This window comes from Aythya fuligula, chromosome 1 (genome assembly GCF_009819795.1).
Source record: "Aythya fuligula isolate bAytFul2 chromosome 1, bAytFul2.pri, whole genome shotgun sequence".
NCBI lineage: Eukaryota > Metazoa > Chordata > Aves > Anseriformes > Anatidae > Aythya > Aythya fuligula.
Window position 1 is genome coordinate 108054913 of NC_045559.1, and position 72089 is coordinate 108127001.

A 72089-nucleotide genomic window follows, 5' to 3' on the forward strand; every position below is an offset into this window, starting at 1 on the left:
CTCCCCTCCCTTTACCCCTCCCCTCCCTCTTCCCTTCCCTTCCCTTCCCTTCCCTTCCCTTCCCTTCCCTTCCCTTCCCTTCCCTTCCCTTCCCTTCCCTTCCCTTCCCTTCCCTTCCCTTCCCTTCCCTTCCCTTCCCTTCCCTTCCCTTCCCTTCCCTTCCCTTCCCTTCCCTTCCCTTCCCTTCCCTTCCCTTCCCTTCCCTTCCCTTCCCTTTCCCTTTTCTTGTCCCATCCCGTCTCATCCCATCTCTTCTTGTCTCTTCTCATTTCTTCTCTTTCCTCTTTCCTTTTTCCTCTTTCCTCCTTCCTCCTTCCTCCTTCCTCTTTCCTTTCTTTGCATACAGAAAGAACTGCATGTGAAATGGATTAGAGAGAAAAATACTTTTATAAAAACAGGAGAAATAATGTTTTGAGGGGGAGTTCAATAGTCATTTATATTAGAAAAAAGATCTTTGGATTATGGACTCCAACTGCACTTACTGTCATTGACATCTGCTGGAAGTGCCATATTCAAAACAAGGTTCATAGTTTCATCAATGGATGTAGTGGTATACCAATGTACTAGAAGATGACCATGTAGATCATCTAAGGTCTAAGATAAAGCTAGATAATAAATATGAAAGACTAATGTCCTTTTTCACCGTGTTTGATTAAGCTTTGAGGTTCTAATGAATTTAGGTTGAAAGCAGTTGCATATCATGGAGGTAGTCCACAGCTTGTTAATTTTTGCCTCATCAGCTATCAGTACTCCTTCTGCTGTGAAATGCTTGAGACACTAACAAAGAAAAATTAGAATCCATACCCATCCGAATCAATGCCCATCTCATTTGTCAAACTTGCGCAGCTGCCCTAGACTGGAACATACATTTGTAAAGACAATGTCAATAAAATAATATTGCTTCTCCAAATGAATGGACAATACTGAGGCAGCTGGGCAGCCGTACTAATGTGTCAGAGTGGTCAGTACTCTATGAAACAGTAGGCACTGCTGTCACATCAGAGAAAAAGATCTTGAGCTGCTGGGCAGCCATTAGGTAAGGAAACAGTATTTTTTTAATCAGTAATACATTAATATGCATGCTATTTTAAAGGAAATACATTGTAATTTGTTGTAAAACTGAACATGGGCAAACCCAGAGACCATAAGACCCAGAGACCAAGCGGTACCATAACATCAGAATGTTTGTTATCCTTTTGTTGATACATTAAGTAGCAGTGACTTAGAAAGAAAATCTTGTAGTAGAATTTGCCTCTGACAGGATGGAAATTGCCATAGGCATTCAACATCTGTGTGACATGGACCTCTTAAGAATTGACTTGTGTTTTTATGTGGGGAATTGCAGCAGGACTGTGTAGCAAATCAAGATTTGAGCTGTATTGTCCCACAGCAGAGAATAAAAGAGCTGATTTATAGCTCTCAGATTATGTATTTTACGATGTGTCTCCTAAGCAGTCAATATAGACTTTCTCTGTATCTTCCAGAAATTAATGCATATTGCATATAAATATTTTCAGCCAAAATAATGCAATGTTATCTTGCTGAAGTGTACTTTGTCCTCTTTATTTTAAAAGCTGTTAAAAAGAGGATTTAAACTATCAGATTTTATAAATAATTCTCTGTTTCCCTGGATATAACTATTTCATTTTGAGAACCTTCAATTTGAGATAAATGCACTGATTACAATTTAAATGTCAATTACAAGGAGTCTTGTAGACATAATAAAACAGACATTTACACTACATTTGACACAAGCACTAACAGAAGAATTGAACAGTATCACAAATCAAATCAGTGACCTTCCTCCAATGTATAATAGAGAAATCAAAAGTGCTTTCAGCCTCAAATGGCCAAAAGAAAATCAACAAGCAATTACTGCAAACATCCCAGTGGTTGCATGACTCAGTGATTCATTCAGATTCAGGCCAAGGAGCTGCACAATAAAACCCATCTGTTCCAAAATATCATGTAGATCAAATTTAAATTACAGTTTTGCCACTATAGGAAGCTGCTTTCGGTGATACTGTACAATGACAGTGTGAAATGGTACTGATAGCCAAGAAAAAGAGATTAAGACATGGAAAATTTAAGATAAGGAAATGCAGCTTTTTAGTTACATAGATTTGCAAGACCATATTGTCAAATGAGACAGTTAAAAAAAAGCAAGACATGAAAGGAAAATTATAATTATTTTTGAAGGTGACAGGAAATGAAATTAAATGACTGTATCATGATTGGTGTATTGGTGTGGTGAATAGAATTGAGAATGTTCAAAGCAGCAGATTCAGTGGTAAATTTAGCATCCTACCTAAAATGAACTTGATGAAATTATGCTTTGAAACAGATGAAGCTGTAGATGTATCTTAACTGAACTGAATGGTATAGAGCAGAGATTAATTATATATATATATATATATTAATTAATTATATATATATATATATATATATATATATTTTTTATTTTTTTTTTCTGCACGTTTTAACTTCAGGGACAGGCATGTTATTTCTATACCAGGTTCCAGAATCTTTATTCATGGCTGATTTTACTTTTGGAATTGCACTCTATTTTTGTTGCAGTTTGTGATTTTCTTAGTAAATTTAAACACCATTTTCCCCCAAGTTTCCCCATAAAAGGAACTTTCAATTTCTCTTCTTGGCTTTGGTCCAAATTGACTTTTGTTCACTTATACATTTTTACATGGTCTCATATATAGTTCATTATACATCTATTTTACAGGCTTTTAGTTGTCATTATTAGTGAAGTCTCACACGTGTGGGATTTTCATTCCTCTTTAATTTGGCTTATTTGACAATCTGGCATCTGGAAGTCAAATAGTTGACACTAAAATTTGATGTTTTTAGGCTTTTAACTGCCGTTAAATTCTAATATAAATAATTGCATAGTCACTTTTGCAAAAAAAAACAACAGCAGTAGCTGCTGACACTGAAATATATATATATAAAAAAGTAACTTGATATGATGAATATGATTCTTATCCTAAACATAAAAATAATGCAGTATATACTGCATAATTTTTTCAAAAAGGTATTTTTTATATTTTAACATGTGTTTTGGAATTGGTAGGGATTTATCCTCGCTTCTGTAATGTTCAAAAGACCATCCTCTGTTCCCTGAGGTTTTATTCGGCCCTATGAACAAAGGTCTAAATGACACTGGCAATAATATTCTATGATGCCTGATAAAGAGAAATTAAGCACAAAGACTAGAACACTTCTGAGAGGAAGCTTTTCTTCTACTTGCTGCAACAATTATTCTTCACATTTTTTTTTTCTTATTTTAATAGTCAGGAATTTTGTAACATCATGGTTTTTTATTTTTATTTATTATTATTATTTATTATTATTATTATTTTAACAGTCTCCTTGTCGTGAGAAAAAAAGTGGGACTCCAAGTTGCTTTTCTAATAATTTACATTTTCAAAAAATGTTTTATTTATTTATTTATTTATTTATTTATTTTTAACAGGTGCAGTTACCTCAGTTCTCTTCTTTATTTCAGGCTCCCTCCCACAAGATAAGACTCAACCCTACAGATATTTTACCTTAAAGAATGTAGTGAATGGGCTAGAACCTGCAACTTGCTCTCGGTTTGTTATCTCACTGGCTTTGATTCTCTATTTCTGTATTTTTAATCGGGCTGATTAGCTTTAGCAAGTGTATTTTCAAGTATTCTTTGATTGTCTAGGAACCAATACAAATAATCTATGCCATTGTATTCTGCCATTGTGTTAAGGACTTCTTCATCTTAAAGGCATATTTTGCCATTATCAATCACTGTGAACATTGTTGACCCAATGGAATATATTAGATATTGATATATATCAGATTTTAATTTTGTCTGGAATGAGTTTAAAAGGTTGTAACTTACAGTCAGCCTGTAAGTAAAATATAGTCAGGAATACAAGGAAACAAAGCAAAGACATGCTTATATTATGATGGGAACTTCAGAAATAAAGAGAAGCTATTACAATATTGATTAATTTTAGAAAAATTAAAAAAAAAAAAAGACAAAAAAAAAAAAGATCCAGTCCTACTGTGGTCATGATTTCATTTAATTACTCTAAGGCTAAGAAAATGCCAAAATAAATAACATCTAATATAAAATCAGTGCATTCTGTAGTGGGATAAGGGTATACTCATCTACAAACCACTTTCATATGGCGTGCAGAATTTATCCTTTTGCCATGATAAAAATCTGTCAGTGTTCAGAGACTCTTACACAACTACATAACTACAACTTACTGCAGATGCTTTGCAAGTGTGAGTCCAGGTAGCAATACACTGCTTTACACAGCTATAGTTCTGCACAATTCTTTACTCAGTGAATATAATTTTGGAATCTCCTTATTAGGTCCTGCATAAAGTGTGATTATATATACTGTGGGTTTGCTTTTGAAAGTTTAGAAAGTACTGCATATTGCAATTGCTCTGTTGAAATCCCTTGTTTTGTGTAAAATAGACATGAAAACAGCCCCTGAAAGTCACCAGCAGATTTATAAAGTTTGCAGATAATTTTGTAGGGCATAGAACTTGAGCTGCTGTATGCTAGTTTTCAGGTTACTGTCTCCTTATGTGCTAAAAGTTAGAACTGAGCCTGGAGAAGAGGCTCTGTGGAGACCTCATTGATGTTTTCCAGGGCTTAAAGGGGGCTTATAAAAAAAGAGAGAAAATGATTTTTTACATGGTCAGGTAGTGATAGTACAAGGAGAAATTGTTTTAAACAAAATGAGGGGAGAGTTAGATTAGACATTAGGAGGAAATTCTTCGCTCAGAGGGTAGTGAGGCACTGGAACAAGTTGCTGAGAGAAGTTTAGGATACTCCATCCCTGGCAGTGTTCAAGGCCAAACTGGATGGAGTTTTGAGCAATCTGACTTAGGGAAAAGTATCCCCACCCACGGCAGGCGGCTTGGAACAGAATGATCTTTAAGGTCCCTTCCAACCTAAGCCATTCTATGATTCTATAGTTCTATGATTCTATAACATTCATATGTATATTATGTATGCAGACATCTTCGTATCACTTAGGAAATTGGAGATCACTCATGCCAATGGGTTGTCAATTTTCTTCCTTATCTCTCCTTTCTTGTTGATGCTTTATGCTTCTTATCTCCTTCACAGGGGAAGACAAGGGAATGTTTTCACATATGCTCTTGCCATAGTGCATCTTATTTTTGGGAGCAGGGCTTCTTCTAGTTTTGCTAGGCATGTTTCCTGCTTATTCTACAGGATCATTCTGGTTCCATCAGATATCTCTCCTGCTCATTATGCGAAATTGTTTTGGTTTCACCAGACATTTTTTTTTATTTATTTTTTTAAATTTATTTTTATTTTTATTTTTTATTTTTTATTTTTATTTTTATTTTGGCATAAACCCTTATCTCTTTGTAGATATTACTACTTACACATATTTTTCTGCACCTTGGTTGTGCAATTATCTCTGTTCAGCACTTTGTGACTACGCATTGCTTATATATTTATGTTTAACTGTGTTACAAAATTCTGTTAGTACTCTTACAGTGTTATAAAAGTATTGTATACAGTTACAGATCACCCTGCTTTAGTGTGCTTATGTCTGGGTTCAAGACAAACATGTTTATTATACCTTAATTTGTTTCCTACTTCGTGTCTGCAACAGGATTCTGTTTTGGCTATGTTTTCCTAGGAGAAACTCTGCATTATGTAAATTTCGAGGTTCTGTCTTAGAGATACAGTAAGCCCTGCAGGATTTGGATGGACAAGATGTTTGCTTGTGACTGGTTTTAAAGGTCAATGAACCAGGCTTTTTTTTTTTTTTTTTTTTTTTTTTTTTTTAAAGTAACCTTTACTTTGCAGTTTTGCGAGACCAAATATAATGGTATTATATCAGCAGACAGGAATCATAAATGAAACTAGTCACACGAGTGATATTTACTTCTGTAGCTTCAGGGGGTTGGTGTGAATATAGAACAAGATACAGACAGTGTAAGTTCTGATAAGCAAATTCAGTTCAAGGACTTGCAAATAAATATCTATAGTAAAAGTTATAGCGCATACATAGAAACAAGAAAAATAACGGCTTGTTTACAACCTATTTTTTTTAACTAAACAGTTAAAAAAATGTAGGCCAGTTTGGATGTGGATACCCAGAATGCATGCTGAATTCAGGGAGATACTGGGTATTATTCCTTGGTGTATGGAGGTCAGAACTAAAATATGCTTAAATATTTTTACATTTAACATAGCACATCCAAAAGTAAGCATACATGCCCAGAGGTAAATTCCCAGTGATAGTCTAGGTACTTGCACTTTATATAGAGTTAGAAAAGGTGGTCATATGACCAAGAATGTGATATACCATGTCAACATAGAGGGCAAGAGCCAGCAAACTAGCAAGGAAGAGAAAGGCAATACTGCCTGGTCTCAGGCACCTAACTAGAACTGTAGCTGGGCTCGTATATCGAAGTGGCGTTCAGAACTGGACCCTGTTTCTGAACCTTGTTTTTTCCTAGAAGTCTAGGGGACTAGAGCACCCACCCAAAACCAGAGAGAAGAAAACAAGGTTTCCTGGCTCTGCTTTGCTCCACAGTGCTCAAGATTTAAGGAACAGACAATGACTGTGGTGGTGGAAAGGTGGAGAACTGCTGCAGCCAAAGGCAGCCAGGTATACTGGAATCTAGACCAAAGATCTGGATAATGAATGGATGGTCTGAAGAGTGGTTTGTGTCTTCATTTTTTTTTTCTTAAACTATTTAAAGTATAGGACAAGACGTATGATAATTTCTGTTCTTTCCTTGAGTTGTTTGTTCCTAGAATTATTTCTGGTATTTATCTAAGCAGTATAATACACATAATGATTCTATGAAAACAGGACTGATTCAGGGAAACCAGGGTTGTTGAAGTTCAGTGGAGGCTTTTGCCTGCTTAGGAACACAGCAAGAATGAATAAACTAATGATCTGCAGTTTCTAATACCAAAAATTTTAGAGTTAAACTAAACAAATAAATATAAGTAATTCACTACATGACTGGTACTTTTATGTAAGAGTATTTTCACCTCAGATGAGGTATCAACATACAGACATTTAGATAACCCTACTTTGAATGCTGAATAAGGATTATAGCCATGTTAGGGCACTGCTATATTTAAGGCAGCAGGCCCCAACTTGACGTGGCATATTTGAAATTAAGAACAATGACCATGACTGATACTTTGGGGCTTCCAGAGTGAAGCACTGTCCCCTTCAGTTGCTGACTAACACAGAATACAGAATACTTATTTCTGCTGCTCTCTCAGTGACTGACCCAGTAACTGTATCGTACTTGCTTCAGCTTGTTCCTGTTCATACACCAGTACACACTTTACCTTGATGGAAATTCATGCAGTTTTGATGTGGAAGAATTCCAAGCTTTTCTGTTATCAACTCTAGCTGTGAAACTCTCTGTGTTTCAACATAGTAAGAAAAGTCATACTCCTACTTAAATAAGTGCTCTTTTTTTTGTTGTTGTTTTGTTCTGTTGTAGTTTTTTTTGTTCGTTTGTTTGTCTGTTTGTTTTTCCCTCATACACTAATAAATTTCAGCTGTGGAGGAGTGACTGAAAAGTGTAATTCAGAGTTCATTATTGCAAGAAAAGCTATGTGGAGACAGCTTGTGAGCTAAAGCAAGTATTATGTCACCATACTTAGCCCAGAGTGTTTTCTACAAAGGGAATAAAATTTTTAAATTCCAAAGAAAAAATCAGTATCTTTTCCCTTATGTGTCTTTTCTTTCATTCAGATTCTGCACTGAGGAAACTTGCTTGTGGTTTTCAAAGCCTCACAGTTTAGCTAAAGCCTCAGGAGAAAAAGTTCAGCAACTCTGTTCAGCTCAGATAAGCACTGTAGAGTCTAAGTTCTTAAGTAAACCTGATTAAGATGTTTCAGACATTTGGAAATGCACTGCATGCCTTCACCACCTCTTGTTCCTTTTTTCTCCATGACATCTGAGCAAGCTTCTGGCACAGTGTAACACTCCCTCTTTCCTTTCCCCTGACCATTCACCACACACAGTTTCAGAAATCCTCAGTCTTTCGTTGCCTGTGACAGACTGTTCGTCAATGAACTTCTCTTTGTAGAAAAGTTTTCATATCTCATGGGTTAGAACAACTTTTCCACTGGTCTACATGTTTACTTTCAGATTTGCTTAGTGACTGAAGATTCTCCAAACTTGAATGCGTCAAACTCTCACTTAATTCTGTATGTAACCATGTGATTCCATTATTTTCCTCCACTGAGATTACAGCTCTGGCAGCATCTTTCAAAATCAGCAAATAAGTTGAAATTAGTGCTTCCAAAATATGTCACAATGCCACTTTTTACTGTTTGTGGCTATTGATTTATTTGTCAGTTGAGAAGTCCTGTTTTAGTATTTCACAATTTTTATCTGTTTTATCTAACATAAAAAGTTTTCTACTAATAAAAAATGTGTCCATATGTCTCTTTATGCTATTTTATAACTTAAAAAATAATAATTAGCTGAATAAAGCTGAGTCCTAAAACCAGCTGGACGACTAGCTTCTTTCCAACTTACTTTTGTCTGTTTCTTCCCTTACTGAACACAGAGGGGTGGCCTGCAAGAAGAGGTACAATCAGCTTGGTACTTTAGCAAGAATACTTTAGCCTTCTATAATTCTGCTATAGGAGAACTCATGTGCCAGCTCACGATACAGAGAGACTGTGTGTCCAGATACATGACAACAGAATGTGTACATACATCACAGATAGGGTGCAGCACTGCAGCTTTGTCGTTATATATAAGAAATAATAAAGAAATTACAGGAGCTGCTTTCAATGCAGAACTCTCACATGAAGCAATGCAACATGTATAGCTGATCTCTCTCTTTTTTACTTACATTCTTTTAAGAAAGAAAGAAGGAAAGAAGGACAGGAAGAAAGAAGGACAGAAGGATGGATGAAAGAAAGAAAAAGAAAGAAAGAAAGAAAGAAAGAAAGAAAGAAAGAAAGAAAGAAAGAAAGAAAGAAAGAAAGAAAGAAAGAAAGAAAGAAAGAAAGAAAGAAAGAAAGAAAAGAAAGAAAGAAAGAAAGAAAGAAAGAAAGAAAGAAAGAAAGAAAGAAAGAAAGAAAGAAAGAAAGAAAGAAAGAAACGGACCAAAAAACATAGATAACTAATAGAATCTGCCAATAATGACTTTGAAAACCAAACTGTGTATTACAAAGATGTATCAGTGTATGAGAAAAAAATAAATAAATAAGAAGAAGAAGAAAAAAAACAAACGACAAATCAGTTGTTATATATGGATTTGATGATAGTCTTACATAAATGCTTTTTTGATTGATAGTACTACTTAGAAATATGGAAAAAATGAATTAAATATTCATTACCTCTTTATTAATTGTCAAACATTTGTCAGTCTGCTTATATCTTCTGCTTCATAGTTCTTTTTTAGTAGATTTAAAAAAAATGATAAGAGTGTAGAATGAAGGTAGTAAAACTACAATTCTTTCAATGGACTCAGTTTTCTATTCTTATTCATAACAATTAGTAACTCATCCCATGATATATCCATTCACTTTAAATAGTGATTATCAAGATGTTAAATACAGGATGTATAATCAGGAAAAAGAAGGCAGAAATTTAAGAGGACTCTATCACAGCAAAAAATGATCAGTTTTATTCCCACAGGTAGCAAAATGCAAATGTAAGCATTTATTTAGTCATGTTATTTAGACATCAGTCTAAATGTCTGCAAAACATCTTGAATAATCTTTATTTGGATATTTAGATATCTGTAAATCAGAACTCTCAGTTACAGTCTCCAAATGAAATAATTATATCTATAAATCTCATGTGCAGATGGGTACATGAAATTATCTTGAAAAAATGTACATGAAATTATCTTGAAAAAAAAAAGAAACACGCATGAAAAACTTGTTTTGAAAACTAAAACTTTTATTTGAAATAAGATGGATTTTGGGTTAACTATTAACTTCATTTTTACTTTATAGGGATACCAGTTTAACTTCAGATTTCCTTTGGTCTACATGGTGAGATGAAAAATGATCATCTTGTATCACTTAGGAGCTCTGCACTGGAATAATAGCATTCTGAATCTCAAGAAGAATACCAGTGCTGGTATTAAAGTCTTCTAAGCATACGTCTATGTAAACCCATGTCTTTTTATGTCCCTGTATAATCAAAATTTAACACTTCACTGATAGCAAATACCCACAATTTTTTGGCTGATTTCGCAAGCTGACTTCTATTTATGTTAGAGTGGTAATCATGTTGCCTACATCAAGTTTTGTATCAAAGTCTCTTAGCCAATTTACACCTAATTATTGTATTTTTATTGTATACATTTGACCCTGGTCAAACTGTTCTGTCATCTTACAATTAAATGAAATAAGATGCTGGGAATGGAGATTTGTAGCTTAGTACAGGTATAAGTAATACTGCTCATTTTGAAATTAATAACTGTGAAAATATTGGAAGGAAGCCTTTTGGAATGAGCTGTCTTCTCCCAGCTCTGGTAGTCTGACTATGCAATATGTTTTTTGGTAAAGACATTCTTCCCTATGTTTCAGTTTCTCTAGGCTAAATGAGGAGGTTACTAACCTTGACCGTAGAAACACTGAGATGTACAGATTCAAAATATCCTTTATTTTTAAGAGTGTAATGTTTAACTAGAAGATCTAGGTGATTGCTCTTTCACTCAAGAACTAAGAAGCTAATTAAATTTAATAATAACTTCTCATATGAAAGGGAGCAAAACAACTGAAAGGAAAGGAGGGAAGATTTATATTGCTCGCTTCTGAATATGTCACATAAACATTCAAATTAAATAACTAGTTTTCTTGCATTTGTTTTTCTGGTCAGTACAGATTGTGTTTCAGGAAATGTAATATAAAATATAAACCTTTCATAGCATTTATGTGTGACTTGCATGAATTTAACAGGAATGTATGTTTCTGGTTACTGATTTTCTTTGTTTTATAGGGAGAAAAAACAACAACAACGACAACAAAGAAAACCTAGACAAACAGCTCCTTTTCACCTTTACTACACAGGTAAGGGACTTTAAGAAAAAAAAAAATAAATGGGAGAGTGTTAAATCAAGAATCCAGTGATCCACAGAATGTAAACAGAGTCTACTTTTTTTGCGTGTTCTTTATGTAACATAAGCTTTTTAAATGAAGATGTGGTCTGAGAAGATGAAAAAAAGTAGAGGTATTGCTATAAGTTTAAGTAAGAATGGTTTCACATCTTTACTTTAATGCCTCTATATTGCTAAATAACAGCAATTAACTTAGCAGTGATCTGCAAGTTATTCTTGTAGGTTTTTGCCTAGTAGAGATCTTGTTAATGCTACTGTGAAAAGAGAAAAAAATGTATATCAGGAGTTATGAAACCAATCCTACTTAAAATCTTGCTTAATAATTTAAACATAATATCTAGCAGAAGTCAGACTATAATTGGCAGTAAATAATTTGGTGTGCACAAAAAGAAATCACGAGTAACAGTTTATTCTTTGAATCATTCTTTGCATTTTCTGAGCAATACTTCCTAAAAGCCAATTGTCTGCATCTTGTTAAACCAAGAGATGTGGGAATTAGGTCTGTAAGGGATAAACAATTGAAAAACATTTATAGAACATATCAATTGTCTCAGAAAATCTATACCTTCCTTCAGTGAAGGAAAGAATCTTGTAGCAGATCATTTCTGAAAACAGAATTATCATATTATAACTGTTCTGTTATCTATTTTTAGATCTAAATTTAAAATCCCTTTGGAGTTTATTATTGCAGTAGTGCCTAAAGATTCAAACCAAAACTGCAGATTTGTTACACTAAAGAATAAATAGATAACAGAACAGTGGCTTCTTTCCCAATGAAATATCTGATAATTTTGTTCCTGACAGGTGAGAATCTCTCAAAAGAAAGGGAGCAAAATGACTGCAAAGGAGGGAAGATTCACATTGCTCGCTTCTGAATGCTTCATTTAGATATTCAAATTAAAAAAATGGTTTTCCTACATTTATTTTTCTGGTCAGTAGAGACTGTGTTTTGGAGAACCTAATTTAAAGTTGGAGACTAACCTATTAGTTACTACCTGATTAATGTGGGCTATAGACCTGAAGAATAGATTCTTGTGATGGGCTTGGAAGGTATATTCTCCTGCCTGCTGAATAAAATTATTATGATATAAGTAGAATACTTCAAAATTTATTTCATGATTTCTGTAGTATCTCTTGAGAAAGATATACTGTATCAACTGCTATGATGGCAATGGATAATGGATACTGAAAGTAAGTTAAAGATTTGTGCAGTCTTACATGGAATCATAGAATCATAGAGCATTCTGAGTTAGAAGGGACACGTAAGGATCATCAAGACGAAATCCTGGCACCCATACTCAAAGTGCGGCCTCACCAGAGCTGAGTACAGGGGGACAATCACTTCCCTAGCCCTGCTGGTCACACTGCTTCTTATACAAGCCAGGATGCTGTTGGCCTTCTCGGCCACCTGAGCACACTGCTGCCTCATATTCAGCCGACTATCCACCATCACTCCCAGGTCCTCTGCCGGGCAGCTTTCCAACCACTCATCTCCCAGCCTGTAGCTCTGCTTGGGGTTGTTGCACCCCAGGTGCAGGACCTGGCACTTGGCCTTGTTGAACTTCATGCAGTTGACCTCAGACCATCAGTCCAGCCTATCCAGATCCTCCTGCAGAGCCTTCCTGCCCTCGAGCAGATCAACACATGCACATAACTTGGTGTCATCTGCGAACTTACTGAGGGTGCACTCAATGCCCTCATCTGGATCATCGATGAAGATATTAGTGAGGACTGGCCCCAGCACCGAGCCCTGGGGGACTCCACTAGTGACCAGCCTCCAACTGGATTTGACTCCATTCACCACAACTCTTTGGGCCCAGCTATCCAGCCAGTTTCTAATCCAACAAAGCGTACGCCAGTCCAAGCCACGAGCAGCCAGTTTCTTGAGGAGATCCTTGAGTCCAGCTCCTGGCACCACACAGGTCTACCCAAAACTTCAGACCATGTGACTAAGTGCACAGTCCAAATGCTTCTTAAATGCCGACAGGCTTGGTGCAGTGGCTGCTTCCCTGGGGAGCCTGTTCCAGTGTGCGACCACCCTCTCAGTGAAGAACCTCTTCCTGATGTCTAGCCTAAACCTCCCCTGCCTCAGGCTGACACCATTCCTGTGGGTCCTATCCCTGGTGACTGGAGAGAATAGATTGGTACCTGCCCCTCCACTCCCCCTCATGAGGAAGCTGTAGACTGCAGCGAGGTCTCCACTCAGCCGCCTCTTTTCCAGGCTGAACAGGCCCAGTGACCTCAGCCACTCCTCATATGTCTTCCCCTCTAGGCCCTTCGCCATCTTTGTAGCCCAGGATCTTACTGACTTGAAGAAAGAGGCCTTAATCTCTCCTGCTTTGTTTACTAACGAAGGAGCACGGAAGAGACGCATGTCCTTGCCTCTGGAGAGGAGGTGAAAGAACAGCCAGTGCAAGGAACACAAAAATCGGTTGCGCCAGACTAACATGCCGTTGTATCTGAGCTTGGGGACTGCAATGCTCTTCAGACTTCCAGATCTAGAGGAACACTTTGGCTGCAGCCTAAAAGCCATGTGCACATAAGCTCCCCCAGGCCAGCTGATCTTCTTCCCATGACCTGCCAGGAAGCAGCAATGTAGGCATGTACCCAAATCAAAGCCCAAACCTTCAGCCCAGTCCTTGACCTGAATAGTGAGTGAGGATCCGGATCCTGGCATTTATATGTGATAGCTTATACGCAGCGGAAGTAAATAGTGTAGTCAGAGGTCACAGGGCTAGATTTTGAAAAGTCCTGCATAAATAAGACATCTCAGAAAAGCATATTTAAATAACATTAATGCCAAGAAAAGTAATTCTGATTGCTATATTCTTTATCTGTCGTGACTAGACAGATGAAACTATATGCTTCCCCACCTGTTAAAACAGGAGTCTGAGGTATTGGGGAAAGCGTCCTTCCATGAAAGGAAGACGACAGAGTGGGAACAAGGCCTGAGTGACCCTGCGGTTTTACCGACGTGAGAAAAAAAAGAGGAAAACGGATGCTGACATTTAAAGGCATGGGTACTTGAGTTGTAAATAAAAACAATGAGGGGGGGAAAGGGTTCAGTGAGAAACGATCAGGCCCCCAGATCAACCGCTCTGTAAAGGCAGTGTGACTTAGCAAACAACACATTGCTGCAAGTATTTTGGAGGAACTGTATAAGGGACATCGCCACCAGCCATGGCATTCCGAAGCATCGGATCTTATGGGGACCAGGTTATGTGGTGCACAGCGGGTCCTATGCCACACTTGGGATCTCAAGCTGTCATCTCAGCTTGACTGGCTCCTGACGTGGCAAGTATGCAGAAAAAAGCCAACTATGCGCTCCAGCCTTTTTTGCCATAATGTCTAAGCTGTGGTGGTTGGCAAAGGAGTTTCCTGCCCTGGCAGGAATATTTTAAAGTAGTTTTGTTGCAATGAAATGTAGTTTGGGAAGTTGTCTTGCCCTCTCCTGCATCTGCAACCTCCTCCCTTCACTGAGAGGAGACAGTATGAAGTTTGAAGCTACAAATCTCTTAGGCAGAATAGGAGCCCCACAAAGTAAAGGTAGCTGTTCATCTTGGAGGGAGTACGTCTGAATGCAAAATTCATCTTTAGGACTGAAGCAAGACATCAAGCTCTTTCTTCTAATAGGAACGTGACTTTTTCCGCCTGGAACACGATTCAATGAGGCAACCAACCATTTCTTCATCTTTGAAGATGCTGAAATGGACCCTGGGTTCAAAAGAACCAGTTCCCAACCTGTCTCCAAGAACAGTTGCTTAGGGCTAAAATCTGAGTTTCCTTTCTGTTACGTGAATGTCCAAAGAAACCCCTCCTCCCTTCTCAGTTGAGTTCAGTGCTGCCTAGTCTTAAGATTTGCAGCACTCAGTGGTGTGTGTACCTCAGGCCCTCATATTTTGAGAGGGACTGCACTCCCCTTAAATACTACTGGAATCCCGTTTTTCTGTCTCAAGGGGGAATGGTGTAAGGCACTTCTAAATCATTGCAGATTGTGGTTGTAGTCATTTTCCATGTAAGTTAAGGCCACGCAAGTACCTTCTACTGTTTCATCTTCCCTTTCATTTGTAGTCTGGTTACTCCTAAATACTACCTATTGGGTGAAATGTCCTAAGAAAACATTTACTTTTTGGTTTTAACAACTTTCCCACCCCCCCCCCCCAAGTCCACCAGTAGCTGACACGGTAGAAAGATAGGCTTTTCTCTTCCATTCTCATGAACTTAGAGGCAGTGCCAATTTAAACTCTGACTGAGGCTCTGCAATGATGCAAGTCTGTCTTACTACTTCAAATTCAGTGATGCTACCTGAGTTTCCATTAATTAACTTTCAAGGATTCAACCAATTTAAAGCTTTTGGACAATGACAATTATTTGGAAACATTCCTACGGGTTTATTTCCTTCATTTACACTTGTTTGCTCTCTCCATCCCATCCAAAGCAGTCAGGACTGGTTAGCTTCTCTCTTCTCCAGAAACTTGCACTAGGAACCACTGTTAGAATCAGAATCCTGATCTAAGAGCATGATGTCAAATGTTGCACTCCAAGTTGGAAATTGGAGAGGAAAATGTTCCTGTATACATAAGGATTGTACTCAAACAGCTGATTACACTTTTTCTTACACCTTAGCGGATGCTTACACCTTTTACCTTTAAACCTGAGAAGCAATGGGTAGTTTCTACATTTCCCTTGGGGATAGCGTACTCTTCTGTACTTTGCTTCTGTACAAACAGTTAAAAATCTTAAAGTCACATTGTCAGTCATTCACCCAAACAACCTTGCACAGCATTACATGTTTTCCGCCCCCCCCACCCCCCCCCCGGATAGGTCAAACCCTGCAGGCAAGACCGGAAAAGTAAATAATGCTGACATGTAAAATTAACTTGTAAATACGTTACTTTTTGGCAGTTCTTTTTGGCACTCTGTGGGGCTTAACTGTGCTTCAGTGAGAAAGATGTCTTCTGGTGTGAACTGAAATTATACCTCTATGCCACAATGTTTTTTTTTTTTTTTTTTTTTCCTGTCTGTTTTGTTTATTTTTGCTGGGGTGGGGGAGTGGCAAAATAATAAAATTTAGGTGAACATAAGTTCCTTCTCTGTTGTTGTTTTTGTTTCTTTTTCCATACAGTCTTAAAATGAAGGTCCCATTTTCTGGCCTTTGGCAGAGCGCAAGCATCCGGAACACTTCACATTGTATAGATCATGTTTGTCTGAAATGATAATATCATACCTATAGTCTGCTGCCAGCTGAAAAGTAGCCTATGCCTCAGTTACTGTTTTCTGCATTTGTCACTTTTGTTACTCCATCCTTGTAAGTCTTCAAAAGGGAAATGAAGTTATCCTATTCAGAAAAAAAACACCATCCAGAAGAAACTTCGGTTGTTTTCAGGGCCTGAATTCTCACTGAAACCAAAGGCAGGTATAGAATCATAGATTATCCCGAGTTGGAATGGTCCCCTAAGGATCATTGAGTCCAACTCCTGGCACCACACGTCTACCCAAAATTGCAGACCCTGTGACTAAGTGCACAGTCCAAATTCTTCTTAGATGTTGACAGGCTTGGTGTAGTGGATGCTTCCCTGCGGAGCCTGTTCCAGTGTGCAACCGCCTTCTCAGTGAAGAACCTCTTCCTGTTGTCTATCCTAATCAGCCCCTGCCTCAGTTTGACTCCATTCCTGCGGGTAGTATTCTTTCGTTCCCTTCCTCTCCTAGGAAATCAACAAGTTACATTAACTAGATCTGAACTTAGAAAAATGCATACATGATTTTTTAACAGAAAATTCACCGATTCCCTTTCAGCGAAGGAAGGAAAGAAAGAGAGAGAAAGAAAAGACTGTCCCTTGTTTTTGTGTCCTACAGATTACAATTATCCTAGGTGACCTGAGAGCAAGTCATCTCTTCTTAGTGTTTGGAATCTTTGAACTAAAGTTTGAACTAAAGAGGAATATGAAACAAAAAAACATTTGCACATTTCCTAAATTTTCACGCAGAGAAGCAAAAATGCATTTCCAGCTAAAATGAATTAGGTGGTCAGGTGGAAAAAGGTTTTGTGTAGAAATTGGCATAAATGCCAAAAATCTGTTAGTTTATCTGCCTACTATCTCTTCCCCCATAAGATGATAATGATAGGTGATAGAAAAGTACAAACAACAGGATGTGAGGTCCCATGGATGATTATTTTACATTTTGTCTTATGGCAAGATAGCAGTTTAGGGGAGAATAATTTATATTAAAATAATGTTCATTATTTTTTCCTTAAGGAAAAAAAAAAAAAAGAGAGAGAAAAAAAGGTGGTGGGCGGGGGGAGAGGAGGGAAGGAGAAGGAGGAGAAAAAGGACAAGCAGAAGCAGTCATCAGACCTCCTTACAAAGTGACAGCTTGTTTCTTTGTATCAATGATATCACTTTGGACATATAGGCCTCAGCTGTACTTCAGAGTGACCTGAAAGTATTGCTCACTATCTTATGTAAGCCAGTAGATGTTTGACAGATTAGTATCTGCGCTCATAACTCAAAAGTCAGATGAATAGCTTCTATCAGGAACAACAGAGACTTGAAGAGATACAGAATATAGCTGTTTCAATATATTCAATATCTCTATGACATCCATGAAAGAAATAGTAGCATACCATGGAATTAGCTGTTGAGTTGCCTTATTGAAAAGTAAATCTCATTCACTTACTCATCTGTCATTAAAAAAACGTATAGTCCATTTGCTGACAGGAGTCTCCAGCAAGCATCAAAAAAACTACTTATGAAGTAGCAATCATCTTCTAAAGAATATATCTAGCTCTACTCAGGAGCATGAAGATATTTCTAGGGTCTCCTTTGAATCTTTTATCATTATTTTTAATACTCAAAACAATGCTCTTTGTCCTAGGACATTTCAGATTTTTTCAGATCAGTCTTATTTTGATTATGGAATTACTGAATGAGGATGACTGAATATGAAGTAGTTCTACTTTCAACAGAATGATGTTACATACCTTCTCAAGAGACTGCAAGCACAATTGTAAGAAAGTTAAATAATCCATTGACATCCAACCAGCATATAAAATCTAGGGAAGCAAGAACTGAGTGGCTTGAGAGTTGCAGAAGTCATTGAAGGCCCTGTTAAGGTCATTTTCTTCTGTGAGGAGTGGAAAGTTTGAGTGGAATTTTGCAAATAAACTTAAAACATGAAAACACTCTGCTCATGTGTTTGATAAATTAAAAAAAAAAAAGTGTATATACATTCCTGCTAAAAGAAACTCCAGACAGTGTGTTCCAAGGATATAGTAAATCCTCTTCAGTCTTGACTCATATTTAAAAGTTACCATTACAATCCAACTTTCAAATTATAGGATTAAAAATTTGCCTCCTTTTATAGTATTTCTTCTACATTTTGCTGACAATACCTGTAGCATGCTAAAAAAATTACAATTTCATCATATGTGTTTTTTCACATGTGGTACATAATGATTTCTCAGAGGCTTTGATAGCATGTACCTCAAAGTTAGTTACATAAATATTATATGCTACAATCTTTAGGTACTTTATTGGGTGCACCTAGAGGTTTAAGGCATTGAGTAGCATAAAATTCTGAGATCTATTCTTGACCACCATTATAATCAACTGCCTGGGTTGTGAGAGTGAGTCACTTTACTTTATATGTTTAATTTAGAGATATTTCAGAGATTTTGTTCAGTTCTGTTTTTTCTTATTGTTCAGCACAACTCTGATCTTTATTAGACTATTTTGTTAAATCATCTCTCTGATTTCCCTAGCTCTTAACGAATAGCTGCCCTTTTTAAAATATTTTTCCAATGTTGTATAAATTACATCTAAATTACATCTTCCTGCTTTATTGTATTGAATAACTTTTTTTTTTTTTTTTTTTTTTTTTTGGTATACTACTGGTCTACAATTAATTCAAAAACTCCCTTTGGTATTAGTGACTGGAATGAATGAAGCAGCACACCAGCTGAGAAACATCCTTGTATATAAACATACATAAATGTTTGAAATCTGGAATCTAAATCGATAAAGAAAAAGTAGAACTAAAGGTGAAGGCTATGTAACTTAGTACTATGCCATGAGAAAAATAATACTCTTAAAAACATTTATCCTAATGCCAATCTATAATAAGATGACTGTTTACTACCAGCAGTACCCAATTTATTCACTGTGAAGAAAGGATGTAAACAGATGGTGTGAACGGTTTCAAGCCCAGGATTTTCACTGTTCAGGTAAGAATACTGATTTCTGGTTGATATGAAGCAACATTTCATCAATCAGTTTGAAAGTCAGTAAGTTTTCAGGTAATTATTAAAAGTTTATTGGTTTCATGGGACAAAAATCGTTTATGAGGAGACAAGAGACCCACATTTTTATTAAGAGATGCTTTTGCTTTGTACTGGGTTTACATGGTAAGAGCTTACTCGGGGGGCTTCAGGGATTGCCTCTGTGAGAAGAGCCCAGAAGCTCTCCAATGTCAGATCAGAGCCAGCTTCAGCTCACTCCGAAAGGGACCTATTTCTGGCCACTGCTGAGCCAGAAAGTGATGCTGGTTGTGCCTCTGCAAGAGCATAGTTAAGAAAAGGAAAATCTGCTGTGGCACAGTTGCTGGGAGAAAGGAATGTGTGAGAAACAGTGCTGCAGACCACAGACCATGGGTCCCACATGGAGCAGATCTCCATGTTGCAGCCTGTGGAGGAGCCCCCAGTGGAGCAGGTGGACGTGGCCTGGAGGAGGCTGCGGCCCATGGAGAGCCCCTGCAGGAGCAGGCCCCTGGCAAGAGCTGCAGCTGGAAGAGAGGAGCCCACGCAGGAGCAGGGGGTCTGGGGAAGCTGCCACCCCTGGGGGACTTGTGCTGGAGCAGTTTGCTCCTGGGGGATGGACCCTGTGGTATGGACCCCTACTGGAGCAGATCTTGAAGAGCTGCTGCCTGTGGGAAGCCCACACATGATCGGTTTGGGAAGGACGGCATCCCATGGGAGGGACCCCATGTGGAACAGAGGCAGAGTGACTGTGAATGTGTGGTGGAGATGAAGCATTAGGGACTGACTGCAGCTTCCATTCCCCATTCCCCTGTGCCATTCTGGGGAAGGATGGAGAAGAGGGTGGATGGAGGAAGGTGTTTTTAGTTTGCTCACTGCTCTAGTCTGCTAGTGATAAGCAATAAGTTATATTAATCTCCCTACACTGAGTCTGTTTTGCCCATGACAGTAATTGATGAGTGATCTCCCTGTCCTTATCTCAACCCTTGAGCCCTTTCCATTGTATTTTCTCCCCATTTTTCTTTAATGAAGGGGGATGACAAAGTGGTTGTGGTGGAGTTCAGCTGCCCAGGAAGGTATAACCACCATAGCATCTTAAATTAGCAGTCATTTAATAAAAAGGAGTATTAAAGAAAAGTTTTCCTGAGGCAAGGGCCTGAAAAACTCAGATGTATCTAAACTAATAACCTCAGCCAGTGCACAAATGTGTGTGGTCTTTTGTTGTCCTTTTATCCATTTCTTTACCATTTTATCTTGCAAGTTTTAGATCTCTGCTTGTTCTTCATTTTGGTTTCTTTCCATTACATTTCAGAGAACCAACCGTCCCTAGACCTGAGATGAGTGGGAATAGTTTTGCCCCAAAGCAAAACTGCAGAAGCCAAACAACTCATGAATTCAAAATAATCGAAGGATCTATATAATCCTTAATTTTAAAATATCTCATTTTAGAGTTCATTTGTAGATATAATTGTTGAGCTTTAATTCAGTCTTCAGTGAACAAATAATAAATTAATACATTATATAATTTATTATATTTGGGGATTTTTTTTTCCCCAGAATGGTTCAGCATACTCAGCCAGTGAGTACTTTACAGAAATTGCAAAAGTCAGTGAAAGTAACATTATTTTTTTAATGCATTTTTGTCTGTTCTACATAATAGCCATAAATGAGAATATAAAATATGAGTAAAAACCTAAACTTTTACTTTTAATTATGGAAATAGAGAAATATTACCCTCATGCAGTTTAAGATCTGTTATATTAACCTATGTTTAGTGAGCTATATGTATTAAGAAAGTTAACCTATTTAAGTAAAAATACTCTTTTATTATGTAAGAGACACACCATGGTTCTGAAATCTATATCAACATGCTTTACCCTTGAATATTTTGCAGAGTTGTTTTTGGTAGGAGAACACTGATAAAATTTGATATTGCTTTTGCGATAAACCACTGGGTGTATATGATGTGAATTAGTACATGTACTTTCTGATACCGTTGCTCCGCTGTAATGTAAGAAAAGGATGCAACTGTATAGCAAAGTTGTTTTATTAAAAGCACTGATTGTATACTAGTACACTGAATGATAATAGACATTTTTTTGGCCTTTATGCTTGAATAAATACAAATTAGATGATAACACTTTATTTTAATGATACACTGATTAATACTGAATTACAATAAAACCTCTATCAAAGTGCATATGACATTTCCATTAATAGTAATTGAATATATTATTATTACTCTTACTATAATGAACACCAAATCAAATTACTAGTGATAGAATACTTAAATTATATTGCTTGCTGCTTCAGGAAAAATATAATTTTAGCTCTCAAAACTTGCCCTATTCCCAGCCCCAGAACCATTATTGTATGAATTATTATGCCAAAATAACCAGTTATATTAAAAACAGAATGTTGTATGAGCTTTTATAATTCTTAATTTTTTAGAGGTCACTTACATAATTTTATCAACACAATTTCATCTTAGTAATTGGTGAATGCATATAATTATGACAAATTCTATAAAATGTTTTAGCAAAATATAACTTGAGCAGTGAAATATTTGGCCAGAAACAAAATCTGTTTCAAAGACTCTTCTACAGCTTTTCATTCAGTTAGAAATATCTCATATTAAAAATCCCTTTGAATTATTTATGTAATGTTAATTGCTAGTAATAATCTCTTTGGCATTCCTTGGATACTCTGGACATTGTCATGATTCAGATCAGAAATTGGCTCATTGTTATTTTTGTTTGCTTTTCATTGGTCATAGTAGGACACTATTTCCATCCAATCCATTCAAATCTAGACTTAATTCAAGCAGGTTTATCTATTCAAGATATGATTTCAATCCATCTCATAACTCTATATGCAAATAGAGAAATAGGTTCTCTTTCAAATATATATTTTGTAGAAAGGAAACTTAAATACATGATGGCATTACAACTGGTTAACATACCTATGCCACAACCTTTGTGTGAAATTACTGGGTGCATAAACATTTGGGCTGCTGTAGTCATTTTAAGAAAATAAGAGGTACAACTGTACTGAAACTCAGGTTCAGAAAATTGGCTTGACAGACCTACTGTATAAACTAATATTCTGCAAATAGGGACTTAAGCCCCAGATATTTTAAAATTAAGCTTTTTATATATCTCTTCAAATCTTAGACCAGAGCTCTATTAAAGATCCAAAATACAAGTGTTTTTACAAGCTTGGAAGCTCTTTATGGGAACTTTTTGGAGCGTTTTATTCAAGTGACATTTATCCACTTCTCTGGACGTGAAACTTAGACTAAACTAACTGGTGAATGACTGTCATTAATTTCAAATGCAAAAGAATTTCAGAAGCCCATTTCAAGGATTAGCCAGTAGGGAACACACAGCAGTTCGTCCCTTCCTTGAAACAGAATGTTTCTTTTCTAAGACACTCAGTAGGCACAAACTTCGATTTTAAAATACTTTAAAAAATTTCCTGCAGTCAAAGGACATCAGGCATTATTTGTACTAACTGCAATAATTTCAGATTATGTGAAGCTGTGGGGATATGTGTCCATCTCGCAGTTATACAGTCTACAGAGATTTCATTTGGAAGGAATCCCATCAAAGTGGTATATTGTTTTCTTTCTTTCATAGCTGCACTAGGCAGAGAAAAGTGATGGCTGTACAGCACTACCTATCAGGAGAAGACAAGTCTGATTTGAGGGGTCAGAGTTCTCCGAGGAAGTTGGAGATGAATTGATCATACCTCTAGGTAAACTTCCTACCATTCAAACATACTCAGAACTGATTTTTTGGCTTTAGTTTACTGGCACAACATGTTTTACACTTTGCTAAACAAATAAGCAATTTTTGCTTGTCATCAGTAAGCTAAATTGAAAGCTATTGTGGAGAAACTATATATGTATATAGAAAATACAGAGGTCTCAGACGAAAACTAAACTTTTTTTTTTTTTTTTTAGAATACACTACTAAAATATACCCATACATTCCTAAATCAAATCATAAGAGCACATCATATTCATTTGCAGCAGAAACAACAACATTCTGTTTATCCCTGGTCCTCTGAAGAGAGGACTGTTGCATATTTATAACATACTTTCAGATTACAATTAGCATTTGCTCAGTGACTGAATGTGAGTTTGCAAGATTATGAAGAGATCCAAATGGAGGTGAAATAAATATAGGAAAATCAGTTATTATAAACATATGATTTTAAAGGAAACTTTAAAGAATTATATACTTGCCTTGCAGCTGATCTCTGTCTCTGAGCTATCCTCTTCAAAATTTTCCTATTTGTAAAAAAGAATGATGTTTTTGTACATCTTTATGCCATTTTTTTTGCAATTGAACAGTTAAAGGTCTTTATTAAGTCTTAGGAATTTCTGACAGAGAACACCTAAAACCAGTTTCAGTCATGTATGATTTTGATATATACCTCTTTTTTTTGTTTGTTTGTTTGTTTTGTTTTACTTATATTGATTTTTTTTATTTATTTTTTTTTTTTTTTTTACGGATTGTTTCAATACTGTGAGAAAGTTTGTCCTGATAATGTAACCCAAATTGCTTTCACTGAGATGACTGTAGAGGCTGTTCTATCAAAAAAAAAAAATGACAAAGGGAAGCTGTTAGCACCCAGACAGTGACCACCCAGATTCCTGGAGAGAGTCCATTTTCACTGGGAACTTCAACAGATGCCAGTAAATTGCTCATGTGAACAAACACTTGAGTGTCCTTGAGTGTCTGCATAGGACTTTATGGGGGCACGTCAGCATAGGGTGCTATGTGCACTGCTGCCACAGAATTGGGAAGCATTTTCCAGAAATACGGAACAACAGACTGGTTGAGGTTGGAAGGGAACTCTGGAGATCACTTAGACCAACCCCCCCCGCTCAAGCAAGGCCACCTAGAGCAGGTTCCCCAAGCCCATGCCCAGGACCTGGTAAACACACACCCATTGGTCTCTCTTCAGTGCATGGTAAAACTATGAAGAAGATTATTCTGGGAGTTTTAGGACCCTGTTTTAGGGCCCCCCTAGAATATCTTCATGATTTTATAGATGATCTGGATACAGGACTCAAACACTATGTAAATTTAATTCACCAAAAAGAGGGGAAGTTTGTAAGCACACAACTAAATTTAGATAACCTCCAAACCCTTCAGTAAGTCTCATGTGAATCTTGCCATTCTTGAATTTTTGACTAAGTCAGTATTGTAGCAAATAAGAAGTTTCTATTGTAGCAAATTCTGTTCAAACTGTTGTGTTAAATTGACTGAGGATTAAGTGTTGTTAAAAATCACATAATCTGATCTTGTGATTTACCATAAAAATATTATTAAATCTAATATTGCTCTTAAATCAAAGTTGTGTAAGAATCTATTTGCCACAGGAAGATTTTCTTTCTCCTGTCTTTTTATGACACTCTCATTATACGTTTGGTTATTATTGTATGATTTATCTGAGTTCTCTTTAACTTGTGTTTTAAAAGTAAAATTTTTACACTTCTAATAATTATAATAATCTTTCTGTCAACATTGTCCACCTGTCTTGCATCCATCTTGAACTGTGGCAAATTCTGCTTGGCAGAGGTCATACTAGTGCTAAGTAGAATAAAACAGCATGTCACATGTCTCATGGACAATAACCTACTTTACATATTCCAGCATGTGTTTCCCTTTATGGTAATTAAGTGACATCGTTGATACATGTTCAGTTTGTGATCCATTAAATGCCTGGGCTCTTTTCAATGGTGATGATGTCTAATCATTTGTTTCTCATCTTCTATTTATGGCAGTTTATTATTTCTGCCGAGTGCATAGCTTGTCATTTATCCTTACTGAAGTGCTTTTTTGTTCTCCAAATCATGTCTTCAATTGTCTGTGATCATTTCAAATTCTTAACCTGGCCTTTGGCATGCTTGTAAATACTCCCAGTCTGGTATCAATTGCAAAGTTCATGATAACATTCCTTTCTCACTCTTTAGTTTATCAAAATTGTGAAATGTTAATATCTAGAACCAGACTTCAGAACCACTTTTACACAGATTTGCACTTGACAGAGAAAAATAATTACTCTTTTATAAATATTTTCTATTCAGTTATGCATTCAACAGACATTCTGTCTTGTCCAGGTTCCTTGAGCATCTCACCTGAGACAATGTTAGAAGTTTTAGTAATGCCAAAAGTATTTATAAATTCTCCCCAATCACTGAGGTCAGTTTCCCAGTTGTAAAAGAAATCTAGGCTTATCTTCATAAGCTTAGATCATGATAAATCCATACCAGTCTGCATTGATCTCTGTGTTATAGAATCTTAGAATCACAGAAAGGCTTGGGTTGGAAAGGACCTTAAAAATCATCTAGTTCCATTCCCCCCTGCCATGGTCAGGGATGCAACCCACTAGATCATGTTGCCAAGGGCCTTGTTCAACCTGGTCTTGAACACCTCCAGTGATGGGGCATCCACAACCCTTCTGGACAACCTGTTCATGTGGGATCATGTCAAAAGCCTTACAGAAATCCAGGTTGATGACATTGATCTGTTTTCCCTTGTCAACTGATGTAGTTACTCCATCATAGAAGGCCACCAGATCGGTCAGGCACAACTTGTTCTTGGTGAAGCCATGCTGGGCTGTATTGGATTACCTCTGTCCTGCATGTGCCTTGACATTGCTTCCAGGAGGATCTGTTCCATGATCTTGCCAGGCACAGAGGTGAGGCTCACCTGTTTGTAGTTCCCTGAGTCCTCTTTTTAACCCTTTTTAAAAATGGGAGTGGTGTTTCCCTTTTTCCAGTCACCAGGGGCTTCACCTAACTTCCATGACTTTTCAGCCATGACTTTTCAACTATGATGGAGAGAGGCTTGGCAACTCCATCAGCCAGTTTCCTCAGGACCCTGGGATGCTTGTCGTCAGGCCCCAAAGACTTTTACTTGTTTAGTTTAAATCAGGTGGTCTGGAGCCTGCTTTTCACTTACAGTGAGAGAGACTTTGCTCCCTCAGGCCTCATCTACAGGTTTAGGTAAATGAGAGATGTGGGACCAGCAGTGAGGACTGAGGCAAAGAAGTTGTTGAGTACCTCAGCCCTCTCCATGTCTGTTGTTCTCTCTTCTCTTTTGTCAGAAGAGGTACGCTGTCCTTGACCTTTCCTTTATGGATAATGCACCTATAGAAATCCTTGTTATTGTTTGCATCTTTTGCCAAACTTAGTTCCATCTGTGCTTGCTTGTCCTTGTCCTTGGCTTTCCTGATTCCATGCCTGCACATCCAGACAACATCCCTATAATCTTCACAGGCCACGTGATCCTTCTTCCACTGCCTGTGCATTTCCTTCTTGAACCTCAGTTTGACCAACAGATATTTGCTCAGCCATCCAGGTTTTCTGTCAGCCCTGATCACTTTTTTACAAAGGGGAATGGAGAGCTCCCAAGCTCTAAGAAAAATATCCTTCAAAAGTTGCCAGCTCTGTTCAGCTCCTTTGTCCCTAAGGACAATGTTCCAGTGGATCTCATCCACTAAGCCTTTAAACAGCTGGAATTTTACTCTTTGGAAATTCAGGGTCCTGACTTCACCAGGCCCATGTTCCTTGAGATCACAAACTCAACCAGCGTGTAGTCACTTCAGCCCAGGCTGCCTCCAGTCTTAACCTATTTAATGAGTTCATCAGCACTGGTAAGCATCAGGTTCAGTAATGCTTCTCCTCTGGTTGGTTTGTCTAATAGCTGGACCAGGAAGTTATCCTCAACACACTCTAGGTGTTTCCTGGATTGCTTACAGCCTGCTGTATAGCTTTCCCAGCAGACAACTGGGTGGTTGAAATCCCCCATCATCATGAGAGAGTGTGAACACGATGCTTCTTGTAGCTGAAGCAAGGCCTCATCGACACGATCCACTTGATCTGGCAGCCTGTAGTAGACCCTCAACATTTATTGGTCTGATTCTTCTACCTACAAGCTCTTAGCCTGTCTCTGGCTGTTTCTCAGAGGCATCTCTTTGCAGTCAAGCCATTCCTGAACATGGAGAGCAACAGCCCTGCACCTTCTTCCCTGCTTATCTCTTCTGAAAAGCTTGTAGCCCTCCATTCCAATGTTCCAGTTATGTGATTTTCCCACCACATTTCCATGACAGAGATTAGGTCACATTTTTTTTAATTGCACTATGGTTTCCAGCTTCTCCTGCTTGTTTCCCATGCTTTTTGTGTTGGTGTAGAGGCATTTCAGCTGGGATGTCAGATGCATCACCTTTTCAGAGGAACCTTGAGATATTTCACAAGTATTTACCTGTTGCTTCCTAAAGTGACAAGGTTCCCAGGTTCACTTCCATCACTCAGAGGTACATTTCATTTCCCTGCCGAATCTAGTTTGAAGCCTTGCTAATAAGAACAGCCAGCTTGTTGCCCAGAACACTCTTGCTCCACCTTGTCAGGTGTACCCCATCTTTTAGATAGTTATAAATAACTTATTTTGTTTGTTCCAAAATTCTCCTGGCAATAGAAGTTAAGTTGACTGCACAATATTTTCCCTTTGCTTCCTTCTTTCCCCCTTCTTCCCTTTCCACTTTGGTAGTGGGCAGTATCTTTATGCTTCTTAATCTTCTGGATTTCCCTGTTTTCTATAAACTCTCAAAGACAAGTGCAAATTGTTCTGAGATTACTGCAGAAAATTCTTAGACTGTGATGTACTCTTTAATATTTTCTATTCTTATGGAAAGAAAAATGTTACTCTTTATCATAGTAATATATTTTTTAAAGTATCTGATGATAATAAACCCTGAAGCAAAAAGGGTTTAAGCAGTTCTGTTTCCTTGGGATAACCGATATTCTTCACCAAATGGGAGAATAAGCCCTTTGTCTTCCTTTTGTAAATATATTTTAGTTAAGTAATTACATCCTAGTAACACCTAGCTTAAGGTGAGGTTATCTTTAAATATCTAGGATATTTAAAACATAAAAGTCTAATTTACAGATTTTGGTCACCTGGATGTCCTCTGCAGCCAGGAGCAAAGAGCTTCTCTTCATAAGAAAAACAGGTAGTTGTTTTCTGAAGGTGTTTTTCCTCCAGAAACTAGCTCTGATTAGATATTTTCATCTCTAGTACCTAATTTTAAGTAAGATGGAATGGAGTGCTTTATCCATGGTATGTTTTATATTTCTTTCCACTTGAATCATTCTTTATGTTTTGTGTATACTGATTTTTGTCCCTATAGGTTTGTGATAATTTTCTGTATATGTTCTTGGTCATAAACCTTGTATTATAGTTTCCCAATTTTGTACATGTTTTTCTTTCTGTTGAGTGAATTCATTCAGGTACTCATAATTAAAATTACATTATTTCTTACCATGATGTATTTTATTAAGAACATATCATGATGACATAGTTTCTTATATTCCTTATTTTATTTCTTTTTTTCCATTGAAATAATCTACACTTCTGCCATCAAAATGCTTTGAACTCCACTTTATTATTTTTTCCTTCCTTCCTTCCTTCCTTCCTTCCTTCCTTCCTTCCTTCCTTCCTTCCTTCCTTCCTTCCTTCCTTCCTTCCTTCCTTCCTTCCTTCCTTCCTTCCTTCCTTCCTTCCTTCCTCCTATATTTTTACAGACTTAATCCTGTGTGTTTGTTTATGTACATGTGGTCTTTCAAGCTAAGTATGTCTGTTTGTTTATTGTTATTGTTGTTGTTTTTGTCAACAGTGTAGCAAACATTTTAAAAATAGTTGCTTTTAATATTATGTTATCATTAATCATCAAAAGACCAACAGATAGCCACAGTTCTTCTGAGCAGAAAAGGGCTCCATAGAAAATTAAGTAATCAAATACCCTGTATACCACGCTGACATGCATGAAATTACGTATATATATATATTTTTTTTTCACTTTACATGCTTATTAAAATGTGCAGTGCAAGATTCACTCACAGGGATTAGAAGACTTTCTTAAGTGTTCCATACTTTGTTACCACAGTAGTTTGTGTTCTTTTGTTTCAAGAGCTTTTTTTTTTTAAAAAAATCCAAATGGATTTTAGGTACTGAACATTATCGTACAATAGACTTCAGTCAAAAGCAGCTATTTCAGATTAATGATGTTCTTGAAATTTCCTGTACAACATAGTCTGTCTCTGTTTAACTTAGCTGACCTGTAAAACAGCTATTTCACAGAATCCATTTACTTCTGAAAACTTCATTCCTCTCTGTCCTTTTCTTTCTATTTTACAGTAGGAGAGAGAAGGAATAGATAATGTGAGTGAAAATATGAAAATAGCAGAGAGTAAAGGCAGAAATATAAGAATGGAGATATAACAAGGAAGGAAGCAAGGAAGCAGATGGAAGAGGAAAATTGCTATACATATATATATGTTTAACAAGAGATTGTATTCTGTCATTACATGCTTCTTTATATAAACCATGCAAGAATGATAAGATATAGAAAGAGGTTTTCTCAAGCTACCTTTAAGCACAAACTCATCAATTTGTGGACAATGATGCTTTGGGAAGGATTTTTAAAGTCAATATAGTTAACTCTTTTGTGACCTAAAACAAGACAATTAAATAATCTTCAGATCAAAACACAACATTAAAACCAAATTGAAGAGTTACTGGGGCCAAATAATTAGCTACTCTTTCACTAAATGATCAATAATATTTAGCAAACTATTATGAAAAGAGCAATTTCACTTAACATCAACATCAAGGAAAAGGAAAGGATAGTTGGTAAACACAGCAGTCAATAATGAAAACACAAGCAGTCAACCTCTACAATACTCAAGGATAAATGTTATGTGAACTGTAACCCTATATCTGACCATTTCCAAACAACAATTCAAACTTTATGGTATATTGATAAATAAGTGGTTTCTCACCAAGGCACCCAAAATAAAAGAAGACAACAAATAGGGGCTGATGGCAGATTCAAATAGAAAAAGAAAAATATATTTGTTCTTCCATCACCTTTCTTGTGTTGACTGGAATTCCTTTTGGTCTGTGGTCACACAGTGGATATAGAAAAAAAAAAGAATACAAAAAAAAAAAAAATAAGATTCCAGACTGGTATTGAAAATGTACAAACCATTGCATAAACAGGGAAAAAAAGGTTAGATACACACACACAAAAAGGCTTTAAACAATGCTTAATCATCTATTTAATTCATGAAACACTAGTTTGGAAGTAAACATGGAAGATACAAATGTACTATATAAATATACATTTTAAGAGCAGGTATCGCTTCAGAACTGAGGTCTCATTTTCTCTCAGTTTGTCTTTTAAATTTTAAAACTTTTTAACTTTCCCTATGTAGTATTTTTTCTTTATATGGGATTGGTGGAAAGAAATCAGTCACCCATTTTTTACAGTCCTTAAGCATACTTTCCAGTTTCACAAGGTGATGTAACAATACAGGGATACGGCCAGATACTGCTAGTATACAGAAGTTCTTCTTCTTTTTTTTTTTTTTTTTTAGATCTTTTTGATGTATGATCACCTCTGATGATGACACTGATTTTCTTCAGTGAAAATGATTTTAAATCAAAATGGAAGAGATTTCCTGGAAAATGGAGCATCAAGCTGTGCTTTAAAAAATAGAAGCCAAGTTTGCTTCTGGGTCATGAAATGAATGGAAATATGCTTTACAGATAAAAGTAGAAGCAAAAGAGAAAGGACAAAAAACTATAAAAGATAGAATAAGACAGAAGTGATTAAAAAAAATAATAATAATAACTACCCCAAAACAGAGGAACCAAGATCTGAAACCATATACTTGACTTCAGGCTCCTTCAGGCAATTCTACTGAAACTCAATTTTTATTAATTATTTTATTTATTTTTTACTTCTAATGTTTATGATGTTTGAGATGATCCAGGTTAAAAAATAAAAAACAAAAATTCCTCCTTGTTCAGAAACTTTCTTTTAAATTTATGTTTTCCATATGCTAAAAGCCTCCTGCACAGTTGACACTGAAATGTTTTGGTGAAATGAATGTATTCTCTGCCTCACACTTCTCTCACTTTCCATGTTTTCTATCTTTTGTTTGCTTAAACATGGGGCAGTAAGATGATATTTTGTTTACTTCAATAAAATAAGGCCAGAAAATGAGGCTATACCCATTTTGTCTCTGAGCTGATCAGAAAATATCCAGTGGCTTTCTCTGATCCCTTTTTACTCCTTTTATCTATAACCCTGTAATATTACAGTGACCTAATGTCTGTAGTGAAGAAGGAAAAAATGAACAGAAGTCTCTAGGGCTAAGCTTTGTGTTGGGTAGTGATGGAAAACCAAAAGAAGTTCATGAAGCATAGACTTTCCCTTTTAAATATAAGCCAGGGAAAGAGAATCAAGAGCTCTCCAGAATTAAATTCTCTCACCTGAGTGAACAGACAGCTGCTGCCACACCATGCTGAACTGGCAAGTGCTTTCTTAATTACCCAGCCCTTCCAGAAGGCAACACTTCAGTGGTGATGAAGAGGCACATTTTCCAGAACTCCAGTGGGAACTGTTTTCAGCTCCTCAGAAGACTTAAAAGTGTTCTACCAACATTAGACTATATAAAAAAAACATTTTCTGTCTGAATGCGTGTTGAAACATTAAAAAATAAACTTTCCCCAAATTCATCTCACTGTTACTATAAATAACTCCTCTCAGAAGTGTGTGGAGTACATAGAATAATGGATACTTTTAGTCCACTTTGAAGATTTCTCTTTGATAAATTTTAATCCTAAAACCAGTAGATTGTTTTATCTTGGTTATCTTTCATAGAAGTGGCCTTAGTCTCTTAGGATCTTACAGATCACAGAGTAGAAAAAAAAAATAAAAGAAATCAGAGACCCTTCTAATATTCTTACAACAAACTGTCTGAAAGAATGATTTTATACATATTTTTGTATTTTCGTGTGCACAAATAAATCTTTTTTTTTTTTTTTTTTTTTTTTTTTTTAATACAAATTATGCAAACCAATTAGTGTAGACCATTAATGTGAAGTGTAAGAAAACATTATCCCTTTCCCTTACACTCAGTAGTGTAAGGGAAATAAAATCTCAGATTCCATCTTTGTCTGCCTTCCATATGTAGGGATCTGCACTACTTTTTGCACTTGTAGATTTTTTTTTTTTTAATCAGATGTAAATTGCAGTCACTTGTGTGCTGCAAGAATGAATCCCACTAGACCTCTTCATTTATTTTCATTCCTTCCCTCAATCCATTTTGTCCATGATGGAGAGAAGAAGGGAAGGAAAGGGGAGAGGAGAGGAGGGGAAAACAAACTCTTTAAGTGTGGTCGTGGCAGTTCATGGAACATGACTAGATTGAGGGTGTATTATGTTATTTGGGATAATTAAGTACCCTGAATGCGACCAGACTTACAACAGCTAATTGGGCACCACTCCCAATTACTTTAACTTTTAATGCAACAGAAGCCAGGCTCTTCACCAATGTGGAACATGGATCAGAGACAGTGGGCACAAATTGACAAAATAAGATATTCAGGCTGAATATAATGATTTATTTTTTTTCCCTTTTGAACAAAGCTTAGCAGTGGAGAAGGCTCACAGAGAGGTAGTGTGGTTTCCATTTGGGGGAATTCTCAGGACAATGGCTAAAACCCTAAATGGTCTGATTCCAGAGCTGGCTCTGCTTTGGGCAGAAGGTTAGCCAAGATTACCTCTTCAGATCCCTTCCAGCCTGAATTATTCTATGATTCTATATTGACAAACAATTGTGGCATGTTGGCCTCAGTCAGCAGCTAAATACTCACAGAGCTGATAGCTCACTCCTTCCATAGCAGAATGCTGGGAAAGAATAGCAAGAGTGAGAAAATAAAAGGAAGGCATGAAGACTTATGATCTGAGAAAAAGATAGATTAACAGGTGAAGCAAAGCTACTCAGGAAAGCAAAAGAAAGAAGGAATTCATTCACTACTTCCTATCAGCAGGCAAACAATCACTTCTTGTAAAGCAGGGATTCAGTCTTGTTTAATGTCTACTTGGGAAGACAAACACCATAAACAGAAACATTCCCCTTCCTTGTCTTTTTATTGAGCTCTCCTGCTGAACATGACGTTAGAATATCCCTTTGGTCAGTTTAGGTCAGCTCTGCAAGTTGTGTTTCTTGTAACCTTCTTGACTATCCGCAGCCTATTTGTGTGGGGACAGGCTGGGAAAAACAGAAAGGCTTGAGGCTGTGCAAAGAATACACAACACTAACTAAAAGAAATCTGTCTATTATCAATGATATAGTCACAATTCTAAAATAGTGCCAAGAAAACTATTTCTATCCCAGAGAGACCCATTAAGATATTTTCTGATCTTTGCTGTAAAAATCGCAGAAAAATGCTGAGGTACCCCCAAATCTTGTTTTGTATAATAATTATGAAACTCTCTGGGAACTGTGAATTATTAGCATCTTGTCCCATTCCACAGATTAAAGTATTATGCAATATGTAGGTATCCTGGAAGTTCACATGAAAACTTTGGTCACCTAAAAGAATCCTTAAAGGCTGCAAAGTATCTTTTACCTATAATCTTAATGAAGTTAATTATATGGAATAAGAGTTGGTTTTGTTTTTTTTTTTTTTTTTTTTTTTACAAAGATTTTACAAATTAAGAATTACAGCTTTGCATTCTGGATTTCTTACTTCAGCAAAATTTCAGTAGGCCTATATTGACAGAAATGTCTGAATTCTTTCTCAGAATCATTACTATCTCAATTGAAAGATATCTACAGCTATTGGATTTATATATTAACCTAAAGAAAAATGTAGTGGCATTGTCTGTCTGAGACTGGACAATTTTCTTAGCAACTTATCCATTATGTTTAGTCAAAAAGAATCATCTGACATGCAATCAAGATTTCTCATGAAAACTGCCAGTACTTATACAAGTACAACATACTGGAATAGAACTAATGAAACTGGGAAATTTTACACATATCAAATTGAAATAGGCAAACATTACACGTAGTACAAAATGTAAAATCCTCTAGTACTGAGTGAAATATGTGTTACTGCAATGAGTGGACCAATTTTTTGCCACAAAATATTTCAACTTTGACAAAGAAAATATAAGAATGTATTAAGGCTTTGTAGTGTGAGAAGGAGGTTGGTTACTAGATATTCTTATAAAAATGAAGTTCAATGATATCAAGACTTCGAGAATTAGACTAAGATCATCAGGTTTTGTAAACTAATCATAATTAGAAATGTACTTTTGACTAAAATAGGTCATTCAGTGTCTGAATAATAACATGTACAGAAAGTAATATACTTCCTCTATGGTTAACTAATGGTTAACTAATTACCTTTAATTGTTTTACCTTATCTATTTGAAACATGTTTGAGAAGTCTATTTTGTCTACTATTTTAGGTCCTACCTTACAGAATTAAAATGCTAATATAAAGTCAAGAGTATTTCACATCCAGAAAGGATGATAGCACACTTGTTTGTTGTTGTTTCCTCCATTCTATAATAAAAAGCTCTGTTAGAATCAGCTGCAAAGGACAAGAACCAAATTATTTATATCAAGCATAACAAATCTATGTGTTATAATTTGTTCAAGGAACAAAGTTTACTTTTACAAATGTATTTGGTACACTCTTCTGAACAATTATTTTAAGAGTCATTTATTTATAACACTTTTTTTTCCCACCCTTTATAAAATATGTATGTATTTATTTATTTATTTTAAGAAAAGGCATGTCAAACTTTTCATTTGACCATTCTTTTTAATATAGAGGAACGCCACAGATCTCATACAGTCTGTAAGTATCATCTACTGTGAGATTCTGAAGTTTTTGAATATCAAGTATCTCAGATACATCTTCTGAAGAAATGAGAAAGAATTAGCAAGATAGTTTAGGGATGAAAATTATTTTCTCTAAACTTACTATTACTATTTTTAATTTTTAAAGTTTCTTTTATGTAAAGTTTTTAAGGAAAACATACCTGTTTTAAGACAGTTGATCTTTGTGTTTTCTGTTTCCTATGAATTTTAGCAAAAAAATTGTCAGTTTGCACGCTGTGGTTTTCCTCTTTGACAGATTCTTACCAGTGAAGAATGACTGCAATACAGACATGCAAATATCAGTGCAGTATCGTGCTGCTCTTACCTGGAACTCAAACCTAACTTCTCTTGTATTGTGATCAGGGGATTTCACCATACAGCACCATACAGAGTGCTAACCTGACATTCGAAATAAACAAGAGGCCCTTGATTCTGCAGTGTGTATTTCTGAGAGTTCAGAGATTTTAGGACTGTCTACCCTACCTTCCTTCATAGTTCCTTTTGTTGTTTAACTCTGCAGGCAGCTAAGTACCACAGAGCTGTTTGCTTGTCCCCACACCCCTCAACCCTCCAGTCCCCAGTGGGATGGGGGATAGAACTGGGAAAAGAATAAAAATGGAAACACTAGTGGGTTGAGATAAAGACAGTTTAATAAGACAGATAAGGAAGGGAAATAATAATGATGATGATGATGATAATTTATAACAGAATGTGCAAAGCACAATGTAATTGCTCACCACCTGCTGACCAATGACACAGACTGTTCCCAAACAGCGGTCCCTCCCTACACTGGTCAGCCACCCCATATTAATTATTGATCATGATGCCATATGGTATGGAATATCCCTTTGGACATCTGGGGTCAGATCTCTTGTTTTCTTGGTTCTGTTCCCCCCTTCCCCCCCAGCTCCTTGTGTGCCCTCAATTTCCTCACTGGCACGGAAGTATCAGAAGCTGAAAAGTCCTTCACTCTGTGTGAATACGGCTCAGCAACAACTAAAACATCAGTGTGTTATCAGCATTATTCTCATCCTAAATCCAAAACACAGCACCATACCAACTAAGAGGAAAATTAACTCTGTCCCAGCAAAAAACAGGGCAGTTCCTATAAGATGTCATCTGGTTTTAGACACAAATCCTTAGCAAACACTAGGCTGACTAATCCAACTGCTTTTCCACTGTTTCATAACAGAGATCTATAGGTTGACAGTGAGAATTGGAAAGTTACTTACATTTTATTTCACAACATGGAAAAAAATACTATATGAGAATCTAGCTCAAAACCTCCTGAATAAAACTCCATGAAATTATGGACATGTTCATCAGTTTCTACATGAAAACAATATAAAATAAGTAGTGAAAAAGTGAGATAATACATGTATGATGGTTACATTGAAGGTTGTTAGCCTGAAATAGCTGTTCATGTCACTTTTTATCTAATTCAAGTGATACAGTTAATCTCTGACCCCACAAAGTGGTCCATCTGTCTGGAAGGCATTGTGCCCTTGCAGAGCCCTGCTGAAGTCAATGGGGTTCACGTGCCTGGAGCAGCTTGCAGAGCAGGGCTAATTCTATAAATTAATAACTGGGTGTCATCACACAAGCATCTGTGTCAGGTTTCCCTTAAGTAGTCCAACTCAGCTCCATTATTGTTTTATAATTAAATGATCTTTATCCAGCTGTAACAATTTGCACAAATCTCAGAGTAGCACTTTCTGCACAGATCTGCAGAACACAACACTGAAAGCTTCTCCAAAATGTTTGCCTTATGCATAAAGCATATGGCACAGTTCTATAATTGTGTTATGTAGCAGGAACCTTGCAAATTTTCAGAGATCAAGAACTAGGGGAGGTAATAACTTGAGCATTACAAACCCTGTAATATATGAGTACTGTCCATTCCAAAAAAGAAATGGTGATGTTAATAGCAATGAATGTCAATGTTAGCAATGTAACAAGGAAGATGAAGTAATCTTGGGCAATTAATTTTGAGATTGCTATTTTTCTTGATTTAAAGAAAAGTGATCTATAGGATTTTATTTGAATCTTTATTTTCCAGAATATTTCCTTGTGTTATGTTTCACCAGCAGAAGAAAATGCAATCTTATCTACATACTATGTTAAAATAATTATAATGTTATAGAAAATTCCAATATTTAGATGTACTAATAAAAAATAGCATTATATGTGCTGCTGAAAATGCTTAACAGACCCAACAGAACTTGGGATAACACCATTTGTTCACATTTAGAAAGAATAGGTGGGCTGGGATTCAGCTACATTAATGCTTGTAGATGCTTCTTGGGAGCTGATTCCAATTGTGTTGCAACCCAACAGCCATCTGAGCTGGACAGAATTTAGATGTGTGGGCCTCCACCTCAAATGATTGGATGTTTTTCACATTCACCTGTATGCCAATGAGACATACATCATCTGGTCTTCTTCACATTCGTCTTCACAGGACAGTCACTTCATCAGTGCAACTGCTCTTTTATTTATTTAATTAATTATTTTTTTTTTCCACAAACATTAATTAAGCGTATTCTTTCTCATTATGAGGCAGCTCTTTGTCTGTGGTATCAGAGGAAAGGAACTGCTTCAGGTACCAATGCAGACAGGAAAGGTACAGATTTGCATCTCATGAAAGAAAAAAAAAAAGTACTTAGAAAACCATTTAATCTGTATCTTTGCCCCACGAAAAACAATGGAAGTACTTCTGTATATGTGACATAAATAGTTCCATGCATCTTGTTGTCACTGACAATAAGGAGGAACATAAAAATGAGAAAAAAAATGCAGGTTTTGTTCTCATTATGATAATAGACAAAGAGCTCTTTTTACACTCAAGATTCAACTCTTACTGAAGGTGTGGTATTTTATGACAGTACTAAGGTATCAAGGTGATAAGATGAAGACCGTGTGTGAAGGTGGAATTTATGATACATAGCGAGTAGTTGATAAAATGACAGATAATATTTAGGACAGAGAAACATAGTGCTGCACACAGACCAAAAACAAAGAGAAAAAACAACCTACCTAATCCAACCCAATCGAATCAATAAAACGTACCCTACAAAAACCTTCCTGATTTTAAATAAATATGTTATGATGGATATTGCTATTCAGAAAAGCAATATTGGAATCATACTAGTTAATTATACAAAAATGCTGACTCCACAGAAATTGGGAAAGCAAATCAAATAGTAAAGTTGTTGTGAATGTGACCAGTAATGTTATTATATTACTGAAAAGATGTAGGATGTACTGGATCTGGAATGCCTGTGAATGGTTCTGCTCATCATGTCTCTAAAAAGTGTGGTGGAACCTTGAATATCAAGCTATTTTAGAGCTGCCACAAAACATTCTTTCCTGTAGCTGTAATTATAGCAGCAGGTCCTGCTGCTATTGGAGGCTGCAGGAACATGTAGTATGGCTCTAATCTACTCTGCACATTTGTAGAAAGTCTTTATGACTGTAAAAAGGGACAAATCATCTTACTCATAGCTTCAAAGGATATCTTAGCCATTATTTTAGAGCCAAGGCTCTAAACAGAACATGACTAAGAGAATCCATGAATGGAGAGTCTAATCTACTTTCAGATCTAGGGGCACAACCTTCATCTCATATTATTTAACAACAATTGTGATTTCTGTTTATTACTGTGCAAGCAGCAGTTGCTGTTTCTATCTAAAAAGACTTTTGAGATGAACATTTCCTTACAGAATTTAAATTGACTCACCTCTTGAAATGATTTTCATAAGGTTCTTTTTCAAGATTACCAAGACTGTTGGCATTCTTAAGACATTGACTAAAAGCAATTTGCTGCTATTTAGGCACAAGTTGCAAATTACAGTTGTTTGATCAGTGAAGAAAATACTGTCTTCAGTCATCAAAGCCTTACAGACAAGAGATATAACAAGATGTAAAAAATCAAATTCAGTTCTAAATGTAACCTTTTTTCAATAAACCATCTCTGTTTCTTCACCAAAAAAAAAAAAAAATGCCCCATCTTTTCAGCATGTTTACTCTCACAGAAATTTTTTCAGATGTAGGAGATAGTATTCAACATTGTTGTTCTTCTCCATGTAATTGCAATCAGCAGAAGTGGTTTTGGCATTGCAATTTAAACTATTTTATATTAAACTTTTTTTTCTCTTCCGACTGTGAGAAAAGTCTCTGGACTCTGAAACTTTTTTTCTCTCTGGACTCTGAGACTTCTGAAAAAAGTCTTATTGCTTCTTGCTCTTTACATTCCAGAATTCTGTTCTGTTGCTTTTGGAAGTAGGTAAACCATATTTTAGTCATTTACAGAAGATCTCTTTGCAATCCTGTCTTGTTCTACTCAAGCATTCTTTTTGATCAAAGAGGTTTCAGCAGATTTAAAACATACTGCTGAAATTACTTGAACTTTACAAAAGGTTGGACTTGTGTCCTCACAGTTGTGCCCTCTAAAAGAATTTTAAAATATGAGATAGTTTCAATGCATCATTGCAGAAAAAAAGGGAATTGAAGGTTATTGAAACTTTGAAAGATATTTATCTTTGATATAATTGATACTAATATACATCTTTGAATGATGCATAATATCTAGTATCTTAGAAACAGAAATAGTGGCTTGTATGCTCATTAGGGAAAACAAAACAAACAAAACAAAACAAAAGCACCATTTCACATAATATACAGAGTGTCTGAAGAGAGTCAAGGAAGCTGCTGCAAAAGGCACTGGAGAATCAATTAATGATATGATACTTCTCGAGTCAATATTTTCTAAGTACGTCAGCATAGGGTTAGAAGAACTGTGCTACTGGGGTAGCACAGACAATAGGGATGAAATTAATTGCTAATCTGAACAGAGTAAACTACAAAATGCAGACTTCAATAGAGGCAAGATTTCAGCTAAAAAATGAGGATTCAATGTGTCTTACGTAATTACATTTATTGCACTTTGGTCTATTTGGTTTATTACCTTGGTCTTATATCCTAGTTGGCACAGTTAGATTTTGTCTGCCTCTACCCAAAACTTCAGTAGTAACATGGGGGCACACTCTAAAGCAAAAATATCAGGGTTTATATCATATATATCATAGATAACTCTACTAGCTGCAGAGAAATTACTGGAGCTGTAACTCAACTAAAGAAACCAGGCATCTTTTCTTTTTATGAAAGCATAGTGTAATATATTTCCCTCTCTCTCTCTTGCTCCTGTTTCAGGCACAAGCACACACATATACACAATTTACATAGTTGAGAACAGATGTATTAATAACTGTAGGAATTGCTTATTCATCAAGCTAATTATATTAAGTGGACTATAAAAACAACTGCGACTTCTTTATGTAAAAATATGAACACTTAACAGGAAAACATGCTTTGCTCTGAAGTATCTACTCCTTACAATAGCTGGCAAAAGTGAATATCTATACCTGATAAGCATCAAACAGGAAGAATACTTGTAACAAAACATAGAAATGTGAATTATAATCACATTAAAAAAAATAATAATAATAACAAATGGATATTTCATTTCTTAACAAAACAAAAAATACATTTAATTTGCCTTCTTCCAGGTTACCTTACATCTTCTGTAATGCTGTTATGGCACATATGGTTTAGTGGGGACTGTTAGTGTTAGGTCAGAGGTTGGACTCGATGATCTTGAGGTCTCTTCCAACCTAGAAATTCTGTGATTCTGTGATTCTGTGAATTCCTGTCTGGAAGAGACAGATATAAATTCAACATTCAATACTCTGTGAGAAAGTCAGCGAGACGAATCCATATACTAGTTTCTCAATATTAGCAGTCATAATGAATGCTTCAAAAATGTCATTACATTCATTTATAGCAAACTTCTGAGGTTGACATCTTCCATAATTAATAAAAACATTTGCAGTTTCAATATATTTCTCAATGTTTAATCCTGTGTATGCAAAGTCATTGTTTACAGTACAGACACCTGTACACCATGCAAAAGGAGAGGATTCTTTTCTTTTATCTCTTTGAACAAGTAGAAAAAAAACAATTCTCTTATCAATAGCTATAATTATTGTATAAACACATTGCTAGATTGATGTTGGCCAACTACAAGCCCACTCCTTTTTATATTGCTAAATCTCTAGAAACAAGGTTTTAATTATACAGTGAGTCTACAAAACATTTTTTTAACTCACTACCTGTTTGAGATTCTATCAATATTTAGCAGACAGATTTTAACAACTGAGGTGAATGTCATGAAAATCTTTGTTTCCTACACATTTTGGCATCACCACTGCCATCAACTTAAGCAAAATTGGAACCCTGTTGTTTATTCTAAGGGTTCGAAATGTCTATTAACATTTAAAAAGAAAATCAAGGGCCATATGAGGCAAGTGTCTGGGTGTTGTTTGGTATTAATTTCTGAGTATTTTAGTGCATTCTAACAATGTATAAGTTATCTTCTGTCTCCTCCCACCAGAAAAAAATGTATTTTACTTTGGATTGTAGAATACAATATTGGTATAATACATTTTCTTCACATTTTTTATTTAAAAATTATAATAAAAAATATTTCAATTAAAAGGAAAATAATTATGAATCAATTTATTTTCTTTTTTTTCTCTCCTACTGCTTTTTCACATTTGTGTTTTTAGTTATTTTATTTTATTTTATTTTATTTTATTTTATTTTATTTTATTTTATTTTATTTTATTTTATTTTATTCACTTTTTTTCAACCTCTTTTCTCTACTTTCTTTCCTATTCTTATTTAATCCATTTTCAAGACGTTCTCTGCCTTTCTGCCACTTCCGGTTTTAATTTTCTTCTTTTCATTCTTCTCTCCTTCTGAAAATTTTGTTTCACCTATTTACTCTGTGTGGTAGGTGGTAGGTTGATCTTACCCTGCCGCCACATGCACATTCAGCTACTCTGTTACTCTCTTCAAAAGGTTCTAGGTAAATACATGGATTTGGATGGTAGGAACTACAACAAAAGTAAAAACCCCTTCTTCTTTATTCCCTCCCCATCTCTCCCCCATCCTGCTCTCCCCCTCCCCCCCCAGACCCCCAGAACCCACCCCACTCCATTTTTTTTACCCAGGCTCAATTACAATTTTCTCCTTCACCAAAGCTTCTACCTCATCCCACCCTGAGTGGGACATTGTAATAGGGGCTGTGGCCAGTTCTTACCAGCCCCTCCATGCCACTACTTCCTCTTTGCATTTTTCTTCATCTGCAGCTTCCTTCAGGGTACATCCACCTGCTTTGGTGTGGGGTCCTCTATGGACTGCAGTATGGAGTTCTGCTCTGGTGTGGTCCAGCCACAGTCTGCAAGGGCATCTCTGTTGGGTGCCTGGGAACCTCCTACCCCTTCTCTTCCTCCTCCTCCTCCTGCTCTCCCCTTGCTGTCTGTGCAGGGCTGCTCATCACACCGCACCCCTCACCACCTCCTGCCGTGCTGGTGTTTGCCCTCCCTTCCCCAGGCTGCCCCCAAGGCGAGGCACCGCCATCTTGGCTGTGGGGCCTGGCCTTGCCCTGTGGTGAGGCTGTTGGGGTCAGCTGGGTCCAACACAGGGCAGCCCTGGCATCGCCTCACACATGCAGTGGCCACCAGAACCCTGCTACTGCCTGGGGACCTGCACTCTGTACACCTGGTTAAATTTTTTGGTGACTTCCTCATAATACACCCATTTGATATTTTCTTCACTTTATCTCCTATACATTTCTTATGTCCTTCATATGTATTATGTTGATGTTAAATGCTGACAAAATGATGTGAAATTCTGAACTGCTTAATTGCCACAGAAGTCCATTGCGAATTTTTTCTCTTATGAAATCCTTCTATACCCACAATTTCCAAACAGAAGATTGTAGATGGCTTGAATTTCAGACCAAAATGAATTCCTTACTCTGTTTAATATAGATACATATATATATATATATACATATGCATACATATATATATATATATATATAAAATATCTGGAGACATTATGCATGTCTTTCAGCTAAGTGATGGGCTACACACATGACATGACCACGTTCACATGTGAAACCTTATTACAATTAAAATATGCCTGTACTGTAGCTCTACTTTCATGCTTTGCCATTTGCACAACACAGATACTAAGTTGCTGCTGTTGGAGCTGTACTTATGTCTCGTTACAGTGTCAAGGCCCACATATAGGTTTTTTGAAGGGCTAATACCACCTTGATGGATTTGATCAGAAGCAATCTTTCAGTATGAATGTAGTATGGAGATCAAAAATGAACTCCCTATCCACAAATACATCCCTCTCCATACAGTGCCAAACGGGGTGCATTTTCCCTCTAGATTTCATGGGACTTTCAGCACTGACTAAATCACTGGCCCAGTCTGGAAGTGTTTTTCCTGGTATAATACAACATGGAATTTCAGAAATGGAACTTGCTATACTTGTGGTCATTTTATATTGCTAGTTCCTTTTCTTAAAGACGCAGATCTGGAGTCTGACTCTGAAAAGACAGAGAAACATTAAAAGAAAAAAACAAAATGTAGGCTTGAAGAAATCAAGAATAATCAAAGTTGCAAGAATCCCCAAACTACCCTTCCTACTTTTTCACCATTACGTCTTCCTCCAGCACCACACCACTTTCTTTTAGTATGTGAGTATCTGTGGCTACTGGATAAAGACAGATATCATCAGCATGTCATCTAACGAAATTACCAAAGGAAAACAAATATTATCTGAAACAGCTGTTCATTTTCAGATTATCGATATTAAGAAAATCCTTCAAAGATTATGTACAAAAGATCTTTTTAATTCTGTGAAAATATATACAAATTATACACACCAACAAAAGATATGTTATTAGATTTCCCATATCAGTAAATACTATTAAAATTCATGAATTACCTATTAAATATTCTTTCATATCAATGAATCTGTATATAAAATATACAGCTGAGACTGTTTTCTGTTTTAACTTGCTGTCATATGATAATATTTTCATAGTTACTGGTAATTAGGGGTAAGTTGCTATTCCCACTATAAATGTTTCCATTATAGATCCTATTTTACAAGTGAATTAACCATGGCAAGCCACTTTAATAAGCATCAGACTGAATCTATGGGGCCCTACACATTTCTGTTACACAGCATGTAACTCATGTTCCCATTCACTTTGAATAATAAAGCTACATAATCCAGCTATCCGTTAGAGTACACAAACATGGTAGTTTCCCATCCAGATAATTATGCGCAACTCAAATTACATTCCATTAACATGTTGGCTAGCTGATCATGGAGAATGGTGTGTATTCAGCCAGAAAGGGTAGGAGCAGTCCAAACGAACAATTTTAATATATTCAAAGACAATGGAGAGCCAATGCATTTTAAAGTGAGTAACTTATAGTGTTAAACCACAATTTTGTCCTTTGGTATTTATTTCATTTTCCTAGTATCTTAGGGGTGGATGCAGCTGCAGTTCAAATATATTACTTCAGAAAAGCTTCAAACCTGCCAGAAGCTGTTAAACACTTTCAAGTGGTGACACAGCCTAAGCCAGGAAATGGATGGGATTCCTTAAACCAGTATATATTTATCAGTCAAGATTTTGAGATACTTGCTGAGATACTCAAGCAGCTGTCATAAAAGCTGAGCAAATTGTATAGTTCCCTCACTGCTTTAATATACCAGTTCTGCATTACAAAGAGTACTGATGGGCATAAGCCTTATGATAATTATTGCGGAGTCTTTATGCCTCCAGATAATTCCAACTAAGAGAAGAAAAAAAAAGGTGGGAAACAGTGTTACAGGGCAATTCGTAGAACAAGTACATATGAGAGGAAGGTTAGATGAAATTTTGGTAGGTGATTGTTCTGAACTATCAATGAAGCCATATTCTGCAGTCGAGAAAGTCTAAAGATACTAACTTGTATCTTTTTCTTGTTGAGGACAGATATCTCTATTCCTATGCAGCTATGTAAATGTACGATTATATGAACTGTAATCTGAAGAACATCTCTGCTGGAAAGCTGAAGGTGTTGTTTTTTTTTTATTTATTTTTTCCTCAGATGCTTTAGCTCGTGAAATCCAATATACATTATCTACCTTCAACTTTACTTCTCTTAGGTGTTATTATACTATAATTGAAAGACATAATATATCAGGCCTCTATTACAGGGATACTCCGCTTTGAAACGGGTAGCAGTCAAACAACATCTCTTCTCTGAGAAGTCCTTGATGACATATTTAGAGATAGTTAAAATATGTATGTGAAGATAGAGTGCAGCCGTAACCAGTTCAAATGAACACAAACATCATCATAGAGAGCACTTCCTAGTATAGCTTTCATGCCTCTTGTGTGAAAGCATGATACACATCTAGAAATGTTTACAAATGAATGCATTAATATTCAAACTCCTAGAGATGCAGAGAAAGGTGTTGACCACATTTGAGCAACTGGAAAAAATTATGAGGCATTGCACATTGGAAAACCAAGACTTTATATAGGGGGCACAAAAGGATACCAAAAGGAAGAGAATAAGCTGAGCAATGACAATATAATTCTTGACAAACAAGGCATAAGAATAGTAGCAATAATCACTACATGGAAACAAAGATGTGTTTTTCTTTGATGCCTAATACCACAAGAATTATAACAGATGTAAAAATGCAATCTTCCACAAACACCAAAATGTCTTTACATATGTCATGGGAAGCCCTTCTTCCTGTGTAAAGTTTTCTTTGGTGTGTCATTACAAAACTACAGATAAATGGCTTCTCCCCAAATTTCTCTTGCTTCTTCTTTTCCTGTTGTCCTGACCTTGTCTCCCTTCAGCAGTTGTATTCTCTTGGCACCTGCTGCAGAGGAAAAAGATCTGAATGAAAGGGAGCATTATAGATGGTCTGTTCTTAAAGTAGTAGGACTGGCTTTTTCCTGGGCGAATGGGCGGATGAGAGGCAGTCTGCATGCGCAGGATCGGTGGAGGGGGATATTGGGAATGCTGGGAAAAATCGGCAGTCGGCTGTTGGCCGTTGAAGAGAGCAGGTCGCTTGTACTGTGAACACTTGTCGAAATGCCTCGTCACGGAGAATCATGGAGCATTTACTGGAGCAGCGATACGTGATCAAATTTTGTGTAAAGCTTGGTAACATGGGCAAAGAGACTCATGACATGATTAAGGAGGCCTACAGTGATGCTGCCATGGGTAGATCGGGTGTTTTTGAGTGGCACAAGCTGTTCCAAGAAGGTAGGGAAAGAGTGGAAGACGATGACTGCTCCAACGCCCTTCGACCAGCAAGACCAATGAAAATGTGTCATGAATGAAAAATCTACTGAACCATGCTCGCAGGATGAGTATCAGAGTGATTGCTGATGACTTGAGCATTCCTCAAACCCAAGTTTTTGAGATGGTGAAAGAAAACTTAGCCATGAGGAAAGTGTGTTTGAAGTTTGTGCCGTGAGTGTTGTCAGAGGAGCAAAAGGCCAACTGGAAAGCGATCTGCCAGGATCTTCTTCATCATGTGAATGAGGAGCCTGACTTTTTGGACAATGTAGTGACTGATGACGAGACGTGGGTGTTTGAATACAACCTGGAGGGTGTTTGAATAAAACCCGGAGAGTAAGCGGCAGAGCACAGAATGGCACACCCCTGCTTCCCCACACCCCAAGAAAGCATGAATGAGCACATCCAAGCAAAAGCCCATGCTCATTTGCTTCTTTGATCGACATGGAGTCATCCACAAAGAGTTTGTACCACCTGGACAAACAGTTAATGCAGTTTTTTATGTGGAAGTCCTCACAAGACTGCGAAAACGCATTGCTCGTGTCCGCCCAGCCATCGTCAACAATTCGCAGCTGCACCATGACAACGTGCCAAGCCACACAGTGTTCCACATAGTGGAGTATCTTGCCCAGCACAAGGTGGCTACGCTGCCTTAGCCCCCCTACAGCCCTGACTTGGCCCCGCCAGACTTTTTCATTTCCCAAGAACAAAATCGATGCTCAAGTGGAAGCATCACGCATCGGTAGAGGTGCTTCAAGAGGCCGTGACGAGGGAGCTAAACAGCATTCCGGTCCAGGCATTCCTGGAGGTGTACGAAAACTGGAAAACTCATTGCCAGCAGTGTGTAGATGCGGAAGGGTGCTACTTTGAAAAATTCTAATCGTTTGTTCTATTCTCATGAATAAATTAGAAAAAAAAAAAAGAGTCCTACTACTTTCAGAACAGACCATGTATATGTTCAGTTACAACTGCTGTTGCACTATATTTGAGAGGACTTCTAAATTAAGAGAGTGATGACATGGAGAACACTGTACATTTGTGCAAAGTGCAAAAGCCTTAAGGTGCTCTTTTCTTCTTTTTATGTCAGGGAATCAGGGCTCATTATGAACAGGTTATTTGCATTGTCAGGACTCTGTGTCACTGGCAGAAAGAAACTAAAGGAAGAAAGAAACCTTTGCCCTCACTCAGTGATCCCATGTGTCTTTCCTTTCTTATTCAATGTGAGGTTCATCTTTTTTAATTATAGTTGTCTAAATTAAGTTGTCCAGACTTTTTCCTTTTATAATCAACAGGCTTTTCAATGATGATTATTCAAGTTATTTTACTTCAGTCTAAAGTACAGATACGTCTCCTTTGAAAGTTAAGAGAACTTGTGGGGCTGTTTATCCAGTGCTATTGAACCATGCCTACCTTACATCTTACCTTCTTAGATAAAATTGAAATAGCATTTCCTCAGTCACCAACCTCAGTTGCTTAAAGACATAACACCAACATACTTGCAATTATATCTTTAAATAACTATATAAGTACATGTTTTTATGAAGGGCTATGAACATATAGATTTAAAAGATTTGACAGTTATATTGGGTTATGTCCATTGCCAAATGTCTTTAAAGCGGACCATTAAATCTAAAAAATAATACCGAATTTTCTAGAGAGCAGGGTTAAGGACTAAAAAAGAAATAAAAAAATAATAAAAAAAAAAAAAAACCAACAAAAAAAAGAAAACACAACAGGAAATTGAGAATATCTAAGAATGTATGCACATGTATTGTATATAAACTATGTTTTGAGGATGCTGCAATTAGAAACTCCATCAGATAAGAAGAGAAAAAAAAAGGCATAAAACCATGGAAGGCTGTATGTTTTAACTTCAAGCTATTCTAGCTATTTAATGGCAAATGAAGAAATGAAGAAAGAAGAGAAGAAAGAAAAGAAGGAAGGAAGGAAGGAAGGAAGGAAGGAAGGAAGGAAGGAAGGAAGGAAGGAAGGAAGAAAGGAAGGAAGGAAGGGAGGGAGGGAGGGAGGGAGGAAGGCAGGCTTTCGATGAAACACATCATTTAAACAATGAGAACTCTTTCTGGGGAAAGGGATTAGACAGAACAGTGGAAATATTGTTATTCAGAAATGTTTAGTGCAAGAAGTCTTGTGAGGGAAATAGATGAAACAGTTATTTACAGTCAAAAAATCTAATATGTGGGCTATCCAACACTACCAGCAGACACACTTAAGGAGACAGAAGAAGTGATGGATTTGAAGTATCACAGGGAGGAAGCAGCAGACAAAGATCTAAAACATCTGGCGTGGTCATATACTAGACACACATTTATAATCTGAGTAGTATAAATATGGAAACATATTGCCACATAAGTTGTGTTTAAAATACAGTGTCAAGGAGGATAATGCTCGTAGAAATAAAATTTCTATATCCCTGTTATACACATTTTGACCCTTTGCACGTCGGCAAGAAAGTCTGGTCAAAAAATCCACAAAGAAATACAGGTGCAACTGATTTTGCATCCTGCTAGATTGTTCTAGCTAGGATTCAAATCCTGCTAGATTGTTCTAGCAGGAGGTGTCCCTGCCCTGTGACAGGGGGATGGAATCAGATGATCTTTAAGGTCCCTTCCAACCCAAATCATTCTATGATTCTGGTCTCAGAAATAAATACAAATGAAAATAACCACATGCTTAAAATAGGGTGTGAGTCTTGTTCAGCAAATTCCTACAGCCAATTAGAAATATTCCCATTACATTTGGATGGAATTTAATTAAATTATGCAGCAAGAACAACTAGCTGTCTCCATAAATTAATAGATCATTTTTACTCATTCTTCTGAAGTGCATCCAGTGTTATCCTCAGATGCATATGTAGCTATTGCAATGCAGTCTGAGTTACAGAATATTGTATGAATATTACCATTTCATGCATGGCTTATAAATTATGTGAGACTACTGATATCTCCACCTACACTACTTAATGTAAGTAGTGCACTGGAAGTTAATTAAAGAAATTTATTCAAAATGTTTAATTCTTTAAATATAAATTATATTTTGTGCATTATAACCATTGTAATTATGTTACCCCATCTGTTCTTTTATCTTAGTATTTACACAATATGAGAAATATGCTGGCACATTATTTTTCACAGTGTCTGCCTTGCCACACTAGTGAAATGGTTCTTTATTGTGCTAGCTGTGGCTTGAGAAAGGCACAGATACATCATAATTGAAAGCTTTTACTGTATTCTACTCACTAGACTGGGACACCGAATATCATGTGATGCTTTGATTTCCCATAATCATAACTTTCCAGAGCCTTAATTCCTACCTTATAGAATAAAAATCATATATTCCTTTCTCTTATCTGCTTGTTGTAATAAAAACATTAGCAGAAAATATATTGTACCATTCTCATACAAATACAAAACAATAATGACCTTACTCGGACTTTTCTTAGTTTTATGTTATTCAGAAAACCATGTGATCTACTATTTGAATGTCAGTATTACTTTTTATGTAGCAAAATAGTGAATAGTGAATAAAGTATTATGTAATTAAGATAGATTACACAAATCAGTAATAAAAGAGACAAAATAGAGATGATTTTATAAATTCTTAGTTGTACTTTGGCATTCACACCTGAAGCTGTAGTGTGAAGTCTAGTTTAATTGGTATATTTTATCACGTTTGAGCCTGGAATGGAAAGCAAAAAGGAGAAGATATCTCAACGTGGAGCTGGGTGAGTTTGTTCATACATTTTAAATAAAACACTCTATTTGGAAAACATAAACCAACAAACATATTTTTTATCTTCTGTTGTGTTTTGTTTTGTATTTAATACCTAAAGGTCTTAACCTTTAATTTTGAAATAGTAGCTTTGTGTCAAAAACTGGTTCTGAAACATCTCTACTGAGTGATAGCAGAAATTAATTAAAAACAAACAACTATTTACTGGGATCCATCACTCAGAAGTTAAAAATCAACATTCCAAAACTAGTTTTTCAAAAGTCCTGTATAATCCACGAAATTAATTATAGCTTCTGATTGTTGATATTTATGTGTGCCAATTCTGATCTCTATGATAGTTAAATAACCATATATTCATTCAAGTTTGAGGAGAAAATATAGAGAATAAATTCAAAAATTGTCTTCTTTCTGGTATTTGTACAGCACGTTAACCTTTTGAGTGATTTCTGTTTTAGGATGCCAGATAAGGTAAAATATTCAGTTTGAGGTTCATATAAAATAACCCTATAATAAAATTTATGTTTTGAGTCTTATTGCTATGTATTATTGATGCACAAGATTCATTTTGTTTGGTTAGAATTTTCAAAAGTATCCAGCATTGTTTTTGATTACTCATAAAAGGTCACTTACATAACTGGTAAAGTCAGTACTGGTAAATTTCAGTACAACCCTTAGCTTTTTGCTATGGCCTATTCACATCAGTGACAATTCCAAGTTACACCTGCTATTAGCAATTAGTTTTGTTAAAGCAAACACATTATGTTGAAAAGGTTATGATAGCTTTTTCTTTTTTTCCTTTTCCTTTTCCTTTTCCTTTTCCTTTTCCTTTTCCTTTTCCTTTTCCTTTTCCTTTTCCTCTTCCTCTTCCTTTTCCTCTTCCTCTTCCTTTTCTTCATTTCCTTTTTCCTTTTCTTCTCCTTTCTCTTTCTCTTCTTCTTTTTTTTTTTCCTCTGTAAATGCTAATTCTTCTGGAAATGCTTTGAAGAACATTAACATGAACTGATTTAAAATGCTCCTTTACTTGACTACTTTTATTTGTAATATCCACCTTTAGTTTAGTTGAAATATGCATGTATAAACTATGAATATTATTTTGTTTTGTTTTATTTTATTTTATTTTTTAGAAAGACAAAAAGTGTAGACTCTCCATCTCTCCAGTTCTTGTTGAAGAGAATAATTTACATGACAGTAGCTCAGTGGTCTATCAGTAAATTAGAGGAGTCAAAAAAAATCTATCTGACGTATCTGCAAAGACTATATAGTCTACTGTACAGTCTTTGCAGAGAGATTTAATCTGTGAGATGGGGACAAAACTCATCATTCTAGTTCCTAACTAGCACCGTTAGCAAAATTTTTGTAATTTCTTTTTGTAAATACATGGCTTTTTTTTCTTTCTTTTCTTTATGGAAAAAAAAAAAAAAAGAAAAAAGGTGAAAACAAAGTTCCATTTTGCAAAAGATGCAACTCCACATCAACACCACTGCTCATGCTGAGCTAGGATGGTGACCCATTGTGGCTCAGTAGCTCAGTGGCTCTAATTTCACTGACCTGTTTTGTTTCTGTCAAAAAGGTAACTATTTTTTAGTCCAGCTACAAAGGATACTAACGAAGTAAGAGGCAAGGACACTCAAGCCTTAAGTGCAGAATCACTAGTATAAACTTCATGCCAGTTTGCAGGAGACATAAAGTGGATCTTTAGATACAGACATTGTTTTATTATAGCTCTAATGTTACAAGACAGAGTTATCTTGCTGTTCTTTCCAAACTGACCTTCCAGACATACAGAATGTGATTTTCATCAGTCTTTCTGTGCTCACCTTAACCTTTCTAACAAGCATTTTTTCTTCTGCCTGATAATATGAATTAGCAACATACCCACCCGCATGAAGCTGGAGCATAGCCTAAAGACATTATAAATTTAATAATCAGCTTCTTTTAGATCACCCCATCACCTCTACTTGACGTGATCTGCAAATTCACCTCTCTTTCAATTCCCTCCTTCATGCCAATCTACAGACAGAGGCAGTAAGCAAAGGTTTGTTCTCAATGTAAACTATGTCGACTCGAAGGTTCACTCTGGTGGAGATGGATGTCTACACCAGCTATGATCAAGCTATGAACTAAAAACAGTGTATTAGCTGGCATTGACCTGAATAACATGATTCAATAATAGACAGGGAGAAGGGAAGGGAAGGGAAGGGAAGGGAAGGGAAGGGAAGGGAAGGGAAGGGAAGGGAAGGGAAGGGAAGGGAAGGGAAGGGAAGGGAAGGGAAGGGAAGGGAAGGGAAGGGAAGGGAAGGGAAGGGAAGGGAAGGGAAGGGAAGGGAAGGGAAGGGAAGGGAAGGGAAGGGAAGGGAAGGGAAGGGAAGGGAAGGGAAGGGAAGGGAAGGGAAGGGGAGGGGAGGGGAGGGGAGGGGAGGGGAGGGGAGGGGAGGGGAGGGGAGGGGAGGGGAGGGGAGGGGAGGGGAGGGGAGGGGAGGGGAGGGGAGGAAGGAAGGAAGGAAGGAAGGAAGGAAGGAAGGAAGGAAGGAAGGAAGGAAGGAAGGAAGGAAGGAAGGAAGGAAGGAAGGAAGGAAGGAAGGAAGGAAGGAAGGAAGGAAAAGCCCTCCCCCCCAAAAAAAAAGAAAAAGGCCCTGTCACCATATACATTCTTACATCTGCACAGTAATGCAGGCTTAGGTTCATTTTTTCATCTAAATAAAATTTTATAGAAGTCATTAAGAAAGCCTGAAAACCTGCTGTCAGTGTTTGATATTGCCATTCCAGCGTGGATAAGTAATTCACAATGAAGATACAGGAAAATAAATCACAAGATAACAGGAAAGCACACCAAAAAAAAAAAAAAAAAAAAAAAAAAAGTGTTGGTTTGTAACTTGATTAATGGGAATCTTCCCTGAGTCTCCCTCTGTAATTCAGAGACCAATGTTGCATTACAGCCTGACTGTCCCTATGAGTGCTGCTCAGCATGAGAGTCTAATAACGAAACACAAGTGAGTTCACAAATGAGAAACTGAAGTACCAATCAAGCTTGGCACAATTCGTCCTGTATTTATCACATCAAGTCATAAAAGTGTTGAGGAGACCAAGCAATCTGTTCTCAACAATCTGATGCTCTAGAGATGCCATGTTCACCACAGTAATACTCAAAGTGAAACTTTTAGTACCTCCTATCGTTAATCAGTTGAAGAATAATCCATACTTTTTGAATTAAGATTACTGTATTTTTAACAAGCAAAACCTGAGTTATGATTGTCTAACGTTTTCTGTATATTTGTTATGGCATTATTATGGCACAGAACAAGGATTATTGGGATATGCAGTGAATGATTTAAAATTATTTCCTGAGTTACAGATAGTTAGATATATATATTAAGGTTTTGTTGTTTTTGTTGTTTTAATGTAGCAGTGGAACATCTCCAGTTCAAAAATAGATTTAGATTAGAAATATGTTTTCTGTAGTAAGGTCATAGACATTTTCATCATTTTAAATATTTTTATCCAGGTAGTACTAGGAAACTTTGTCTTTGTTATCTCATAGTAAGGGATCTTTTTCTCTTTTCCTTATAGGCAATTGTTGGAAATTACACTTGAGCTTTAGTGCTATTTTATTAGATTTTAGAAGTTAACACTGAATGCTACAAAGACTCATTCTATCAGAATATATTCTGGGAGAAAACAAATGAAAAGAGAAAATCTAATTTTTCATTTTGAAAATGTTACTATTCTTAAGTAATATTCTGGACTTGCAAAAATTACTAAGTTACAGTGAGACAAAGTTTTTTCTTTCAGAAACGTCCATCTTCAAGTCCAACATTCCAGATGCTAAATTACTGTTTTATGTCAGGGAAAGAGATTTTTCTTGAGATGTGTAAATCTTTCATTATAGCTTTTAAAATGACAATAATTTTCAGATAAAAATTCTTTCAAGAAATGACATTTTCTCAGAACAGTGTTGCTACTGTAAATTAAAAAAAAAAAAAAAAAAAAGTAATATATTATTGTAATCTAAGAAGTTTAGTGATATAGACATGACATTTCACCTCTACAGTCTGCATCTGTCTGTTACACAAACTTGCCTGATAGAAAAGGTAAAACTTCAAAAGTAGGTATGTCTTTCACAGTGTGATGTGTGATATGGAAATACCAGCCAACTCTATTACAACTGAAGAGTCAGGTTAATTCTTCATACAGCAGCTTAAAATATGCAATAAAAATCAGCACCTTAAACAAAAAACTGTATTTCAAATAAGGTGGAACAGAACTGTAATCAGTAATGTCAGAAAACTAATAGGCCAGAATATTAAGACATTAGGTTGCTTAATAAGAGCTGTCTTTCTTCATCCTCCTTTTCCCATTAGAAACAGTCATTGCCAAAATGAGATTCACTTTTGGATGTTTCTGGTTGTGTTCATTGTTATATTCCCTGTTAACTCACTCTGATATGACATGAAATGCTGTTCTTTGCAGTCCTCAGTTTTTCCCAACCACAGCTCTGTATTCTTCCTCTGTCTTTTCAATACTACAGTTTTGCTTTATTTTAAAATGAATATTGTATGTACTGATCTTGGATGGAGAGTCAGGACCTGTTTTATTCAAAAAGCATTCTGACTACATCAAGACCCACAGAGCTGATTTCTTCTGTGATTCAAGATTTGGATATGTGCTCAGAACATTTTACTTGGTAGTTATAGAATAAAATAGGCAATGATAGTTTCATTTGCATTGGAAACAGGTACATTATATTTCAATTTGAAAAGACACCTTCTACATTAAAGTGGCTGCTTTCTCAAACACATGCAGTACACTGCATACAAAGAACAAGTGAAGAGAGTAGAAACCCAGAACATGTACTTTTAACCATTTAAAAACAGTAGAATTCTCCTACAACTTACTTCTGACTGAAAAATGAAGCACTATCAGGCTCTGGTTTGAGGACTTGTGTCTTAAACTACCCACCCTATTTGCCTCTGAAGAAGTTCTGGTCTGGGGTAGACTGCTATAGTCTGCAATCAGCCATTGAACTGTGCCATCTTACATGGAAAAATAAACTTAATAGTTTCAGAACTGCATTCTTTATCTGGATGCTTTGCCTGCTTAAAATACCTGATATCATGTAAATAACATATTTTTAAAATTCTGAATGTCCCTTTACACAGGTTGTTTCATCTGAAGTATCCATAGTGAAGGACAAAGGGATGCTTGCCAAATTCTTTGTCTTGGAACCTGCATTAACCATTGCCTACCCCATCCTGAGACAGCATTTAAAGCTGAGTAGACAAGAAAGGACTATGGTGTTTCTGAGAGGTTACTTGAACTGAAATATCTGGGACTGTGTGGTGTTAGCAGAAGCTGCCTTCTCTGTAATGAAGATATGAATATCTATGGATAGAAAGACAGTAGGATGAAGTTCCTGATGGTCCAGACATGCAGAGTGCATTGATTTTATTGGGAGTTTTGCACGTGAAAGCTCTGATTCCAGAAAATAACAAGCACTTACAACTCAATGTGAAGCCAATAAGGGTTGTGAATGCTCATCTGGCATTTCAGGCTACTAATTTCAGAAGTGTAAGGTGGATACATGATCCTGAAAGTCTGTGCACTAATGTGACTTCATTGATTTCAAAGCAACTGCTCTGAGCAAGACAAATAGGATTTGTTGCTTAGTTCTTAATTTCTCACTGTAGAAAGCACAATATTCAGCAAAACTAATCTAACATGTCTTTCTGATCCTCTTATTCTATCATTTCTGTTTTCCAGTCAACACAAGAAACATCACAACCTCTCTTTTCTGTATCTTTTTGATACTTATGTTCTTTCATTTTCACCCAAATACATATAAAAACAGAACTCACATTAAGCTTTTTCTTTCAACCAGTGGTCATCTGCCACAGTTATTCTGAACTGACCGAGTCCACTGAATGTTCACAAAAGTTTTCTCTTCTAACATAGTTCTAGTTATAGCTCTAGTTCTATAGAGAGGAGCCCCAAGAAATGTAGTAATTAGCAATGGTAGAATGCAATTCAAGAGTATCTTTGGACACAGAAGACTCTTTTACCTGTCAATGTAGCAACAGTGAAGCACTCTAGTACCTAAATGTTACACAGTATCGGAGCTTTGTTATGTTTCAGTAGATTTAAGGTTGTTGTTCTTGTTTGTTTGTTTTGGTTTTGTTTTGTTTTTCTTTTTCTTTTTTAAAAAGACAGTTTTTACTTAAAAGTAACCTTAAAATATACCTTCTGTGGAGTTAAATACATTTAGTAAATTTTAGATACACATCTTATAGATACTATTTTTCTATTTCACTAGTGCAATTAAGATGCCAATGAGTATTTCCAAAAGGTATAATATGAATGGCAGTTTCTCATATATACCCTATGTATTTGACTGACATGTATTTCCACTGAAATAGCTGACACTGTCAATTGCTATTCCTTATACATATGCCACAGTGATTAGAAAATTAACATCATTATGTTATTTCTAGTGACACTCTGACTACCTCAAAAAGGATATATATGGAGCTCTTTTGCTTTCCATTGAAACGTTCTGAAATTATACAAATTAATGGAAATAACACGCATACTAGTCAAATGTTCTAGCCTTTATATTATCCTTAGACATGTCCAAGAGACTGCAATTTAAAAGTAGGTTTTGAAATTATTCACCTCCAAAGGGTAGTGGAATGAAAAATACAACTATTATGAGACAACTATTATTATGTCCATTTAGTGCAACTTCACAACATTAAGATCTCTCACTGATGGAAACTGCGTGTTAAAAAAAGAAATAAATAAATAAATCTAAAGTGCAACTGAGTGTTGAAAAAAAAAATACACAGCAGTGATTTGGAAAACTATCTATGGACCCAGTCCAACTTAACTGTCTTTAATGAATTTTGAAATAAAATCATATACCAAGAGTTTTTAGCACTAAGGATTAGTAGAAATAGCTCTTGGATGAATGACATCTACCTGTGTATTGAGTGCACCTGTACAATCAATACGTGTAAAAATTGTTAAGAGGTAATACATTTTGTCATCTCAGTTTACCTTTCCTTACAGTACCAGTAGGAAAAGAGTGCCAAAAGGTGGTAGATTAGTCAGTGCAACCCCACCAACCAGGTGGGGTTTGGACTATTCTCCCATGTTCCTGGTGACAAGACGAGGGGGAGTGGGCTAAAGTTGTGCCGGGGACTTTTAGGTGGATATTAGGAAGAACTTCTTTACTGAAAGGTTTTTAGACATTGGAGTGTGCTGCCCAGGGAAGTCGTTGGGTCACCACCCCTGGAGGTCTTTAAAAGATGTTTAGGTATAGAGGTTAGTGATATGGTTTATTGGAGGACTTGGTAGTGTTAGATCGGAGGTTGGACTAGGTGATCTTGGAGATCTCTTCCAACCTAGATGATTCTTTGATTCTGCGATCTTCTGAAATAGGATGTTCACATCAAAATGCCTATTGACAAAACATCCTTTGCTTATGCACTTTCTCCTGAAAAGCACCTAGTGCTTGTTTCAGAGGCTTCTGGATGACATGGGCCAAAACCACAATGGAAAAAATTTAACTTGTCACCAGTACAAGGAATCAAATTCCAGCCCTGGGGATTTTCCTTTTTGTTTTGTTTTGTTTTGTTTTGTTTTTCTCAATTTAAAAGTATGTACACTACCTTTAAGAACATCCAGTATCATTATCTTCAAAGTTTTAGCAAGACTAAAATAAATTTCCTACATTATTTATATTATTCTGTATAATTGAAAATGGAGATCATACTTGAAGTCAACAGAAAAATAGAAATGGAAGTCATGTATGTGCAATTTATAGTTAGAGAAGCTCAAACCTTTTCCATCTACCTGATTCAGCTAACTGAACAAGTTCACAGCTTTCCAAGATGAAGACTGCTCTGTTTTTGTAAAAGACTATTAACCTAGGGAAATTTTAGTCACATTTTTTGTCCAAATCCATGCTATGTAATCAATCAGATTCACTCGCTCCTTCACCACATTAACTATTATTTATTTATACAATTTAATTAGTGCTTCCTGATTCTGGGTCTTTGTTTGCCATATTCTGATTTGTTTGCCCTATTCTGATTTGGAGATGCTGTCTCTTTGAAATGAAGATGGTGTCTCTTTGAAATGACTCCAACAGGTCTTACCTGTGAAGACAGACAATAATAATGTCAAAGCCATATGACATTCTTTATTGTGAAGGAAACTTCCCTTCCCACCAGAATAGAAAAAAAAAACAACTGTCATGGCATTTTTTTTTTTAATATATGAAAAGAATATATTTTCAGTAATTTGTTAAAAGTTGTAAAAATATGTAACTGGATGTGTTTTATTGGTGAATCATCCAGTATAACCAATTGTTCTGAAGCAGTATGTAGCTAAAGAGCTGTTACACAAGTTTCCAACTTAGGGATATAACACAACATTAGCCCTTGTGAAGTTGGCAGAGAATGACTTTCCCCAGTACAAGAGAAGTAAGAAGATAATTCTGCAAAACCATTCTAGTAACTCATCAGTATGAAAGAATTGTAAGTGATCTCAATATTGTGGTCTACACAAGGGATTAAATGTCACATACTAAGATTTTATTGACTCATTTTCTGCCAACTCCATTTAAAGGGATGACTCTCTAGGCAAGATTGAAAGGATGGTTACTCACAGGTTTCTCAGTCTCTTAAGATTCTAACCATGACATTTATCTTTCATAAAAAGTACTTACATAAAGTAATAGCCACAGGCAAGTTGTCTTTGTGTGCAAAATCTGTTTTTTACTGCTATATACTTGATGGAAAAACCCTATTCTTGGAAGGAGTTATCAAATCCAGAAGTATGTTTTATTTGTTTTAAACTATTTTTCCATTTTTTATTATAAATCTATTTATTCCCATGCCTCTACACTGTTCAAGATTTTATCTCTTACTAATGGCAGCCCCAACATCAAAATGTTTCTACTTAAGACTAGTCAAAGCAGGTTAAAACTTCCTTCAGCTATTATACTGTACAAATACATCCAAAGCTGCCTAACCTTCAGCCTTCTTGTTACCTGATGTGCGTCAGAGGTATTGAATTTCTAAGGTATATTTAATGCATCAACAGGCACTTAGACTCTGACCTCCAAAGTTTTGGGAGGTTAAATCCCTCTTAGAAAGTTGAATGTTGAAACACCTTTGAGGATAAGGACATAGGTAGTAAGGAAAAACCTTCCTTATAAATCACCTAACAGGTATATATTTACTGTGAACTTCCTCAGGTGTACAGTAATCAGGCTTTAAATTCTCTTTTGAGGAGACTCTGGCATAGTCTAAGAAATATCCACCTTCATTGTCTTTAGCTCACAGTCTAGCATAAGACAGGCTAGTTTTCATGTAGAAGAAAGATTCCCAAGCACTTTCATAATCTGTGGGCAAAGGTAAGCTTCTCTAACATGTAAAGAAAAATAACTAAAGAAAGACTCCAGTTGACAATCATTCCTTAGAGATCTCTACTAACTACTGGGTGAATCAAGACAGAAGTGCTTATTGATATTATGAATAGTTCCATAAATCAATTTTATGTTTTCACATTTTTATGAGTAATATTTGATTCCTGAATGTCTTTTGATTAATTTTGGAAAGGAAAACATATTTATATGGATAGATTACTTTCCTGCTAAATAAAATACTATAGTTAATGGTATGTTTGTATCTGTAATTTGTCACACTAGTAAATTATCTTGTAACAATTAGTCAAGTGTTAAGATTAGAACCATAAAAATAAATAAATAAATAAATAAATTGAATTTGTGATATTGTCATTTCTTAACTTTGGACCAGGTAGTTTTGCTACTGATGTACAGTATTAATTCAGTACTATGTATTGGGATAGAGCTTGATACATACTCACTAGATAAACAGCAGATGACAAATCCATGAACATAAAAAATAGTTTTAGTACAATACTTTTAAATGTATATAGTGCACAGTTTGCTGACCACACATACTGTTTCTCGTTTAAAGTGGCATCCAGCCCTAAAGCCAAAGATATCAATGGGGTTTATTAGCTTACACTAGCACCTCACTAGTTATGTTCACAAGACTTCAGTTTGTCTCAGACAGAAGAGTCTTGCATTTCTTCCATGTGTAGATGGAGCATATTAGTGTCTGCTTTGCAAAACTCTGTCTCGACTGAATCATAGATGATCACTGATTCCATGACATCTGTGAATTGTAAAGGCGACATCTGCAAATATGTATGTGGAAAAGCAAAGTACTGAGGAATACAGGTTTTTAAAGTTGATTTTCTTGTGCTCAGAATTAAGATAGTAGTCCAATTTTAGCCAAACTGAAAGCACTTGACACTTTGCATTTGATAAAACCCACAAGTAACATGTAGATAATTTTATCTCACAAGCAGTGCCAAAACTTGAAAATGTAAATGTAAAATATTTGTTTTCACATTTTCCTTTTGCTTTATGAATGGACACGGTAGTATTTTGTCTTCAATGTGTCCATTCCTTGTCTTCTTTCTAACTTGACTCTATTTCAAAATCTTACCCCCAACAAAAATGTTTCAAAAGTCCAGGTTCAAATATGCCTTAACTTTGAGAAAGATCTATATTTGAACTGTGAGATTTATGTCAGTGGGTGCTACATGCCCTATTTGAAGGGAAAAGTGTAATGGGTTGAGAGAAATTCTCAAAAACAAACAAACAAACAAACAAAAATATTATTACTGAGCTACAAAGGGAGAATTGGACAGCAGACTAGGCACAGAGAGTCTTTGGGAAGGGTGGTAATAAAGTACAAGAAATAAGAGAGTTATGTTTCCTTGGAACCCATTTTTATTCAGTGGTCCTTGTTATATCTTGGGAGACAGTTGAGGTAAAAAAGGATGTCTTGAGATCACCTAGTCCAGCCTCCCTCCTCAAGCAGAGTCAACCAGATCAGGTTCTCTAGGACTGTGTCCACTTGATTAAATCATAGAATCATAGAATATCCTGAGTTGGAAGGGACCCTTAAGGATCATCAAGTCCAACTCTTTGACACCGCACAGGTCTACCCAAAAGTTCAGACCATGTGCCTAAGTTCACGGTCCAATCTCTTCTTAAATTCAGACAGGCTCGGTGCAGTGACCACTTCCCTGGGGAGCCTGTTCCAGTGTGCAACCACCCTCTCTGTGAAGAACCCCCTCCTGACGTCCAGCCTAAATTTCCCCTGCCTCAGCTTAACCCCGTTCCCGCGGGTCCTGTCACTAGTGTTAATGGAGAAAAGGTCTCCTGCCTCTTGACAACCCCTTACGAGGAAGTTGTAGACTGTGATGAGGTCCCCCCTCAGCCTCCTCTTCTCCAGGCTGAACAGGCCCAGTGACCTCAGCCGTTCCTCGTACGTCTTCCCCTCAAGGCCTTTCACCATCTTCGTAGCCCTCCTCTGGACACTCTCCAAAAGTTTCATGTCCTTTTTATACTGTGGTGCCCAGAACTGCACACAGTACTTGAGGTGAGGCCGCACCAGCGCAGAGTAGAGCGGGACAGTCACCTCCCTTGACCTACTAGCGATGCCGTGCTTGATGCACCCCAGGACACGATTGGCCCTCCTGGCTGCCAGGGCACACTGCTGGCTCATATTCAACTTGCTGTCTACCACAACCCCCAGATCCCTCTCTTCTAGGCTGCTCTCCAGCGTCTCATCGCCCAGTCTGTACATGCAGCCAGGGTTTCCCCATCCCAGGTGCAGGACCCGGCACTTGCTCTTATTGAACTTCATGCGGTTGGTGATCGCCCAGCTCTCCAACCTGTCCAGATCCCTCTGCAAGGCCTTTACGCCCTCATTTGAGTCCACAACTCCTCCAAGTTTGGTGTCATCAGCAAACTTGCTCAAAATACCCTCTATTCCTACATCCAGATCGTTTATAAAAATATTGAAAAGTACCGGCCCTAAAATGGAGCCTTGAGGGACCCCACTGGTGACCGCCCACCAGCCTGACGCAGCTCCATTTACCATAACCCTTTGGGCCCTGCCCGTTAGCCAATTGCTCACCCATCGTATGATGTTTTTATTTAGCTGTATGGTGGACATTTTGTCCAGTAGGATCCTATGGGAAACCGTGTCAAAAGCCTTGCTGAAGTCCAAAAAAATCACATCAGCTGGTTTCCCTTGGTCCACCATACGGGTGATCTTATCATAAAAGGAAATCAGGTTAGTTAGGCAGGACCTACCCTTCACAAACCCATGCTGGCTGGGACCAATGACTGCTTTGTCCCCCAGGTGCGCCTCAATAAGTCCGAGAACCAATGAGTTATAAACTCATTATTCATTCTGAATATCCTAAATAAAAAAAAAAAGTATTATGAAAGTATGACTAACCTGTTCCTCCTGAAGTCAGTCTAAAGAAGGTAGGTTTCAATTACATATTGCAACCTATCAACCTTACAGTTTGCTTCATTTTACATAGCTTACTATAGAGGTAAAATATATATATACTGTATATGGTGTATATATATACATGTATATATATATCCCCTGAGAAACCTGTGAGTAACCGTCCTTTCAGTCTTGCCTAGAAGTCATCCCTTTAAGTGGAGTTGGCAGAAAATGAGTCAATAATATTTCATGGTGTATATATATTATATATACATATAATATATATACATGTATAATTACAGTCACTTGCAATCAAACCATGGCTCCTTCCAGCCCTAAGAGAAAATGATTCAGCAGGATCTGACTTGGTCAAGAATGTGGCATATTACATTCAGTTACCTGCTTTATCGTGGTCTGTCTACATTATGCTGCACACGTCATCTGGAGCCTCAGTAAATTTCTTTGTCTATAGTAAGGATAACAAGCTGCTAGGGCAAAGATGTTCAAAGAAAACAATGATACCCAAACTCTCGTCTCTGTGTAATTGGTTATATACAACATGTAAGGTATGCAACTGCTACAGTACAACTGTGACTGAGAAAAAAATAAAAAAATAAAAAAAAATCCTTACTTAGAGGCAAACTATAGCTGTTTGCCTCTAAAACACTATTTATGTAGTTATATGTTATAAAGCTTCCAGGTGAGCTTCCAGGTAGCTCTGCTTTGTCACTAGTTTTGTATATATGTATCCAATGACTTTTCTTTTCATCTACTTAACTTTAAAGAGCAAAGATAGCACATTTTAGTGACTCTCACTCTGTTTTAATGACATTTGTTCTTTTCCAGTTTCCTCATAGCTCTGTTTGTCCTTTTCATTTTAAAGTGATCATTTTCCAATTTTCCTCCAATTTTCCACTGCCTTGCAGTTTCTCCTGTCTTCGCTTGATTGATTTGTTCATTTTTTTTTCTTTTTTTTTTTTCCACCCTCAAGACTTTACAAATTATAGACGGCTACTCATTTTTTCCCTTACCAATTATACCTCAGCAGCTGTTTGTGAAAGAAAAATGACAATTTAGTCACTTCTCTGTCTGTATTGAACTGTGGGCAAAAGACTGAACTTGGTACAGAGAAGAGCTAACTAATCAGCCTTCCTTTACAGACATATTCATGTAGAAAAGAACTCAGAAAAATGAATCATTTTGAAAGCTGATACATTGCTTTGCACCTTGGGAAGTCATTTCAGGCTATGGCATATCAGCTTAGGTACCAGCAATTTAAGAAAAAATTATGCCTAATTCTCTGCCCACCAGGAGATTAACCTGTAGCAGCATTCAGGGGTGGTATGTCACCATGCTTTACCACTCCTATTCATTAGTTGGCCACTCAGATATGAGACTCAGGCCTGGGGAACAGAACAACTAAAATGTAAATACACTACTCTTTCTCTATTATAGATGGAATTTTTATTCCTTCTTTTAATTGTGATAATAACCCAGGACTGCTGAAATTTTTGGTGAGGGTTGAGACAGGCACATTTCTGTATGCTTGAACACAGCCATATCTTAGACCTTTACATCTTTTGGTTAATCGAGATCTGTGCAAATTTGTACTAATGTGAAACACAACCAACAGATGGGTAATTGATGATCTGGGAGAAGGGAATGGAGAACAACCTGAGAGCAAGAAGTATGAAGTTGTAAATAAAATCAAATAATTTCAATGATCTCACCTTTTTATTAGACATTTGTGGGACGGCATATATCTTACATGGGTTTTCTAAAGTAATTCCTAAGGAACTGAGGATGTCATTAGCCATGCAGATAGCCTGAGAACATCTAATTCTTATAAGTATACTTTAATCTATTCTTTAACTACTGTGAGTTGAGATTTTATTCTCACATCCCTGCTTCTAATTGTGTCTCCCATCTGGTCAGTTGACTATTTTGGGGAAAACTAATGCAAAACGGCATTAAACTCTGTCTTTCTTGGTACCATTAACCAATAATTTTATTTCTCTTAGAAGAAAAATGATCCTCTATTTATTTCTTCTCTTTCAGCAAAATATACTGGCAACATTTTGTGACATATTCTTTCCTGACACCATCTTCAATAGAATGCTTTGGTTTTCCTGATTTTGTTCATATAAATTTATGACACATTTCTGCCCTCATCTGCCCTAATCTCCACTATTTTATATGAAGTACATGAAGATAATTTACGAATTAGCCAGGTTGATTTCTTGTAATTCTTTCTTGTTGCAATTCTTAATTGGTTGCATTTGAATCTTGCAGAATTCACATTTCCTTAATGAATCAGGAATTATTATTATTATTATTATTATTATTATTATTATTATTATTATTATTATTATTATTATTATTATTAAATTCAGATTCATGTATAAAAGAACTCAGAAAAATGAATCATTTTGAAAGCTGATACATTGCTTTGCACCTTGGGAAGTCATTCCAGGCTATGGTATATCAGCTTAGGCATCAGCAATTTAAGAAAAAATTATGCCTAATTCTCTGCCAACCAGGAGACTAAACTTCTGTGGCAGCATTCAGAGGTGGTATATCAATACCACCCCTGATATAATATTAAATATATTATTATAATAAATACAAAAATAATAAATAATAAATATAATATAATAATAATATTCTTCTTATTATATAATGATAATAACGAAAAAATAAAAATAATAAAAAAAATTATGAATAAAAATATAAAGATAGAAATAATGATAATGATAATGGTAATAATAATTAATATTAATAATAATTATTAATAGCTTATTGTTATTATTATCATTATCATTATTATTATTATTATTATTATTATTATTATTATTATTATTATTATTATTATTATTATTATTATTATTATTATTCATGCAGCACTTGCAGGGCAAGCAGGCGATCAGGCCCAGTCAGCATGGGTTTATGAAAGGCAGGTCCTGCTTGACGAACCTGATCTCCTTCTATGACAAAGTGACACGCTGGGTGGATGAGGGAAAGGCTGTGGATGTGGTCTACCTTGACTTCAGCAAGGCTTTTGACACCGTCTCCCACAGCATTCTCCTCAAGAAACTGGCTGCTCTTGGCTTGGACTGGTGCACACTTCATTGGGTTAGAAACTGGCTGGATAGCCGGGCCCAAAGAGTCGTGGTAAATGGAGCCAAGTCCAGTTGGAGGCCAGTCACTAGTGGCGTTCCCCAGGGCTCGGTGCTGGGGCCGGTCCTCTTTAATATCTTCATCGATGATCTGGACGAGGGCATCGAGTGTACCCTCAGTAAGTTTGCAGATGACACCAAGCTAGGCGCGTGTGTCGATCTGCTTGAGGGTAGGAAAGCTCTGCAGGAGGATCTGGATAGGCTGCACCGATGGGCTGAGGTCAACTGCATGAAGTTCAACAAGGCCAAGTGCCGGGTCCTGCACCTGGGGCGCAATAACCCCAAGCAGAGCTACAGGCTAGGAGAAGAATGGTTGGAGAGCTGCCAGGCAGAGAAGGACCTGGGAGTGATGGTGGATAGTCAGCTGAATATGAGGCAGCAGTGTGCTCAGGTGGCCAAGAAGGCCAACGGCATCCTGGCTTGTATCAGAAACAGTGTGACCAGCAGGGCTAAGGAGGTGGTCATCCCCCTGTACTCGGCTCTGGTGAGGCCGCACCTTGAGTACTGTGTTCAGTTTTGGGCCCCTCACTACAAGAAGGACATTGAGGTGCTTGAGCAGGTGCAGAGAAGGGCGACGAAGCTGGTGAGGGGCCTGGAGAACAAGTCCTACGAGGAGCGGCTGAGGGAGCTGGGCTTGTTCAGCCTGGAGAAGAGAAGGCTCAGGGCTGACCTTATTGCTCTTTACAGACACCTTAAAGGAGGCTGTAGTGAGGTGGGGGTTGGTCTGTTCTCCCACGTGCCTGGTGACAGGACGAAGGGGAATGGGCTTAAGTTGAGCCAGGGGAGTTTTAGGTTAGATGTTAGGAAGAACTTCTTCACTGAAAGGGTTGTGAGGCATTGGAACAGGCTGCCCAGGGAAGTGGTGGAGTCACCATCCCTGGAAGTCTTCAAAAGTCGTTTAGATGTAGAGCTTAGGGATATGGTTTAGTGGGGACTGCTAGCGTTAGGTCAGAGGTTGGACTCGATGATCTTGAGGTCTCTTCCAACCTAGAAATTCTGTGATTCTGTGATTCTGTGATTATTATTATGGTTGTTGTTGTTGTTGTTGTTGTTGTTGTTGTTGTTGTTGTTGTTGCTGTTGTTGTTATTATTATTTTTATTATTATTATTGTTGTTGTTATTATTATTATTGTTGTTGTTATTATTATTATTATTATTATTATGTCTAGGCGTCACTTTCCAGAAGAGTTCACAAGCCAGTTTGCCACAGCAAGTGAAGTAATTTTTCCTAAATGCATTGTTTTACCTTTTTGTTGGTGTTGGTTCCTCTTGGTGTCCTAAACGTTTTGAAGTCCTGGACATCCTCATTCAAATTACCTTCCATTCAGCATTATTAGTGGTCCCTCCACTGTAGTTTAGCAGCACATCTAGACCTCTCCCATTTCTTGTTTTGCACCTTTCCTATCATCGAGCAGGAGCTCATAAGACTTCTAGCTGATTTTAAATATGAGGATTTCTAAGATACCTGAGTCTGGCACATGTGTCTTGGGACTAGTGGAATGTTCTCATTTTTTTTTTGGAGGAGCAGCACAAGATCCTTCTGTACAGCACCAAAAAGGCTAAATTTAGTGGAGAGAATTAGGCAAGTGAATTCCAGACTGAGTCCCCAAAAATCCACCTCCAAACAGTTATCTTCATTCACCTTTATGTTGACGACTCTGCTCTGAGTGACTTTTAATTGTGCATGAAAAGCACCGCCTGATATCCGAAGTTGGAAATGTAGAGTGTTCTCAGATACTTTCAACCCCCTTCTACAATAGATCTGAGAACGAGTACATCCATCTCTGATAGCTGAAGCAGCAGCTATTTCTGTATTCCTGCCCCTCTTTTCTGAACAAGATATTTGTCTTCAAATTAATATTCTATTCTTGAATCATTCAGTTCTGTTTCCAATTTATACTTTAGGTTATGAATTAAAATTTCAAGATCCTCCTTCACTTTCCTAGACTTGTATACTATCCTGTAGACACAGAAGACACACAAATGCATGAACAGTTTGGTAAGAGAGTATATAATTACAACAGTTTTTCTTCACTTATTTTTCATGACCTTGTGTTTTCTGAAGATAAATACCTTTATTTCTGTGTATTGTCTACTGTTGATTTATGTATAAAACAGTTCTATTCCAAATGGATATTCTACCTCATGAAAGAAACAAATCTAGCTTCTTTTGCTGAAAGTTTCTTTTGCAGAATTTTTTTTTTCAGCTACTTCTTCTTTAGATTCTTAAGGACACAGACACATGAACATTTGTAGTAATAAATATAAATTAATAAACAGGTTGAACTGTGAGGAATAAGAACTTGTTACTAATAATTTACTAGCAACTTTTCCATTTTCTATTTCCCACTACACGTTTTAAACTGTAACCCTTACCAAAACTCAATAAATAGATAAACCACTTTGGGGGAGGGAGACAGAGAGAGAGAGAAGTTTTGCTTAAAAGAAAAAAAAAACAAACAAGCAAACAAAAAAAACCCACATTTTTGATTCTTAAAACTATTTCAGACGGGAATTTAACTATTTATTTACTCACATAGGTAACACTGTATACCTGCCATAGATTATCAGAGAGAAGATTGCATTCACTCATAGTGTGAGGCATGAGGCATCACTCATAGATCATCATGGGCTGTCCTCAGAATCTACAGTTTGTCTTTGCAGCAGAAGTGTTCTTCTATATGAAATTGGGACAAAACCCATCTTATTAACACAGGATTAGCAAGAACTGACCTTGTGAGTTGTTTTTGTTTATTATGTTTCAATATCACTGAAGAAGACACCTGATACATGCTAAATTTAAAAACAACAACAACAACAACAAAAAATGTTAGGAATCAGAAAAATAAATATAGATAGGTGTGTGTTGACAGGACAAAATTAAGGAGCCACTCTGCTTAGAAAGAAAAGAAAATGTTGCGAATAACCTTTCAAGATGGTTCAGTTTCTTTGGAAGCTTACTTCTCACACTGTAGAAAATACATTTTAACTTCTGCATCTGATTTAAATTTTTAAACTTTTAGTTGGCTCTGTACTTGATGTATTAAAGTTATTATGCATAAAATATAAGATTTCATAATAATAAGGAAGTCACATCAGAACACTTTATTCAGGTATCATCAGAAGAAAGCCCCTGTATTATTTCCTGAATATTACAGACTTTTCCCCTTTTTCTTCATTTATTTCCTTAAGATCAGGATTGGTTCCTCTTTCACCTTTTCTGACCAAGGTTTGCAGGAAACAGTGGAATAAGTAGAGGAGAAAACAACAAAGGAAATTCCTCCCCTTGAATACCACAGTAAGAAAGACATCATGGATCAGAATAAACTCTGTTTTTTTTTTTGTTTGTTTGTTTGTTTGTTTGTTTGTTTTCCTTTTTCTGAAATCCAGTATCTAAGACTTGCCACAGAAACAAGATGAAGTAAAATCATACCTAGTCTTTGCATTGTGATCAATAACCCCTTGAAAAATTAATTTGATGGATTACTTCCAAGGAAAAACCTACCATTCATACCTGTCACACAGTAACAGAATATCTTCATGGAATCTTTTTCTCCTCAGTGGTCTCTGAAGTGCTAGTTTCCCCCTTCTCAGTTAAGCAGCTATCATGGAAAGAGATGTTTCAACTCAAAATCTATTTATTTTTGTTTTTTTCTAGAAACTGAAAATACTTTATCTTTTAGTATATAACAAATTATAAATGTAAATCTTTTGTTTGGGATTTTTGTCTCAGATTATTATACACTATTGTGTTCTTCCCAGGCTTGTTCCCAGTAATTGTCCTTTCTCTGGGACAAAATCATCTCAGTTCATAGTCTGAAACCTGAACTTTTCTTTCCTTCAGTTTCATGACCACTCCTGACTATGCTGATGCCAAGCAGCATAAAGACAACACAGCTGATTGCATCCATATCCAGCCTTTCAGGTCTGGAGTAGGCTTGGCAGCTTATGAAGGATTGCAGCCTTTCTTATTGATTGAGAGCATATATACTAACAAGGTAGAGCTTTATCTATGTCAAAATGTAGAAATGAACTAAAGCCCAAGGGAAAAAAAGCACAGACTATCTCAGCTTGGTAGCATGAGATCTGTACATAAATACCTCACAATTCAAACATTACAGTTCTGATTAGTCAAGCAAAATCTGAAGTCTATCAGGATAGTTCTTGCTTATTCACTATTATTCATTCCTATAAACCATAAACCAGTGTTAATTTTTTCTTGACAGGACACAAGATGAGACCACAAAACTTATTTGTTGGCCTTGCATATAGCAAGAGTTTAACCAGGTTCTTCAGAAACTGAATGAAAGCACAGATCCAATCTGGCAGTCACATGAATATTCCACAAGACTTTCGTATCCTTTAACAGATGTGGTATTGAGAACTTGTGCAGAATCATAGGGTATAGCTATAAAAAGAAACAGCAATGCAAAACTGTACTGAATGTACTATTAACGTAATTTATATCCCAAAGGAAGAACAGTCTTCATGATGATAACAGTCCAAGAACTTTTTTTTACCTCTGCTTCAACAGATTTCTGGGACTCAGTTTACTTAGCTTGAGTGATCAAAAGTAGCCACAGTTTATCTGGCTTTTACTGTGCTTGTGTAAATCATTCCAGACTTAATGCAGGTTCTGCAGACTCATCAGCAAGAATACACAGTGTCTTATGCCAGAAAGCCTGGAATGAAGCAGAAGTGCATTAGTAAAATGGACAGAAAGTAAAATGAGCCAATTAATTACCGATTTCATCTTAGCTGGAATCAATTAACTATAACCATAAAAAAAAAAAAAAAAAAAAAAAAGTTACAGAACTTAAGCCATACTAATAGTTATACGTAAAAGGTCACTAATAATATTAAGGATGAATATAAACTTTGAAATAACTTTGAAATGAACTTGGGAGACAACAACTGGATTCACAATTCCCACTGTTGAGTAAGTCTGAGGGCTAAAGTTTGTTTGTCTAGAAAATGTTTAATGGTATCTTAGAGAGAAACCCTAAAATTCAAAATGTGTTTTGCTGTCTGGTTGAAAACATATATCTGAGTCTGTTTTCTAGAAGTACTGAAAGTTTGCATTTCCCATTTTCTTCAAGTCTATATGAAGACTAGTTTACTACAAGTTGACTGCAGACACATCCATTTTTCTTTTCTAATAGGTTACTTTGATCTTTTACAAACCATCCCCTTAGGTTTGAAATTCACTCTAAACAATGCAAAAGCTCATATTCACTTAAACTACGTAGTTTTAAGTACTGGGATTTCTCACAAGATTAGTGTGTTACTCACTCTTTTCCTCTGGCATACTACGAACATCTTCCAACATATGATGTTCAGTAAACTATGTCCTAGAATTTCCTTAATTAATGTAAGTGACTGGGGACTAGGTTTTTGTTTTCTTAATGGGTCACAAGAAGCAAATATATACTAGTTTTTCTTATCTCAGAAAACATTTTCATTATTTAATTTCACCTTATATCTCAAGTGGTTCTATATAAAACAAATAAACAAACAAAAACACTGTAGCCAGATATATTGATTATAGCCTGTGTTCAAAAAAAGGCCAGCACTGTGATTCTATTTTATAGCATCCTTTCCTAAGTATTATATCTCCAGCATGTATTTCCTTCTTTATGCCAACCTCAAAGCTCTATAACTCTTTCTACTTTGTTTCCTTCCATTAGTAACTGAAGTGTATGATCTGTTTTAGAATGGATTCTACAAGCTCACACATCTGGTGATATTCTTTTATTTGTTACAGTGGAGTATGTCCTAGGTTTTGATGGATTTTTTAAGATTTTAGAATTTTCAATGGGATTTGAATAACTTAAAACAAAACAAAAATAACCAACCAACAAACAAACAAAACATCTTTTCAACAGAAAAAAACCTATCTGCACTTTCCCCAACAGGAACATGATGCACAATATGCAACGGTAAGTGACTCCTGAATCAGGATGAAGAGGTGCACTGCCTTATGCTCATTAACAAATACAAACACAGATGGACTCTGAAGGAGAAGGAGAACAGCTGATATTTCAGAGGTCTGGGTTCTAATCTGTCTTTGATTTTCCATATAAGGCCTAAGTGAACAGTGAGAGTCTTATACTTCTTTTCATCTTCTGTTGTGCGCTGTGTATAGTGTAGGAAAGGGGAAAGGGAAGGGGAAGGGGAAGGGGAAGGGGAAGGGGAAGGGGAAGGGGGTGGTGGTAACAGAGGGCAAAAACAAAGAAAAACAACTCAAACCCTCAAACTCTCAATATGTTATGGAAATTTATAGTCATCTAAATCCAGTGTTTACAAAGAATCTATGATTCCTCCAATAGAAGTTTTCCTACCTGAAGATTTCAAGGAACAGCTATTATTATTATTATTATTTATATATGGTATGAAACCATATATAATAATAATAATAATAATAATATAGGTACATATATAGGGATG

General features: G+C 36.5%; 1 long non-coding RNA gene across 1 annotated transcript; it reads left to right on the top strand.

The window, feature by feature from the left end:
• The first annotated feature begins 23528 nt into the window (after positions 1-23528).
• Positions 23529-47233, top strand: LOC116498537. The gene is made up of 3 exons (XR_004254186.1): positions 23529-23540; positions 30520-30526; positions 47169-47233. It is a non-coding gene; the product is annotated as an uncharacterized LOC116498537 (long non-coding RNA).
• The last annotated feature ends 24856 nt before the right edge of the window (positions 47234-72089 follow it).